Source organism: Hypomesus transpacificus, unplaced genomic scaffold (genome assembly GCF_021917145.1).
Source record: "Hypomesus transpacificus isolate Combined female unplaced genomic scaffold, fHypTra1 scaffold_187, whole genome shotgun sequence".
Classification (NCBI taxonomy): Eukaryota; Metazoa; Chordata; class Actinopteri; order Osmeriformes; family Osmeridae; genus Hypomesus; species Hypomesus transpacificus.
Genome location: NW_025813736.1, coordinates 34,743 through 106,831, shown reverse-complemented (window position 1 = coordinate 106,831; position 72,089 = coordinate 34,743). Strand labels below are relative to the sequence as shown.

The 72,089-nt window shown below is 46.8% G+C and overlaps 1 long non-coding RNA gene across 1 annotated transcript; it reads left to right on the top strand.

Moving 5' to 3' along the window:
- The first annotated feature begins 30,978 nt into the window (after positions 1–30,978).
- Positions 30,979–32,424, top strand: LOC124489255. The gene is made up of 4 exons (XR_006958771.1): positions 30,979–31,065; positions 31,358–31,423; positions 32,025–32,109; positions 32,384–32,424. It is a non-coding gene; the product is annotated as an uncharacterized LOC124489255 (long non-coding RNA).
- Positions 32,425–72,089: the final 39,665 nt, after the last annotated feature.

Genomic DNA, 72,089 nt, shown 5'->3' with positions numbered 1-72,089 from the left:
ACAAAAACGTAAGAGTAGTAGGCCACCACACCTTGACATTGGTTTATCGTCGGTATTTAAATGTTTTCCCCCCTCTTATAGGTAGCTCTGAAGACTTGCAGTTACAATTTACATAGCCTACCTGTATTCCCAGCACTTCGTCTACCTGAGTAAGTACAGTACAATAATATACTAAATTATAACCATGCACAGAGACCGGAATGGTACTTAAATACAGAAATAAATACATATATTCATATAAATTAAATAGCAAAAAAAAAATCTGGATTTTTTAATTTCAGATTATAATGGTAGACAAGTGGACCGAAGACGATGTCTGCATATGGCTACAAAACATACATCTAATTGATTGCAAAGAAACCTTCAGAGGTTAATAGACTTCTTCAAATGTCCATTCTGCAATGTAATCAAATGTAAATTGACAAAATATCTAACACACTTGCAATTACTGCACAACCAGCAACCAGATTTCAGTGTTGTTTGCAACATAGAAGGATGCAAAAGGAAATACAAAACTGTTCCAAGTTTTAGAAATCATATATATAGAAAGCATAGAGGAGCTTTACACCCAGCAAGTTGCAGTCAGGAAAAATCACTCTCAGAACAGACTGAAGAAGAGGACATTTTTTATATCAATGATAACAATGATGAAGATAGTGAAAGATGTATATCTGGAAATGATTTTGAGACACTTTTGTCTGGACTGAAACAGCATGTGGCTCTTTTCATCCTAAATCTTCAAGAGAAGCATCTCCTTCCAAAAGTGACACAAGACACAATTGTTCCAAATTTTCTATTTATACTGCAATTTTTTCAACAGCATTATGCTGAAATAATCAAATTCCACTTGACCAATTCAGGATTTAAATTAGAAGACCACGAAGACTTGGACAATTTGCTTTCCAATGATAGTGTTTAACTCTGCATTCGAGTATGTGCAGTTTGAATACAAACTTCTGCAAAACAGCAAAGAAAATCTGCATCTAGTGGAGCCAGTGCAACACATTCTAGGCATTAATAGCAAGGGGAATGAAGATACGTTTCAGTATGTGCCAATAAAAGCGGTTTTAAAGATTAATTTGGAGAAGCAGGACATTTTTGAATCATTTCAAAGAACCTGTGAAAAAGCTGCAAGCTCATTTTTGAATGATGTCACTGATGGGGAGATTTTTCAACAAAGTCCTTTTTTTGGAGATTCCAATTGTAGCGTGGTTTGCACGGTTAAGATTAGCAATACTTAGTTTATAGTAGTCCTTGGGGGCACCACCTCTGATTTGTGAAAGGAGCAGAGGAACCTTATTTAATAATATTGAATAATAATAGCACTCGTAATAATCAGTCTAATCTTAAGTAGGGAATTCTATGAAAGTAGAGCAGATCATATAACGTGAGAGATAAGCGAGTATTATACACAATGATTTATTTAAGAGAATGTAATTATAGTGAACACATACCAGGTAAGTTATGGGTTAGTTGGGCTAAAGCAGTACAGTAGGCCTAAATTCTAATGAGACCACACTACACGATGGCTGCGTAGAGCGCGTGTGGAGGGGGAGGGGAGAGAGAGAGTGAGGAAGAGGTACAAAGGAAGAGGCTTCTATAGTAACAATGGACGATCAATAGCAACTGACCTAACGATGGTCACGTTAAATCATTTGTAAATTACAATCAAACATCAACAATTCAATCACAACATGTCAATATGTCACAAGTAAGAAATATTGCAAATCGCAGTTACTTTTGTCGGTTTGAAGAACGGAGTCAATGGTTCGTTATGTCCAACGAATAGAAAACGGAATCTCTCGTCAAAGTTCCGAGCGCAAAGTGAATATGCAGGTTATGAGGTAAAGGTTAGAGAATGTCGCGAACACCTCAAGTTGATCCTACGAACAAGCGGGGGTGATTGTACGTTTGGGGGTTTTATACTCCAAAGAACAGGGGGTCATCCGTGTGAAGGTGACCTCTCTCATTGGTCAGTTACTTCCACCTGGGCGTCGTCTTGAGATCTGCCCAGAGGTGTGAAGTGGCTGATAGTTTTAAGTTCCATTATCTCAAATGTCCATGAAATGCTTAAACTTCAGAATAGAACAATACAACGTTCATAACTGGTTTTGTTAGTATGATACAATTATTTTGATATCAAGATTGACTGATTTAACTATATCTGAAGGGGAGTTATAATCAAACATCAATTAAACAACGTTTTAGGTAAATGAGAAAAACACACATTATAACACATCGACTACTGTCATTGAATTAGTGTCCATGAGCCATGTAGTCCTAGAAATATGTTTGTATATCCACAAAAGAAAGTTCTCCCTTCTACTCCTTTGTCTGATACTGTGAGACCATGTGGTCTCTGTTCCTGACCCCATGCTGGGTCAGGGCTTTGAAGCTTCTACTTCTGGGATATAAGGACAAAGGGGGAAGGACCCTTCCCTTGTCGGGGGTAGGAGAAAGGTGTGGATGGTGCCAAGCTTTGTCTGTTGACTCTCTGCTACACAATGTTGTGAGATTACATCTGTACACAGATTAATTTGAAGTGGTAAACCCTTTAGGCTCTAAAAGATCTATTCACAAGCTTACAGCATTTTATTTCACAATTGGCAATCTTGAATCAAACTACAAATCACAACTGATGCAAATACATCTGTGCATATTAGTGATACAGCAACTGCTTCAAAGGTATTCGTACAGGGACATTTTACTTCCCCTCATTAATGACCTAAAGACATTATACACGGATGGACTATTAATTAAGGTGAATGGACAAAACTTCAACTTGAAGTGTGCCCTAGCTACGATTTCGGCAGACAATTTGTCAGCTCACAGTTTGGCTGGATTTACCTGTTGTTTCAGCAGTGGACGTGTGTGCCGGTTTTGTATGGTCACCTACAAAGACTTAAAGTCTCATGTGAATGAAGATAGTGTGGTAATTCGATCTTCTCAGGTGCACAAGTACCATCTGCAAGCACTCAGGGAGAGTGAAATATCAAAACAGACATACGGTGTGGTCAGTGAATGTCCATTTAGTGAGCTGGAGTACCTTGATGTGACAAGTGCATTTCCGCCTGACTTAATGCACGACTTCTTGGAGGGCATTGTACCTATTGTGATCTGCCAAGTTATCAAGGCATTACATTCCTTGCACATTGTCTCACTGGATAGCATCAACGCTGAGTTGGAAGCATTTAAGATAGGGAAGAATCACAGAAGGAACATCCCACAGAAGTTACCACAAAGTGTGTTAAAGAACAACAGACTACAGGGATCTGCAGCTCAGAATTGGTGCCTCTTCAGGATTTTGCCATTTCTCATTGGACATTATATTCCAGAAGGTGAAGTCCATTGGGATATTTATCTGAAGTGTCGAGAGATAGGCGAGATCCTTTTTTCCCCCGCCATAAGGAAAAGCACCATCCCGGTCCTCAGCTTTCAGATAGGTGAATTCCTCTCCGCTTTCCAGTCTGTGTTCCCAGAGACTTTCACCCCCAAGCTCCATTTTCGCACACACTATCCCCGTCTGATTTTACAGTTTGGCCCTTTGAAACCACTGTGGTGCATGAGATTTGAGGGAAAGCACCAATATTTCAAAAACAATTGCCCGAAACACCTGCAATTTTAGAAACCTGTGCTACACCCTCTCCAAAAGGCATCAGGTAAGGCAGTGCTGGGAGTTAACATCACTCGATTTTTTTCATCAGAGCAACTACACTGAAGGTGAACGACTCATTCCATTTCGGGCTTTGCCACAGGACATACGGGAAGGTGTAAGCGGAAAAAGTGGGGTCGAGGACATCCCACGTTACCCCGCTCCTCATCTCCCTCCACTGGCTACCCATAACGGCCCGCATCAGATTCAAGACCCTGGTACTGACCTTCCGAGCAGTGTACGGGACTGCACCCGACTACATCAAGTCTCTCCTGCAGCCTTACACCCCCACCCGCCACCTACGGTCTTCTTCAGACAACCGCCTGGTGGTCCCACCTCTCAAGACCGCCCGGTCCCAGCACAAGCTCTTCTCCTGCCTGGCACCCCAGTGGTGGAATCAACTCCCCACCTCCATCAGAGACACGGACTGTCTCTCCACCTTCAAGAGAAGGCTCAAGACGCACTTGTTCCGGGAGTACAATGGTACTTAAGAATGGTTTGCTGAACCCAACGCTAGTTTCCTCAAGGATCACAATGACTCTTGCTTAGACTGTTGCTCTTGTTGGTTAGTGGTAGCTGATTTAAACTGTTGTATTCTATTTTAGTTAATCCTATTTTTATTGCTTTCCTACAGGTACACTTGCACTTAGAGATTAATGTTGTGTAATTTTAACTTGTTTAACTACATGCTCTTATGGTTTCTTCCCTTTAGCACTATTTTTTGGTTGTTCACAATATGTACTTCTTGTTTTTGACTACCCGCAATGCTGTGGGGCTATCTTGTTGTTATTATCAGTGACCTATGCACTTTGTAAAGCTCTCTCTTGGAAGTCGCTTTGGATAAAAGCGTCTGCTAAATGAATACATGTAATGTAAATGTAAATCCCTAGTGAGGAGAAACTTGGTGTAGTTAGCTGTCTCTTCACAAATAACATCAAATATACTGTGGGTGACAACTTCATCATCGATATTGTGGAAGAGGATATCCCCATCTTAATTAAGATTGACAAGATTGTTCAGCTCAGGGGTGTTTGGATTATCATTGGAAAATTGCTTATACCAAAAGCATTTGACAGCCATTGTCATGCCTTCAAACTGGAGGACCAGAGAAAGTGGGTTGTGGTTCAGCCAGGGGAGGAGAAAGATTATCATCCTCTTGACACTTATGCCCATGATGATGATACATTCATCACTGTATCACAGTGTGCAAAGTTCAAGGTGAAAATACCGTAGTAGTTTACATTTTAATTATTCAATTCATGGCTAAATTGGTGCACAGTATAACATGAACCAATGCAACAATATTTTCATTTTTACAGAACAGCAAATTGATGGGGAGACTCTGCTGGGCCTCACTGAAATGATGGTGGAAGAACTTTTCCCTGTAATGAAGTTACAGGTGATGTTTATGAAGGAATTAACTAAATTAAGAGTCTCCTCATCCCCAGCACAGTAAGTAGGATGTGTTCATTGTTAAATAGAAATGGTTGTTGGCATTCAAGTCTGAAATGTTACCATTAATTTGACTTATCTTCACCCAGACAAGAAGCTGAAGTGCCCATTGATGTCAAAGCACCATGCACTCAGTAGGTATATTGGTTTTAATGAAAGATGAAGGTGCTGTGAAAATGATACAAATAACTTAAGACTATTTATTCATCTATATAGACAAGGACCATGCAAGTCATATGTGGTCCAACCATGGCCGGCAGTATTCAGTCTGCCAATCTTTCCCCGGGAGCTACAAGAAGCTCTCCAGAGGAAAGAGCCAGCCTTTAAGAAGAAGGACAAGTCCCATTTACGGTCCTTGTTGATCCAAGTGTTGTTTGACAACATCACCAAACACACATGGTAATTGTATTTCAAAACACCTATTAAATTCAAATTTTAGAATGCAGTTTATTGACTGAGGACCAACTGTTTTCAGGTATCCAAATCACAAGATGTATGCTGATGTTCTGGGGAGTTTGATCACCAGATTTCCATTCCTGAAGGATGGCAGCTCTTCTGGACATGTATGTATCATAAAGTATTGGTATGGACAGTGTTGTTGTTGTTATTTTATTATTCTGTGTTTGTTAGTGTGTTCAATTAAAAATGCTTAATAAAAAACAAGATCTATGCACGTACACTGTCTCCCTCGATTGAACACTTTTTCCAACAAAAATGTCACAATGTGAACGACCGATTGATGGTATCCTTATGTCTAGGAGACCTTGCTGGAATGCCTCCGGAATAAACTTAGAAAGGAGAGGATTCCACTGGTAAATGACTCTGTCGTTCTCCAGATGAAGAAGAAGTATGGGACCAAGAAGAGTCCTCTGAGGACCTTACTCCAGAACAAGAGTCTAGAGTCTTAAATACAATTTTACAAATATAATGTATCGTATTTTCTATTAATGCAGTTGTTGAATATACAGGACAATACAGATACTTTTGCAACAAGGAGAAAAGAGCCAGAGACTCTAATGCAGATGCCATTAGATGATCCTATTCCCTCACAAGAGGTATTTTGTTTTGTTTTCCTTCATTTCAGTAATGCTGACTAAAATAAGGATGCTTTTTGAAAACTCACCCCTGGTCTACTGATCATTTACTCTTAATGTACAATGTTGTGCTTTTTTCTCAGGTCGTCTTGGACTTGGACAGAATTGGTGGCGAGGATTAAACCAGTTTCAAGGAGCACATCAAAGCCATCAATCAGGAGATGCGCAAAAAGCAACCAGACTACGCCCAAATAAAGATGAAGATGAGGCGGACTCTTTTCCAGAGAATAGAGCAAATGAATGGGCCAACAGAAGAGGTTATGAAGCAGTTTCCATTTCTTGGAGTTCCACAGCTTGTAAGTACAATTTGCTCAAGCCAGAAAACACAAACCTAAGAATGGTTGTGTTCAACGTTTTATTTATTGTCATGATCTTGTGGGTGTTAAAGATGCATTATGAAATGATGATGCGGTTTGGAACGGACCTGGAAAATAACATGCAAAATGCCCTAAATGTGATTGCCCCCAACATCATCAGAGCTGCAAAGGAGGGGAAAAAAAGATTCTCCACCAGCCAACTTGAGCCAGATGAGACCAAAAGAGATGGCAAGTGTTCTTTACATTATTTTTGTATATTTGGTTGTCTTTACAAAACCTGACGGTTCCCTGTCAAAAACAATGTTATTCTTGCAGTGATTCTAAACTGTATGAATGAAAGTCTGAACTATTATTTGAATGTCTGCTAGCAGATGCTGCCCTACTGTTGCTGCCTGAATTGTTCAAAGAGAACACAAACTTCCTCTACAGCATAGATGATGTAAGTGTTGAACGTTCTTGTTACATTATTTAAATTTCATATTTTCAATGAGTCACTAAATAACTTTAAATCGGTTAATTTTCGATTGTTGGATACATTTTATATGTTTATAGTTTGATGGTAATACCAAGCCCTAATGTTTGCCTTACTCATTTCTTCTTTTTAGGAACCAGTCAGCCCAAACCCAACCATTGTGCTCCACGGCTCGGCGAATCCCCTCAAAGCAAACTTTGTCAGCATCCAGCTGGATAAAGTAACCATTCTGTCTGCAGAATTGAACTTGCCACAGGCCCTAACATACCTTTTCGGGGTTTATTTTCTTTTTAACATATCCTACCCAACACCCATTGCACACACACTTCAATTCATCCAGAAGTTCATGTTTAATCTAACATGCCGCCACAACACCAAAATATCACTCCCTGTGCTCAAAATGCACAATCAACTTATGTAATGACTATGTAAATGACTAAATGACTAAATGTAATATTGTTAGCGTGATTACCTTTTATTGTTATTGTTTTCTTTTTGAATTGTTATATGAATAGTATGCTTCTTAGGATGACAGAGTGTAATCGAGTTTTAGTATAGATGTAAATAGTGTTTGGTAAATAATCTTAATGTTATACTCCTTGTTATGCTTGGAATAAAATACATATTTGTCTTAAAATAGTTGTAATTTACATGATGATTTACTGTAACATGTTCTTCTGTTTGATAGACTATTGGAACTAGTTGTTTTGTCTTTTTTATTATAAATTCCTGAAGCTATAGAGTGCATACTGTATACAAACTCAAAATATTAGGCATTGAGACACAAGTAACACATTTAATGTAGCCTTAAATATTATAATCATTATTTGATTATAATATTTGATTAAATAAGATTAATAAATAAGATTTGATTAATCTATTTACTATTATAATCATTAAGAACCCCTTAATGGTTCCATATCAGGGCTCAACATTTAAAAAAAAATCAACTTACTGGCCCGAAGACCATTTTTACTGGCCCCCCTTCAAAAGTTCATTGTTACAAAAAAAACAGGCTCTGTTAACATTGTTTAACCATCAATTTATTAAACACCATTTGTTTATATCCATCCTGGATGTACAAAGTAAAAAATTTAAATCACATTTCTAATGAAAAATATAATAATTTAATAATCTGAAAAACGATTTACTTTTATATCTTCAAACATGACGTGCTCTCTTCCCTGCTGACAGCCATCTCTGCACTACTCTGTCTGGCTGAAACTGTGCAACCTCTGGCCCCTCAATGCTAACATACAAAAGCTTCCACAGCATTTCTACTGAAAGGCTGCTTCTCCAATCAGTTTTGATTCTCTTCATTGCGCTGAATCCTCGTTCACATGCAGCTGTTGACATAGGGAGCACCAGGACGAGTTCAACTACCATCAGTAGATTGGGGAAGGTCTCCTGTCTGTCTGGGTCAGCCATGAAGTCTGTCCAAGCAGTGCTGTTTAGCCTGGGGCAGCTGTTTGATTAGAACCTTTGCATTGGGCCACTCCTGGTACCGTGCCTGATGCCTGTCACAGCCCACAACATCCAAGATACCGGCAAAGTGGTCTGTCAAGACCCAGAGATGTTCTACACCATAGCTGGCCAGCTCAGCCTCGTCTCTTGGCCACTCTCTGGGATCCACCAACTTTGCAGCCGCTTGAAGGATCTTGTGTGTCTCTAGGTCCTTGAATCTGGTTGTGAGGCTCTCTATCACGGACTCCAAGAGTTGACTTTTCACTCTAACAAAATAACATTATTAAAAATAATCATGCAGGGACAATAGGCAATTGAGAATGTGATATTGAGGCCTTTATTAAGAGCAGCCTTATGTAAATGAATTAAGAAACATTCTCATAATTTCTGTTTTCTTTTGCTACCGATCAAATCTGTCCCTGCTCTCACTGCTAAACTTCTGGAGCTGAACTGCATGGAACTGGCCCCCTGCCGATTCCTTGAGAACGCCTTCAAGGCTCTCCCCAGGTACTGTGTGCATGCTTGTAAGCATCAGCACTGCAGTCTCAAAGGCCAGAAGGGCCTTAGGTAGTGTAACACCATCCTCCTGAAACTTAGACGGCAAAGGATAAAACATATCACTCATAATGCTATACTGATTACTCACTAATTACTCACAAACTATAGGAAAAAACTTAGCTACTGACCAGCTCAAAACTTTCAGGATGTCCTGGACAAGGACGATGAAAAGGAGTTGGCTGTAGTCCATTAGAACTTGCACACACTGCTTCGCCCTCCCAATCATGTCTGCGCTAGCAGATCTGGAAAGACAACACAAGTTCAAGTTGTTCAATAATAGATAACTATAAATGCAAAGTGTGTAGCTGGTGTAACTTTTTTTTTTTATGGACTTGCCTGGTCTCAATAGTGTTCTCCAGGTGAGCAAACACGACAGGATAGTCCTTGAGAAGCGTCGTAAGAGCTCTCTCCACATGTGGTAGCCACCTCGTTCCTCCCAGGTTTGTCGGCTTCCACACCATAACTGGAGGACTTCACCGAGTGCTTTAAGCTCCCTCCAAGCTTTAGGCGAGTAATGATACTGCTTATACAAGCCTCGGAGGAGCTCAGACACCTGCATGAAAAGGAAAGTTCGTATAGGCAATAAAACATTACTGGGTTGCACATTAATTCTTTTGAAATTAGTTCACGCACAGATACGTACCTTCTTCATCCTATCATCCCTATTTATGGCATCCATGGCTGCAAGTTCCAATCCGTGGCCCAGGCACTGGATGTTTATGAGGTGAGGTACCTCTTCTCGGAGGAGAGTGGAGACTCCCCCACGTTTCCCAACCATCACTGGAGCTCCATCTGAACCCAGGCCAACCAGCTTCTCCTTCCAGTATGGGAGGCCAACTTTTTGAAAAACTGTTAACAGTGTCATTATTAAATAAGCTCTATTTTTAAATCATACCAAACATATAGTTATGAAACCATCAAATATCCTCAAATCACTATTAACCTGCATTTAAAGCTTCTCGGTGACCAACTGCTGTCGCATGGTGCAGCTCCTCTACAGCCAAGAAAACATTCTTAGGCCTCCCTTCCTTTAGCATACGAATGTAAACCCCTTCCAGGTCACGGACACTTGCATCAGTGGCGGCATCTGCCAGCACACTAATGAATTTGGCCTTCTTCAGGTCCTCCAAAAAGGGCTCCCAGAGGTCTTGGAAGATGACCATAGCAAACCTATAATTGAAAATGAATCATTCTTCCGTCAAAATTCATTCAGCCTTAATCAGCCACCTCCGTTATTAAATTGCAAAATCAAACATTTCTAGAATGGTAAAACCGTAAAGGTTTTTGTAAGGACGCGTTCGAACGGTGTGTGTCCACTACAGAGGAGCGGCGCAGAGTCAGCTTCTAATTCATTTTCAATAAAATCGGGCGTTGACGCTCGTGTAGGGCATTGTGGGAGCGTAAGCGAGCGTCAAGGCCCGGTTTCATTGAAAATGAATTGGAAGCCGATGCCAACTCGCCGCCCGCTCCGCTGTAGTGGACACGCACGGTAACTTCGCGGCGCAGCGGGCGGCTGCCCGGTCGGCCCGTGCCTAAAACCGCCCCTGTTTCTGTCTAACTGCCTAACTTCAGCAGAGTTAAGTCATCGGCTACACCTACACGAACACAGAGAACGTTATCTATAACATAACATGTAGCAAATTAGCTAAATGTTTTTAACCATTATCTGCCCATCCTAAAAAATTATCAATAGAAGTAGTTATCTACTTACCTGCGACACGCCACATCAGTATGATACTGAGTCCCCAAGTCCACACCATTTTTTTGTTGAAGTTCAATAGCCCGGGGGAAAGAGGCGAACGGCTGGTCTGTCTTCATGATATGCTGTTGTTATCAGTCGAGAAATGATACGGTGGGCATCTACATTTAAATGTCTGACCAGCATTGTCAGTGGCCCGGAAGATGGGTTGTCAACGACCCTCTTGGCTGACACGCAAACCAGATGCTGTCTGCTGCTAGCATGGCTGGTCAGTGATTGTTTTCTAAAATTGTCGGTGCCGGTATAAAATGAGCCACTTTTATCTGCCTTTGACGGGAACATACGGCATATGACACAGTGCATCATAGCTCCATCAAAATCAACCCAGGTAAATTCATTTTTCCACTGAGGTATAAAAAGTAGCTTGCGTTTTAGCTTGTAGGTCTCTTTTGATGCCATCTTGATCTTCTGATATTCACCTCAGTGTTTCGCGCCAGTCGTGTGCCCAGTCGTGTGCTGGTTGTTGAAACAATGTATCGAGATTAAAATTTGACAACCACTCGTCACTCGCTACTGTAGCAACTCTCGATTGACCAACGGTGCGCACCACGAGAGTTGCTTATGCATTTAGTAGATAGAAAAACAGATGCAGGATGTTAAGTTTTACAATGCAATTTTTTTTTTCAACTCACTGGCCCGATCGGGCCAGTGAGTTACTAGTTTTACTGTCCCGACGTTACTTTTTACTGGACCCGGGCCATCGGGCCATCGTTATTGTCGAGCCCTGCATATAGAACCATTTGGTTTGACTTCAAAGAACCCCCTAGGGTTCTTTTAAATGAACCCTTCAAAAGGGTTCTATATAGAACCTTTTAGGGGTGCCATATATGAAGCAAGCAATAGAACCCTTTTTGGTTCTATAGACCAATTATCACCCTACGTCACACAACTGTCAAGCAGGCTCAACTGCGCATGTGGGTTGCAAAAGATGAACTTCTCCCCATTCTATTACTCTTGGAGTGTCGTTCAGGTCATCATATATCTCTGGCCAATGGATTGCAGGGCTTGATATTAAGTTTTTGAGGCTCTTGGCCTTTGGACAAATACATTTACGTTCACTTGTCTATGCACAAAAGTCACTTGACCCCGATACCCTTAAATAGCCTGTCCAAGTGTGATCGGGCAAAACTAGCCTGGCTAACGGAGGTCGCTTTCTCAGGCAAATGACGAATGAAACAGACAGGTTAAAGAAATCCGAGATTCTGGCTATCTTCACCAGACTCTGTATCTACATTAGGCAGTCCTCCCTGACGTTTCTGGTGTAGAATGGAGTGAAATACAACATTGTGCACACTGCCAGTGAGCGAGTCTGACTGAGGCTAACGTCAAAACAGTGTAACCGGGATGTAGTCTCACTCAGATTGCCAGTTTAAACAAATCAGAAAAATAATCGGACCAGCTGACTAAAAGCAGAATTCCCATATCTCTTGAAAGCTGCCCTCCTCGACTTTTTAAATGTAGAATTGACTGTAAAAGTGTAAAATTATGAACTTTGTGACATGACGCGAAGACATTGTTGCCGCTCGACTATGCGGTCTGTACCGGGCAACATTCTCACTCTAATTTCAAGACTTTCGTGACCCAAATCAAATTCTGATGCGACAGATCATTGGGTAATCGCTTTCTCTCCTATAGGCATGTCCTCCTCGACGCTTTTGGTCTTTTTAAATCTAACTATTTGTATTATCCGTGTGGTCCTTTTGCCATTTAAAATGCTAACCTTTCCCGGTTTTCTGCAGCCACAGTGCGCGCGCATCCCGATTGTTTACAAACAAATAATTGGTCTATATAGAACCATTTATTCTAAGAGTGTACTGTAAACAGCTGTGGAGATGGGTTTTTTTGCTACTAGACTATGCTACAGTACAGCGTTGCAGAGAGCTACACTGGTTTGAAACCACAGGTAATGATTATTTCACCAAGAAATCGTTTACTTGTAATCTAATGTCATAATAAATCCTACAACGAAAATGTATTTGTGAGGAATGTTTATTTTAACGATTGAAAACAGATGCATCATAGACCGCTGGAATATGTGTTGCCCGGGCAACAGAGGCTAATGTCATGATGCTAATGCTTCAGTGAAATAGTAGACTACTGTTTCTGAAAGTAGATGTACTTCCTTAATAATATTAGCTTATATTGTACAATACACATTACAATTGTGTGTATAGTATCACAAAGTAAAACAAGCAAATAATTATCACCCAGGCCTCTTTGCTTGTGGCGTTTCTGCAGCTGCCTTGCAGTAAAGCAGTTAGCCTAGCCATCGCCCAGAAGTTAACGAGCTGCTAAACTTATGTTCTGCTAGAGATAGTCACGCGAGTTCTGCTAGAGATAGTCACTCGAGTTTTCGTGACATTCGTGACGTTAGTGGCGTCAGTGACTGTGGCTAGCAAGTTAGCCACAGTTAGCTTCACTTTTCGCCACAAAAACGTAATTTCTACTTAAACCGTGCTACGGAACGTAAATCCCAATACAAGCAACTCAATGGCTACCAAGACGAAACGTTTGACACCTAGGTTGTCTATGTAGTCCAAATAATAACAAAGTTTTAGCGGGGCAAAAAGAAATAATATTAATAACTAGAGAGGGTACAATTTCTGGGGAAATTGTAGGGTGTGCTTGCGTCGGTTGCAGGTGGGTCCGTTTTCTCATCTAGTGATATTTTCAAGCATTTAGCCTACTCATATTGCATTTCATTAAGAACACCCTTTGAAACAAAAAAAACCTTGAAATAAGCTACTGTAACAACGTTGTCACTGGCAGTATTTCAGATGGAATTGTGATTCAAATAGTACCGTCTGCTAACTGAAAATAAGCCCCCCAAAACGTAAATAAGTTCTATATTAATTTAGGGGGACATGGCTAATTCAAAAGCAGTTTGCTAGAGGCAGGCTAGCTGCTGTTGCTATCCACACTTCACTGATTGTTTGAAAGCGCCGGAAATGGGAACTTTGATTTTGTAAGGGATAATTACGGTGGCTGACATGTGCAAACACGCTACAAATAGACAAAGTACAAGCAAATTGACAATACACAAGCAAATTAAGAAAACATGTATTTGACCACACATGCACAGCATTCAGCAAACGCGCTGCAAATATAGAAACGCGCTGCAAATACACACAACACAACCAAATACATAAACACGCTGCAAATATAGAAACGCACTGCAAAAAGGAAAACACGCAAACCCTGAAAACAAATGCAAACAGAAAAACGCTGCATCCAGATAACACAACGGACGTGCTCCAGGCCAGTGGAGGCGCTAAGTAGAAGAGCGTAATTTTAGAACCATCGTGGGCCTCATCTCTGACAGTGACGAGTCAGCCTACAGAGAGGAGGTTGACACCCTGACATCATGGTGTCAGGACAACAACCTCTCTCTTAACATCAGCAAGACCAAGGAGATGATTGTGGACTATCGGAGGCGGCAGGAGGAGGAGTATGCACCCCTATTCATCAATGGATCGGAAGTGGAGAAGGTCAGCTGCTTCAAGTTCCTTGGGGTGAACATCAGCAATGACCTCACCTGGTCTGTTCACACGGACAAGGTGGTCAAAGCGGCCCGTAAGCGCCTCTTCTTCCTGAGGAGACTGAAGAAGTTCGGTATGGACTCAGTCATCCTTACTAACTTTTACAGATGCACTATAGAGAGCATTCTGACTGGTTGTATCACAGTGTGGTATGGGAGCTGCACAGACCGGGACCGCAAGGCCCTACGAAGTGTGGTCCGTTCTGCTGAGTTCATCATCGGCAGGAAGCTCCCAGCCCTACAGGACACCTACCACACACGTTGCCTAAGGAAAGCCAGCAGGATTCTAAGAGACTGTTCCCACCCATCCTTCAGTCTCTTTACCCCGTTGCCTTCTGGCAGGCGTTACCGCAGCATCCGGTCGCGCACACGCAGACTGGACAACAGTTTCTACCCAACGGTCATCAGGCTTCTCAATGGACACTGATATGGACATTGTTTACTGCACACTAGTCACTTATACACTGTCACTTTCAGCTACTGGTTGCTCTTTCAGTAACATTGCACTACTGTACCTCGACACCAGGCTCCTGTTTTGTCATTGACATAGTCACTGATCTGCAAATTTGCACTACTGCACTGTACTCCACTTGGGTTAGATTAGGTTATAGGGTTGTAACAGTTTTTTTGTGTGTGTGTATTAGGGTTAGTATAGCGTACTATTTATTGTTATCTGTAATTTAGGAAGTTTTAGTGTTTGGGTTAGTATAGTCGTTTATTTATTGCTATCTGTATATTTAGGAAGTTCACTTATCTAAGCTCAGCATAGATGTAAATTTGTTTTGAATAGGACCAAAATCGAAGTAAAGAGGCGACATAAAAAGATTACGATTCATTTTTACATGTGCCCCTCCTCTTTCACAGTTTTTCAAAAGACTTCGATGTTGGTCCAAACTTTTCATATGCTCTCTCTTTCTCTCTCGCTCCATGGGGCCGAAAATCAAGATGTTCCACTTGGCTCTCCCCCTAGAGGCCTGGAAAACTTCCGTTGTGATAACTGGATGCGTTTTCAGTTTGCGTGCTTTCGTTTTTGCAACGCGTATTTGCAGCATGTTTATGTATTTGGTTGTGTTGTGTGTATTTGCAGCGTGTTTGCTGAATGCTGCACGTGTTGTCAAATTAATGAAGATGTTTTCTTAATGTGCTTGTGTTTTGTCTATGCATGTGTTTTCTTAGTTTGCAGCGCGTTTGCACATGTCGGCCACCGTAGATAATGTATAGAATGCCGGTCATTATCGGGAAAATAAGCTCGACAGGGCGAACAGCACCCCGACGCGAAGCGGAGGGGTTTTGTTTCGCGCTGAAGTGGCTTATTTTCCCAATAATGACCAGCGTTCTATGCATTATCCCGCTTATTACACGGCTACTTGCCAACAAAAATTACTTAACACAGTGTGTCTTTTTACTATGTATTTGTTACCATTCGTATTGTTGATCAGCAGAGAAATAGTTCGCCAAAGATATTGAACTTCATAGACTTTGAACATTCTTTAGGCTTGCTAGCTTGCTTACCCAGCTAGCAATAATCATAATGTTTGCAGAAGGATCTTTGTGACTAAACTAATGCTATTATAGTCAGAGAATGTCTTATAAGGGTGCTTTGGCCACTGAAGGGAAAACTGGGCAACTTTGACTTACTTTCCTCTTCCTCGAAAAAACCCTCCTTATGTCCATCTCGTCTGTGGAACAGTCATGTCTGAAGTGCTACTAGCTACAAGCGCGATGCGTCGGTCAAAGAGTATGGGAGTTGAATCTGCGTGGTGGATGCTGTTTTTCTAGAAAACGTGGAGTGGAATTCTATTGCTATGGGTATTCTCCCTACTTATAAAGTGGAACGGATTTGATTGTGAAGCAATGGAAAGATCGCTGGACTAGTAGACCAGTCATGCACTAATATTTTGATTGCAAATGTGGGGGGGTCTAAACGACTTTTATTGGGGGACCCCCCCAAGTTACATTACGGCGACGCCCATGACTGTAGCCTACTAGTAGTAGTAGGCTATGCCAGTGGGCGAGCAGAGTCTGTGACTCTGAAGCTAACGTCAAAACAAGACGCGGTCTCGCTCAAATTCCAAGTTTTACACAAATCACAAAAATATGCTGACCCGCTGGCTGTCTTCACAATCGCCATATATTTAAAACACTGCTGTCCATTTAGATGTAGAATTGACCCTGGTACGAAATTAAGAAAATACTCACCAGACGCAGATCGACAGTTGACTGAGTGACAACACTGTTGACAACTGTTGTTGCTTACGCAATCGTCAATGGAGGCTGACAGGCTCTCACGTAGCAAACAAATTAACGTTTTTACAGCAACCTATATTAAAATCTCACCACCTGGCTGTTTTCACAATAGTCATATCGTCATAACATTTCCCTCTTTCTGTTTTATCATGTAAAATTGAACTATAAAATTAGCTACAAAAAATACTACTATAACACTTTCTGGCATGGCTGCCGCCTAAAAGACGAGGCGGTCTCACGGGCGACCTGCACTCGCTCAAATTTCAAAGACTGTCAGGACCTAAATAAAAAATGCGAGATCCACTCGAAATCGCTTTCTCTACAAAGCCAAATGGTTGTGATTGTTTGGGGGTGGTATTTTTCATTCGTAATCCAAGCTTCAATTTGCAAGCTAGAAAGTCTATCACGTTGTATCCATGCGTCGTTGCTAACGTGTGTTGACGTGGTGACGTAGCTGCTAACGTGTGTTGACGTGGTGACGTACCTAGCACAGGTTACCCTTTGTCGACAAAAGGAACTTTGTCCCCACAAAAACGTTGTAACCTCCTAAACTGTGCAACGGAACGTAAATCCAAATACAAGCAACGCAATCGAGACCAAGACAAACATTTTGACACAGGCGTTGTCTATGTAGTCCAAATATTGACTGAGCCTTAGGGGGGCAAAAATAAAAATACATATATATGTGAGATAACAATGGTTTGCGCTGCCGAAGGCAGGTAATTAGGGTTCCTCCGTCAGGAGGACCCTATTGTATTTGTTGGTATTATTAGAGTTCCTCCGGTAGGAGGGAACCTATTGTAATTGTTTGTATTATTATTATTAGGGTTCCTCTGTCAGGAGGACCCTATTGTAATTGTTGGTATTATTATTATTATTCTTGTAGTTTATCTCATGAACACATTGGTAAAAAGTTTTGAAATTTGGCATATTGATACAACATGCCACAACTACGGCCCAAACACAGACTGGCCCACATCAGACCATAGGGGCGCCACACCACGCCCAAATGTCCACTTTTCAGAGTGATTGCATTTCCACCCCATTGCTCATAAGGTCCCATAAGGTCTGCCATGATGGATTTTCCTGTACAGTGATAATTTGGGAAAACATTCAAAATTCCTCTTCTCTTGAACCAAAGTTCTAATTGACTTGAAATTATGTATCATTGACGTATTTAAAAATGTTACTTAAGGCAATTGAATCAAGTACAAAATGGCTGAAAGGGGTGTATTTATGTAAATGTCCACATTTACTCAATATGTTTGTGTCACTAAATCAAATGTCAGGGTTAGGGTTAGGTTTTTGTGTCTGAAAATCCCCCGGGTCCAGCAGTTCAGTACTTCGACCCGCTTAGACCCAGGACTTTGGCGCTCGCTATGCCAATGCTGAGTCATCCAACACATCCGAACAGGGGCTAGGCCCCTCTAGGTCTCGAGAGAGACCCAGGCCGGGTTACCTCTGAAGCGTTCGCCACTCGACACAAGGTGAGTGATGAGCACTCAGAGGGATAGTGATAATATAAATAAATGAATAAATAAGGTACAAGGCATAATATACAGATATACATATATAGGTCGAGCACATGGATAGCCGTCTCCGAATCCACTAGACATGTTCTGGTAGCAGGATCAATGTGGAAGCGTGCTCAGAGTCAGAAAAAATCCCCTCAGGGCGGACCAAGGGTTCGCGTAGTCTATGATGATTGTGGTGGGAACCTAAAGTTCACAGGGTCATTCTAAGTATGACCGGAGGACCTCTGTTAGGTTTAAAATATGCTGGGAGGGTCCGTAGGCAAGAGGTGCACAGTCCACAGATAGTAAAAATTGAGTCTCATCCAAGTGATAGTCTTTGGGTTTTCTTTGTGCATATATTCCATCAGGGTCTTCCAAGAGGGTCAATTGTTCACATCAAAGTTAATTGAGATCAGAGTCCTTGTCCCTTGGGGGTCGACAGGTGAGCATCAGAGCATTATGTGGTCATGCTTATTAACATACACCTAGTTCCAGTCTCCTCAGAGTCCTGACTCAAGAGGAGTTCAGGTAAGCCTCGTCAGAGTGTTCTGAAATATGAATAATAGAGGTTATAATGATTTAACCCAGGGTTCTGGACCCCAGGGGGTCCAGATCAACACCTATAGAGTATTTGAAGGGTTGTGATTTATGGTTAACAAGCTAATTCCCGTCAGAGTCCTGATACCTTAGGGGTCCAAGGTCAACCTCATCAGAGTATTATGTATTATAACTGTATTGTTATTCAATTTGTTTCCAGTCTCATCAGAGTCCTGACTCAGAGGGAGTTCAGGTAGACCTCATCAGAGTGTAACCGTATTGTTATTCATTAGAGTTTAGTCTCATCAGAGTCCTGACTCATGGGGAGTTCAGGTAGACATCATCAGAGTATAACTGTATAATAATTCATTCGGGTCTTGTCTCATCAGAGTCCTGACTCAGAGGGAGTTCAGGTAACAATCGTCAGAGTGTTCTAGAATGTGAATATTGAAAATAGGAGTTATTTTCCTGAGGGTCCTAGACCACCGGGGGTCAAGGTAAACGCCTTCAGGGTATTCTAAGTGTTGTTTGATAGTTCTACATAGTGAATGGCCGAGAGTTGTGTTGAGTTGCGAGTGCTGTGATCAGTCCAGGGTCCAAGCAGTGATGTTATCCCTGTGGCACTCATGTTCCAAATTATAAAGAGGCGGTGTACTCAGGTGCGGGCATTGAGGCCACCAGGGTATAGAGAAGATAGTCTCCATATCCATTTTCTCTCACCGGCCTGCCGTTGTCTGCGTGTCCACTCTGGATTATGTTCCAGGCCGCTCATGTTAAGAGATTCGGCTCCGTGTCTCAGGAAGTGGGGGACCAAATGTGTGTCCAGGCAGCGGTGGTTACTGATATTGTATAGGTGTTGGGCCAAGCGTTGTTGGAGGGCGTGACTCGTCTCACCAACATAACGTAACCCACAGGCACTGCACGTGATCACATACACTGCGTTGCATGTTGAAAGTGGTAGGGAGGCCACTAGGAGTCTGGCGTTCAGAGCTCGAGCATGGATAGCAGTGAGAGGTGAAAAGTGCGTGTGCTGAGGCCGCGGTGTAGGGTTTAGCGGCTTAAGGCCGCTGCTGACTAAGAACTCACCCAGACTACGGTTTTTCTTATAGGCCGAGATCAGGGTGGCCCCCTCCAATGTGCCCGAGCCCCTCAGGTGTGTTGCCAGGTTAGTCTTAAGTCTACGGTTCAGGAGCAGGTTACGGCGTCCGAACGTAGTAACTAAGGGGATTGTGAGTGTGTCCTCACGCTGCGTGACCTCCTGAAAGGTCCTAGAGACCCGTCGTAGGAGGCTGCGTGGATAACCCCTCTGGACGAGCACCTGGAAAAGGGTTTGTTTAGCTTCCAGGAAATCACTGTGCTGAGTGCATATTCTATGGAATCGCAGTAGCTGTGATTTGACTACCCCAGGAAATGTGTGTTTCGGGTGGTAGCTGTCTCTGTGCAGTAGAGCATGTGTGTCTGTCTCCTTGAAAAACACCTTAACATCTAGGCAGTGGGACGTGGGGAAATCCAATCCTTTAAAGGTTGTGGTGTCCAGAAAGTCCATGCTGCTATCACTGAGTACATATTTGACCTTGATAGAGTTGTGATGGGAGTTAAGGATGTTGACAAAGGCACTAAAGTCCTCTCTGGAGTGTGGCCACACGCCCCAGATGTCATCCAAGTATCTGAGGTAGTGTGTAGGTTTGAGAGGGCACTTGGGAAGGACCGTGGCCTCCCACATAGCCATATAAATATCAGCATATGCAGGGGCAAATTTCTTCCCCATCGCAACGCCATTGAGCTGAAGATAATTTTTTCCATTGAACCCAAAGTCATTCTTAGTGAGTGCGATTTCCAGCAGCTGCATAATGTACTCGTCCGGGCGGTCTACCGCCTGGTTCAGAGTGAACATCTGCCGGACCGCTCTCAGACCCTCAGGTGCCTCTATGTTAGTATATAGGCTGTCAACATCCATAGAAAAGAGCAGGTCATTCTCATTAAGTCTCGCTGCCCTGACCTTGGCTATGAAGTCATACGTATCCTTGACATAGCTAGGGTGTTGAATAGACAGTGGATTAAGGAACGAGTCGATGTACTCCGAAATGCCATAAGTCTCACTGCCACAGTCCGAAACAATGGGTCTGCCGGCAGGTATTTGGTAGGGAACGGGCCAGGAGGCTGGATCCTTGTGGATTTTAGGTAGGAGATAGAATTTTCAAGGTTGAGGTTCCCCCTCGCCCATCAGATATAGCCGTTGCTTGGGTGCTAAATAACCCAGTCTCACCAGGCACACGAGGATCCGATCGATCTCAAGGGCCGTGGTGGTGTACATTGGTTCATCTAATGTGCGGTAATACTCAGGCATATTGAGTTGTCTCTCTGCTTCTGAAACGTAGTGTGCTCGGTCCATAATGACCACTGCGGAGCCCTTGTCGGCCGGTTTAATGACAAGTTGCGGGTCTGCCCTCAACTGTCTAAGGGCCACGACCTCCTCACTAGTGAGGTTGGGGGGCTCCGCGTTCAGGCTAGGGAGTGAGTTTAAAGCCCGTAGGTCCTCCGCAACTAGTGCGGGTATCACGGCAGGTAACTGGTTGTCTTTGGGAGTCCAATGTGACTTAGGAAAGAAACGTGGACGCTCTGCTATATTAACAGGTTCTCTGTCTTCAAAATATGTGGCCAGTTTAACTCTGCGGTGATAATTGGAAATCTCGAGGCACAAATTTTGTCTGCCGCCCGCGGCGATATTGAGAGTCGGAACAAATGAAAGGCCTCTGACTAACAGGCTGCATTGCGCTGGCGTGGGTTTGAAATGGGAGGAAAGGTTGATCAGGCCTTTCCTCTCCCTCTGGGCTTGGTCAGAGGGTGCAATTAGTTTAAATAATTCAGCAGGTGTGCATGCATGGCCCTGGCCGTGGCGGTCGTCCAATGGATGTGATCCGTGCCCGTGTTAAAGGAGGCGAGAGGCAGTAGCGGAACGATGGGCACGTGTGCTGCGAGGAAGCGGTTGAGACTGGCTATGGTGTCTTTTTCTGACTGCGAGAGAAACGGAGAAGTGTTAATCAGGAGAAAAGAGATAGAGGCGTGAGGGAAAGCCGCAGTGGCTTTGGTGAACACACTCATGGCCTGTTTCGTGGACGTGTCTACCGCTACGGACCGATTGTTAAGGCCGAAGGCCAATACTACACGTTTGATGTGGAGTACGGGGGCCGCAATTTTGGAGAGAATGCCGATGGCATGGTAGAGCCTGGCTCCCGGATAGCAGTCAACCTGTACCGTGTCAATATCAATGGCAGGGAGGCGATGGAGGTTTGAATCTCCCATTAATATAGTTTGCCTACCGGGAGCCAGGCTCCAACAGCCTTTATTGCCATGGTGCTCGTGTCTGGTATAAAGCCCCAGCTGTGGCGCGGCGGTCGTTAAATCGGCTGTCCGTGTAGCCGTGGCAGCATTGAGGGGAGTCTGTCGCATATTGCCGGCTGTCCGTGTAGCCAGAGCGGCATTGAAGGGAGTCAGTCTCCGGGCCCCCAAGAGGGAGGACCCGGGTGCGGGCGTCTTGGCGGCAACCGCAGCGTTGATCGAGAGAGGTGGTGGATTGTTCCTCCGGGCCTCCAGAGGGGAGGGACCGGGTGCAGGCGTCAAGTTCGCAACCGCAGTGGTGGTGTGGGCAGACGGAGAGTTGAGCGTGGTGCGTCTCCGGGCTCCCAGCAGGGAGGGACCGGGTGCGGGCGCTAAGGCGTCAACCGCTGTGGGGACCGGTATCGACGGAGTGACAGCAGCAGAAGAAAAAGGAGGACCAAAGAGGTCAGAAGAATGGGGGAGGCCCGCCAGCAGTACCTCGCGCAGAGTGGTTTCCTCCGTCTCCTCATCAGAGGAGCGGGCTAAAGACCACGACGGTGACCAGAGAGGCTCAAGAGGAGGGATAGAAAGAGAGAGAGGTGGACGTGACACAGACCCAGAGGTGCTGGGGTCGCCAGTGTCAAGAGCTCTGGCCAGATCGAAGAGAGAGGGTTCAGTTTCGTCGAGGAGAGGTGCTTTGAGTAGAGTGCGTAGAGCGGCTGGAGATGCCATTTGCGGAGAGAATGTTGCCAACTCGGTGGTGTCGAGTTGGCTCCACTCCAGGTCATTCGAGTCGGCGGTGTCCATCGGGACAGGAGCTAAGACGACGTCAGAGAAGCTGCGGGTTCTGGCCGCGGCCAAGACTGGATCAGAGTCAGGGCGGGCCAGAGGCTCCTCAGTCTCCATGTCCAGGCTCGTTCGTGTAGCTGTCGCGGTGGGTGCCCTGAGAGTTAGTTGTGGCGGGAACAACGCGCGCGGCACTAAAGAAGGTGTGATTACGGGTCTGACAGGCCTGGCTGCGGAAACCGGAGGAGCCCAGGGTACGTTAGCAGCCGAAGGAGAAAGAGAAGAAGAAGAAGAAGGAGGGAAGACGTCGCAAGGCAGAGATGACATGGCCAGACGTATCGTGGCTTGTGACACAGCGTTTCCCAGGTCTCGAGTAGCCCATCTAACTCCCAACTCCCAACTCCCATGCGTCCACCCAATTATTAAAGGTGGCCTGACGCTCCCTAAGGGTACGCGCCATTCGTTCTATATTTTCGTGGTAGTGTTCCTCTAGAGACTGATAGGCCTGTTGGATGAACGTGACGGAGATGTGTTGGAGCCGGTTCCAGTTGTGGTGCGTGGACAACGACAGTCTGAACATGGTGGCTAGTTCGTCGACTTTGGCGCGGAGCCCCGGAGGTTGTATGCCATCCGTCACGTAGGCCTTGACCTCCCCATAATGGTGAGTCTCTTTAATGAGTTTGCAGATGGTTTTGCCCACCTGGGTCGTGTGTCTGCCATAGGTTCTACGCGACTGTTCGGCGTTGACCGAATATCTGTCGGTGGACATTTGTAGTACGCCAGGTGGGGCGTCGGGAACAACGACACTGGCGGCCGCACGAACAGGTGTGGTGCTCGGAACAACGGCAGTAGTAGCCGCTCGGGCAGGTACGATGGGGTTGGTCTGGGGATGGCTGATTGCCGCGTCCCCGTCCCCGACTCTCGTTGGCGTGCGCCCGTTATTTAAGAGAGAGCGTGCACGAGCTAGGCGTCTCCTGATGCGTCGTTCTGCCGGGCTACGTGGTACGCCACCGCGCTGACGCCGCGTTCGGGTTTCAGCGGGGCCACTGGAGGCCCAGTCCAGTGGCCCAGGCTGTACAAAGCCTCGTCTAGGTGCGAACTGGCGAGGGGGAGCGACCGAGTTGGTTCCGCGTGTTGCCCTGGGGGCACGTCGGAAGACCGGGGTCGGCGGGGCTGTAACAGGGGACCCGCGTGGTGCTCTGGGGGCGCGCGAGACCCTAGTGTGGTAGGTTGCGGTGGTCGCAGTACGAGCCACGCGTGTTGCCCTGGGGGCACGTCGTGACTCATACTGGTCCGCAATAGAGGTCTGGCGTGTTGTTATCGGAGCACGTCCGGGACCGAGAGAACGGCGGAAGGCAGGGGTCTCGCGTGTTGCCCTGGGGGCACGTCGAGATGTGGACAGGTCTATGCGCCGCGCTCTTGCAAACGTAGGGGCATAATGGTAATCGTCTCCCGTATAGGAGTTGTAACGGTGAGAGAAACCAGATGGTTGGTCCGGGGCCTGAGGTGGATCAGGAGGACCCCCAAACAGAACCCCCGACATAAAGTTGGCCGGGCCTTGCCACGGCAGTGGGTCTCCATATGGTTCAGGGGGGCCCCGGAGGCGGGGCCGAACCCGAGCTGTGTGCCGATCATCCTCCCAGGAGGTGGGGAAGGCAGAGTGGTGGGAGAAGGCTCCCCAATACCCGTCCGGGTCTGTAGCATAGTAAGGGTCGTGTGTCAGGCGAGGATCCCCTCGGTGATAGCGGTCGGTTCCAGACATGCTACGGACGAGAGTGAAACAGAGGGGGCAGGAGTATGAGTGAGCGTCCTAGAGAATATCGCAAGTAATTATTAGGAGGAGCGACGTATATTAACGTGGGCTACGAAAAGAGAGGATCAAAACTATAGATGCTGGTAGAGACTAGAGAGAGGGGGAGTGCATCTAATGGGTGGAAGGTGTATGGGTGCATTGTGAGTGAGTGCGTGTCTTACCTGTCGGGTAGCTAACTTAATCTGCACAACTAATAAGGGAGAGAGGGGGGCCCCTACCTGTGGAAATAAGAGACTAAACCAAACCCGAGTGTAGATGAGTAGAGGACCTAGATGAGTAGAGAACCTACAGACCATGTAATGCTGCGGAAGGAAGGGGTTAACAGAATAGGCAGACACATGAGTGTCGAAGCCCTGTCCTCAATGCACCGAGGTGCGGTGAAGACAAAGCCACAAGGAGAGTAATGGTACAGAGGTAGGGACAGAGAGTGAGGCGCTCCTATTGGAGCAAATAAAAGTTGTAGTCAAGAACGCAGGACTCCACTCCCTGGGCGGTGCCTCCTGCAGGCCCATACCGAAAATACGCAGGGATATTGGTGGTGTCCTAACTGGCCACGACCGCGGTTTCGTCCCCTTTTCGGGACTCGTCAGGTGACGATAAATGAGGTCGTGCAGGAACAAGGGGCAGGTTACGACTAAGGACCAACACAGGACACCGAGGTTGCACCAAAGAAGGATGGTGGTGGTCCCCCCGATGCCCCCATGTCAGCCCACCAGAAGCGGTAATTCGGGATTAATTTTCTAGGGAAAAGAGTAAGAGCGAGGGGAGAGAGAGAGCTAGAGCGCATTGGTGTGTGTGTGTGTGTACAGAGTAGATGTGTACATTTTAAAAGATACATTAAATTAAACTAAGTAAAGAACTGTAAGTGAGGGTCCAGATATAGCTGTAGAAAGAGAGAAAGAAAGAAAGGGACTCACAGACCAGAGAGAGAGAGAGTGGGAGAATATATATATATATATATATATATATGTGTGTGTGTGTGTGTGTGTATATTCAATAGGAGAGAGAGAGAGGAGGGGGGGCTTTTTCTAAAATTTAAGGTCAGGTGAAGAGTTAAAAGGTGTGCAAAATTTGGGCCTAAGTTTAGGTAAGGCTAGACTGGTTGAGGTTAGGATGACTGACAGGTCAGATCATAACTGTATTATGGAGAATTAAGGTGAGGAAGAGCCCCCACACTGAAGTCAAAATGGAAATGAATAATGGGAATTGAGATTTTATGTTGAGGTATGGCTGGACTGGTTGAGGTTAGAATCGTCAGCAGGTCAGATTGTGACCGAGTTATGGAGAATTAAGGTGAGGAAAAGCTCATGTACTGGAGTAAAGTTAAGAATATGAATAATGTGAATTAGGATTTATGGTCAGGTATGGTAAAACTGGTTGAGGTTAGGATTAAAATTGGTAACATCATGCCTAGATTATGGAGAATTAAGATGAGGAAGAGTCCCCGTACTGAAGTCAAAATGGAAAAATAAGTAATGGGAATTAAGATTGTATGTTAAAGTAGGGCTAGATTGGTCGAGATTAGAATCATAGACAGATCAGATCATGACTAAATTATGGAGAATTAAGGTGAGGAAAAGCTCCTGTACTAGGGTAAAGTTAGGAATAAGAATAATGTGAATTAGGATTTATGGTCAGGTATGGTAAAACTGGTTGAGGTTGGGATTAAGATTGGTCAGATCATGCCTGGATTAAGGAGAATTAGGATGAGGAAGAGTCCCCGTACTGAAGTCAAAATGGAAATATAAGTAATGGGAATTGAGATTATATGTTAAAGTAGGGCTAGATTGGTAGAGATTAAAGTCATCGACAGGTCAGATCATGACTAAGTTATGGAGAATTAAGGTGAGGAAAAGCTCCTGTACTGGAGTAAATTTAGGAATGTGAATAATGTGAATTAGGATTTATGGTCAGGTGTGGTTAAACTGGTTGAGGTTAGGATTATAAATGGTCAGATCATAACTGATTTATGGAGAATTTAAGGTGAGGAAGAGTCCCCGTACTGGAGTATAGGTAGGAATATGAATTACGGGAATTAACCTTAGCGGAATTACGTGAAATCAAATAAAATTGAGCAGTTTGACAGAGTAACAATGAACTAATAATATATAAGAGTAAAAGGGTTGGAGAGAGAGAGAGATATAGATTATGTGCGTGTGTGTGTGAGAGAGAGAGAGAGAAAGAGGGAGAGAGGGGGGGGGGGGGGGCTTTTTCTGAAATTTAAGGTCAGGTGAACAGTTAAAGGGTGTGTGAAATTTGGGCCTAAGTTTAGGTAAGGCTAGACTGGTTGAGGTTAGGATGACTGACAGGTCAGATCATAACTGTATTATGGAGAATCAAGGTGAGGAAGAGCCCCCACACTGAAGTCAAAATGGAAATAAATAATGGGAATTGAGATTTTATGTTGAGGTATGGCTGGACTGGTTGAGGTTAGAATCGTCAGCAGGTCAGATTATAACTAAATTGTGGAGAACTAAGGTGAGGAAAAGCTCCTGTACTGGAGTAAAGTTAGGAATATGAATAATGTGAATTAGGATTTATGGGTTAGGGTTGGGGTTGGGGTTAGGGTTAGGGGGGGGGGGGGGTTAGGGTTAGGGGGGGGGGGGGGGGGTTAGGGTTAGGGTTAGGGTTAGGTTTGGCAATAGTGACGAGGAAACACCCTGTGGGACCCCGACGGGACCACAGTTCAGGTGAGACCCCATTATGGCACGCGCACCTGAAAACCCTCTCACTCCAACCCCTGAAATGGAATAAAGAATATATTCTAAAAGTCTAAAAGAACTGATTTGCAAGCATTAGTCTGTCGGCTCAAGAGCTAAACAATAGGAGTCTGACAGTATTAGCATCCCACAGGGTTGACATACTGTTGTCCGAAGACTTTCCTCCTAATATTGAACCAAAATACTGAAGTATGGACCGGAAATTCTTTGGGTGGGGGTGGCGGGGGGAGAGAGCTGGAGGGTGGTGAGAGGGTGGGGGGGGGGGGGGGGGGGGGCTGGGGGGGGGAAGAGAGCTGAAGGGTGGTGCGGAAAGGGGTGGGGAAAACAATGAGGGAAGTGTGAGAATCTATATATCTACGATATGACCATACAGAGTCGACACCCACAGGGCGAGGAACACTGTTGCCCACAGGGCTTTAGTCAGCCTCTACCTACCATCCAAGGGGTAATTCCCAGGATGGGAGGAGAGAGTAAAAAAAGGGGGGGGGGGGATGGGGGGTGGTGGGGGCGGGGGATGGCGGGGGCGGGGGTTGGCCGGGGGCGGGGAAAGGGGTGGGGGTTGGCCGGGGGCGGGGAAAGGGGTGGGGGGTGGCGGGGGCGGGGGTTGGCCGGGGGCAGGGAAAGGGGTGGGGGGGTGGCGGGGAGTGAGAAGGGAGTGTGGGGGGGGTTTAGGGGAGGTGTTGAGAGGGATCATAGTCTTCATCCAATATCCTGTGTTCAAGTCCTCTTCCAACATCCTGTGTCAAAGTCTTCTTCAAATGTTGTTGTCAAACCTGACCTTTCCATTAGTCTTCATCCAATGTCCAAGTCCTCTTCAACTGTTGTGCTTTCTTGTTGTCAAACCTGACCTTTTTAGCAAATAGGAGCCCATCAGCATTAACATCCCTCTGGATGATATACCATCGTCTCAAGACTTCAACCCTCCTATTGCTAAAATAAATACAGCTGTCACAGCGTTTGTCAGTCAAGTAGAAGTGAGAATTAACGCCAATTGTGAGAATCTAAATTGTGGAATCACATCATCAGTAGTATACCTAGGATCATTGGGTGTTAGGGTTAGGGTTAGGTTTGCAATAGTGACGAGGTTAGGGTTAGGGTCAGGGTCAGGGTTAGGGTTAGGGTTAGGTTTGGCAATAGTGACGAGGAAACACCCTGTGGGACCCCGACGGGACCACAGTTCAGGTGAGACCCCATTATGGCACGCGCACCTGAAAACCCTCTCACTCCAACCCCTGAAATGGAATAAAGAATATATTCTAAAGGTCTAAAAGAACTGATTTGCAAGCACTAGTCTGTCGGCTCAAGAGCTAAACAATAGGAGTCTGACAGTATTAGCATCCCACAGGGTTGACATACTGTTGTCCGAAGACTTTCCTCCTAATATTGAACCAAAATACTGAAGTATGGACCGGAAATTCTTTGGGTGGGGGTGGCGGGGGGAGAGAGCTGGAGGGTGGTGAGAGGGTGGTGAGAGGGTGGGGGGGGCTGGGGGGGGGGGGGGGGGGGGGGGAGGGGAGAGAGAGAGCTGAAGGGTCGTGCGGAAAGGGGTGGGGAAAACAATGAGGGAAGTGTGAGAATCTATATATCTACGATATGACCATACAGAGTCGACACCCACAGGGCGAGGAACACTGTTGCCCACAGGGCTTTAGTCAGCCTCTACCTACCATCCAAGGGGTAATTCCCAGGATGGGAGGAGAGAGTAAAAAAAAAAGGGGGGGGGGGGGGGGAATATGGGGGGTGGCGGGGGCGGGGGATGGGGGGTGGCGGGGGCGGGGGTTGGCCGGGGGCAGGGAAAGGGGTGGGGGGTGGCGGGGAGCGAGAAGGGAGTGTGGGGGGGGTTTAGGGGAGGTGTTGAGAGGGATCATAGTCTTCATCCAATATCCTGTGTTCAAGTCCTCTTCCAACATCCTGTGTCAAAGTCTTCTTCAAATGTTGTTGTCAAACCTGACCTTTCCATTAGTCTTCATCCAATGTCCAAGTCCTCTTCAACTGTTGTGCTTTCTTGTTGTCAAACCTGACCTTTTTAGCAAATAGGAGCCCATCAGCATTAACATCCCTCTGGATGCTATACCATCGTCTCAAGACTTCAACCCTCCTATTGCTAAAATAAATACAGCTGTCACAGCGTTTGTCAGTCAAGTAGAAGTGAGAATTAACGCCAAATGTGAGAATCTAAATTGTGGAATCACATCATCAGTAGTATACCTAGGATCATTGGGTGTTTCGGCCTTCGAAACACTAGACACCCTCACCATAGGCAGGCCCACCAGGGTTGATCAAATCCCCAGTGTGTGATTCCAGTCCAATTGGTACGTCAACACCTGAATTTTGTAAAAAAAGTCCAGTCCACAGAGAAACCGTCCCACCCAATGCTGTTCTGAGAAGAAATGGGAAAAACTAACAGAATGCCCAGACGCCTCAACTCAAAGCGACTTTCCAATAAACCAGCGACTTTAACATTAAAAAGCAATTTTACTAATAAAAACCTAGCAGACAATAAAATATTCATGTCAATAATAATACCTACCTGAACTGCTTCACAATAAGACAACATGAATGTCAATAATAATAATACTTACCTGTCCTAGGAATAAAAGAGGGTTAGGATAGAAAGCAGGGTTAGGTTTAGGAGAGAAAGAGAGACCCACCAGGGGTCTAGGGTTGGGGTTAGGATAGGGTGTAGGTGGGGTTAGGGTAGGGAGAGAGGGGGGGGGGGGGGGGGGGGTTGGGTTTAGGCAAGAGTTGGAGAAAGAAAATAGAGCAGTGACCCATAGTGTAGACACCCACGGAAGGCAGAGAAAGACTAGGAAAAGTAGAAAAGAGTGAGTAACATACACTCCCCATCCCAAGATTATTCTAAAGCGGAGAAATCCTGTAGAGAGCTTGAGTGAAGAATTCCTGTGTCGTCCTGTCCAGAGTGTTGGCAAAAAACATCTTCCGAGTGATTATCAAAACTTAATTAAAATCGTTCTCAGACTCCGAATCACCATAGAGGTTAAGACCAACATAATCCAGAAGCCCAGAGCCAGCAATCTCACAGAGAAATCATGTTACACAAGCACATCCCTACTCTGAACAATAATACAGGGTTAGGGTTAGGGTTAGGGTTAGGTTAGGGTTAGGGTTAGGGTTAGGTAAGGGGAATAACTAGGTAAAAAAATAATAATTTCACCCAGGGTGCACGGGCACAGGGACTAAACCAATGTAGAAACCCATAGTGAAAAATTAGAAAATTAAGGAAGAAAAAAAAGGGGGGAGGGAAAAGAGAAAACATACAAGAAGATAAGGGTAGGGGAAAAAAATAAAATTCACAGTAGAAAAAAGTGCTCCAGATAAGAATATTAAAAAGTGCTTAATTAATGAGGGGTACCAGGTGGGGAAAGGTTATGGTTAGGGTTGGGGGGATGGGGAAGAGCAGAAAGAAGGAGGGGTCAAGGGAGGGAGGGGGAGGGGGAGAGAAGGGGAGGGGGAAGAAAGGCAGGAAAGGAAAAGGGAAGGGGAGGTTGAGTTTAGGCAAAGAAAAGGGGAAAAAGGGGGGTAGGTTGGGTTGTGGTTAGGGTCAGGGAAGTGGGGAAGGAAATACTAACAAAAGGGGGAGGGGAAAAGGGGGAAGTGGAAGGTTGGGTTTAGACAGGAGGGAGAAGAAGGGAAAGGAGAGAGAGAGAAAAACCAAAGAGAGAAGGAAAGCAGGTATGGTTAAGGGGGAGGAATAAGAGGGAGGGTGGGAGGTGTGTGGGGTGTGTTGGTGTGTTGGTGTAAGAGGAATACAGGCCCTGCAGGGATAAATCCTGGGACAAGGAAGGAACAGAGAAGGCCCGACTGTAAGTCTTTCGTATGCCTCACTCATAAATAACAAAGTTAATACATCAATAAATAAATAAATATAAATACAAACCAAATCATAAGATAAATGAGAAATAAGACCTAGTGAAGTGCCACAAAAACATTTTTTCACACAAGAAACACACAAAAAATTATATATATAAAAAAAAGTGCTTGATAGGTCTGTTTCCCAATATCAGTTATTGTAAATAAATTCATAAAAGTGAATGCATAATTTCTAAGACAAACTTTAAGTCATTCCGTTCCCTCTTTTTTTTCTTTTCATTACAGGATTTCATGAAGGCCCAGGAGGAGTAACTCGTATTACCCCATCCCTACCGGTACCCAGGAACCCAGGTAAGTAGAAAACATTTTCAATTTAATATAATATATTAGAATACCTTTTGTTATTGATAATTGTTTTCATGTTCTTACTTGTTTTGTATGTCCCTTTTTTCCTTTTTAGACACCCCACCCCCCTGGAGGATCCTATTCAAGAGGTAAGAAGTGCATTTTTTTACATATATGTTTTCCATATACACACACATACACATGTAAACACGCCCATAAATATATATATATATGTATATACACATATATATACCTACACATACCCATACACACAAATACAGTCATTTCTTAATGGCATTTTAACTTCAACCAAAGGAGGCACACTTAAAGGTCTGAGGTTGTCTGAACCATCCCCAATTCCAATATGAAGAGTGACTACAATAAAGATTCATGTATGAACAATTTAAAGGTACACATCTAAGAGAGATAGTATGTCAAAAAACCTTAAACCTATCTCTAGACATAAGTAAATTACATCACACACAAAAAAAGTACCACACACATTCCTACAATAGTTTTTAATTTTCACTCCATGCAGTCTATTTTCTCTTTGGAATAGGGAGTTCCACAGAGAACCCTGTTGGTAATGACCTTGTTTGGCCACCAGATGGAGACTAACAGCCAGACAGAGAAGAGAGAAAAGAAGGGACATTTACCTCTCATTAAGACCTAATGGAGTCATGGAATTCAAGGTTTGAATCCATTTCTTTTCAATTCTCATTCGCTGAGGTCTGGTCCATTGGTTATTAGTTTCCAGGCCAATAATCTGTAAGCTATCTGTTGAGTGCGTCTGAAAGTGTATATATAGTAGAGTGGTTCTGCTGCCTCTTCCAATATGGTAAAGGTGTTGTTTTAACCGAGCCCCCAATGAGTTTTTAGTTTCTCCCACATATATTCTCTGACACACTGTACATCTAATAGCATAGACCACATTAATGCTCTCCGGTCCCACTCTCTGCCAAGTAGGAGCTCCTAAGCCTGAAGAGGTGTTAGAGATATGCTTAAGGTAAGAAAAATGCTGGTTATTAGGAGACACAGATTGTTTATTTTTCTTACTACTGTTGGAGTGAACCAGTATGTCTTTAAGAGGGTTAGGTTTTTGTGTCTGAAAATCCCCCGGGTCCAGCAGTTCAGTACTTCGACCCGCTTAGACCCAGGACTTTGGCGCTCGCTATGCCAATGCTGAGTCATCCAACACATCCGAACAGGGGCTAGGCCCCTCTAGGTCTCGAGAGAGACCCAGGCCGGGTTACCTCTGAAGCGTTCGCCACTCGACACAAGGTGAGTGATGAGCACTCAGAGGGATAGTGATAATATAAATAAATGAATAAATAAGGTACAAGGCATGATATACAGATATACATATATAGGTCGAGCACATGGATAGCCGTCTCCGAATCCACTAGACATGTTCTGGTAGCAGGATCAATGTGGAAGCGTGCTCAGAGTCAGAAAAAATCCCCTCAGGGCGGACCAAGGGTTCGCATAGTCTATGATGATTGTGGTGGGAACCTAAAGTTCACAGGGTCATTCTAAGTATGACCGGAGGACCTCTGTTAGGTTTAAAATATGCTGGGAGGGTCCGTAGGCAAGAGGTGCACAGTCCACAGATAGTAAAAATTGAGTCTCATCCAAGTGATAGTCTTTGGGTTTTCTTTTGTGCATATATTACATCAGGGTCTTCCAAGAGGGTCAATTGTTCACATCAAAGTTAATTGAGATCAGAGTCCTTGTCCATTGGGGGTCGACAGGTGAGCATCAGAGCATTATGTGGTCATGCTTATTAACAAAAACCTAGTTCCAGTCTCCTCAGAGTCCTGACTCAAGAGGAGTTCAGGTAAGCCTCGTCAGAGTGTTCTAAAATATGAATAATAGAGGTTATAATGATTTAACCCAGGGTTCTGGACCCCAGGGGGTCCAGATCAACACCTATAGAGTATTTGAAGGGTTGTGATTTATGGTTAACAAGCTAATTCCCGTCAGAGTCCTGATACCTTAGGGGTCCAAGGTCAACCTCATCAGAGTATTATGTATTATAACTGTATTGTTATTCAATTTGTTTCCAGTCTCATCAGAGTCCCGACTCAGAGGGAGTTCAGGTAGACCTCATCCGAGTGTAACCGTATTGTTATTCATTAGAGTTTAGTCTCATCAGAGTCCTGACTCATGGGGAGTTCAGGTAGACATCATCAGAGTATAACTGTATAATAATTCATTCGGGTCTTGTCTCATCAGAGTCCTGACTCAGAGGGAGTTCAGGTAACAATCGTCAGAGTGTTCTAGAATGTGAATATTGAAAATAGGAGTTATTTTCCTGAGGGTCCTAGACCACCGGGGGTCAAGGTAAACGCCTTCAGGGTATTCTAAGTGTTATTTGATAGTTCTACATAGTGAATGGCCGAGAGTTGTGTTGAGTTGCGAGTGCTGTGATCAGTCCAGGGTCCAAGCAGTGATGTTATCCCTGTGGCACTCGTGTTCCAAATTATAAAGGGGCGGTGTACTCAGGTGCGGGCATTGAGGCCCCCAGGGTATAGAGAAGATAGTCTCCAAATCCATTTTCTCTCACCGGCCTGCCGTTGTCTGCGTGTCCACTCTGGATTATGTTCCAGGCCGCTCATGTTAAGAGATTCGGCTCCGTGTCTCAGGAAGTGGGGGACCAAATGTGTGTCCAGGCAGCGGTGGTTACTGATATTGTATAGGTGTTGGGCCAAGCGTTGTTGGAGGGCGTGACTCGTCTCACCAACATAACGTAACCCACAGGCACTGCACGTGATCACATACACTGCGTTGCATGTTGAAAGTGGTAGGGAGGCCACTGGGAGTCTGGCGTTCAGAGCTCGAGCATGGATAGCAGTGAGAGGTGAAAAGTGCGTGTGCTGAGGCCGCGGTGTAGGGTTTAGCGGCTTAAGGCCGCTGCTGACTAAGAACTCACCCAGACTGCGGTTTTTCTTATAGGCCGAGATCAGGGTGGCCCCCTCCAATGTGCCCGAGCCCCTCAGGTGTGTTGCCAGGTTAGTTTTAAGTCTACGGTTTAGGAGCAGGTTACGGCGTCCGAACGTAGTAACTAAGGGGATTGTGAGTGTGTCCTCACGCTGCGTGACCTCCTGAAAGGTCCTAGAGACCCGTCGTAGGAGGCTGCGTGGATAACCCCTCTGGACGAGCACCTGGAAGAGGGTTTGTTTAGCTTCCAGGAAATCACTGTGCTGAGTGCATATTCTATGGAATCGCAGTAGCTGTGATTTGACTACCCCAGGAAATGTGTGTTTCGGGTGGTAGCTGTCTCTGTGCAGTAGAGCATGTGTGTCTGTCTCCTTGAAAAACACCTTAACATCTAGGCAGTGGGACGTGGGGAAATCCACTCCTTTAAAGGTCGTGGTGTCCAGAAAGTCCATGCTGCTATCACTGAGTACATATTTGACCTTGATAGAGTTGTGATGGGAGTTAAGGATGTTGACAAAGGCACTAAAGTCCTCTCTGGAGTGTGGCCACACGCCCCAGATGTCATCCAAGTATCTGAGGTAGTGTGTAGGTTTGAGAGGGCACTTGGGAAGAACCGTGGCCTCCCACATAGCCATATAAATATCAGCATATGCAGGGGCAAATTTCTTCCCCATCGCAACGCCATTGAGCTGAAGATAATGTTTTCCATTGAACCCAAAGTCATTCTTGGTGAGTGCGATTTCCAGCAGCTGCATAATGTACTCGTCCGGGCGGTCTACCGCCTGGTTCAGAGTGAACATCTGCCGGACCGCTCTCAGACCCTCAGGTGCCTCTATGTTAGTATATAGGCTGTCAACATCCATAGAAAAGAGCATGTCATTCTCATTAAGTCTCGCTGCCCTGACCTTAGCTATGAAGTCATACGTATCCTTGACATAGCTAGGGTGTTGAATAGACAGTGGATTAAGGAACGAGTCGATGTACTCTGAAATGCCATAAGTCTCACTGCCACAGTCCGAAACAATGGGTCTGCCGGCAGGTATTTGGTAGGGAACGGGCCAGGAGGCTGGATCCTTGTGGATTTTAGGTAGGAGATAGAATTTTCTAGGTTGAGGTTCCCCCTCGCCCATCAGATATAGCCGTTGCTTGGGTGCTAAATAACCCAGCCTCACCAGGCACACGAGGATCCGATCGATCTCAAGGGCCGTGGTGGTGTACATTGGTTCATCTAATGTGCGGTAATACTCAGGCATATTGAGTTGTCTCTCTGCTTCTGAAACGTAGTGTGCTCGGTCCATAATGACCACTGCGGAGCCCTTGTCGGCCGGTTTAATGACAAGTTGCGGGTCTGCCCTCAACTGTCTAAGGGCCACGACCTCCTCACTAGTGAGGTTGGGGGGCTCCGCGTTCAGGCTAGGGAGTGAGTTTAAAGCCCGTAGGTCCTCCGCAACTAGTGCGGGTATCACGGCAGGTAACTGGTTGTCTTTGGGAGTCCAATGTGACTTAGGAAAGAAACGTGGACGCTCTGCTATATTAACAGGTTCTCTGTCTTCAAAATATGTGGCCAGTTTAACTCTGCGGTGATAATTGGAAATCTCGAGGCACAAATTTTGTCTGCCGCCCGCGGCGATATTGAGAGTTGGAACAAATGAAAGGCCTCTAACTAACAGGCTGCATTGCGCTGGCGTGGGTTTGAAATGGGAGGAAAGGTTGATCAGGCCTTTCCTCTCCCTCTGGGCTTGGTCAGAGGGTCCAATTAGTTTAAATAATTCAGTAGGTGTGCATGCATGGCCCTGGCCGTGGCGGTCGTCCAATGGATGTGATCCGTACCCGTGTTAAAGGAGGCGAGAGGCAGTAGCGGAACGATGGGCATGTGTGCTGCGAGGAAGCGGTTGAGACTGGCTATGGTGTCTTTTTCTGACTGCGAGAGAAACGGAGAAGTGTTGATAAGGAGAAAAGAGATAGAGGCGTGAGGGAAAGCCGCAGTGGCTTTGGTGAACACACTCATGGCCTGTTTCGTGGACGTGTCTACCGCTACGGACCGATTGTTAAGGCCGAAGGCCAATACTACACGTTTGATGTGGAGTACGGGGGCCGAAATTTTGGAGAGAATGCCGATGGCATGGTAGAGCCTGGCCCCCGGATAGCAGTCAACCTGTACCGTGTCAATATCAATGGCAGGGAGGCGATGGAGGTTTGAATCTCCCATTAATATAGTTTGCCTACCGGGAGCCAGGCTCCAACAGCCTTTATTGCCATGGTGCTCGTGTCTGGTATAAAGCCCCAGCTGTGGCGCGGCGGTCGTTAAATCGGCTGTCCGTGTAGCCGTGGCAGCATTGAGGGGAGTCTGTCGCATATTGTCGGCTGTCCGTGTAGCCAGAGCAGCATTTAAGGGAGTCAGTCTCCGGGCCCCCAAGAGGGAGGACCCGGGTGCGGGCGTCTTGGCGGCAACCGCAGCGTTGATCGAGAGAGGTGGTGGATTGTTCCTCCGGGCCTCCAGAGGGGAGGGACCGGGTGCAGGCGTCAAGTTCGCAACCGCAGTGGTGGTGTGGGCAGACGGAGAGTTGAGCGTGGTGCGTCTCCGGGCTCCCAGCAGGGAGGGACCGGGTGCGGGCGCTAAGGCGTCAACCGCTGTGGGGACCGGTAACGACGGAGTGACAGCAGCAGAAGAGAAAGGAGGACCAAAGAGGTCAGAAGAATGGGGGAGGCCCGCCAGCAGTACCTCGCGCAGAGTGGTTTCCTCCGTCTCCTCATCAGAGGAGCGGGCTAAAGACCACGACGGTGACGAGAGAGGCTCAAGAGGAGGGATAGAAAGAGAGAGAGGTGGACGTGACACAGACCCAGAGGTGCTGGGGTCGCCAGTGTCCAGAGCTCTGGCCAGATCGAAGAGAGAGGGTTCAGTTTCGTCGAGGAGAGGTGCTCTGAGTGGAGTGCGTAGAGCGGCTGGAGATGCCATTTGTGGAGAGAATGTTGCCAACTCGGTGGTGTCGAGTTGGCTCCACTCCAGGTCATTCGAATCGGCGGTGTCCATCGGGACAGGAGCTAAGACGACGTCAGAGAAGCTGCGGGTTCTGGCCGCAGCCAAGACTGGATCAGAGTCAGAGCGGGCCAGAGGCACCTCAGTCTCCATGTCCAGGCTCGTTCGTGTAGCTGTCGCGGTGGGTGCCCTGAGAGTTAGTTGTGGCGGGAACAACGCGCGCGGCACTAAAGAAGGTGTGAATACGGGTCTGACAGGCCTGGCTGCGGAAACCGGAGGAGCCCAGGGTACGTTAGCAGCCGAAGGAGAAAGAGAAGAAGAAGAAGAAAGAGAAGGAAAGACGTCGCAAGGCAGAGACGACATGGCCAGACGTATCGTGGCTTGTGACACAGCGTTTCCCAGGTCCCGAGTGGCCCATCTAACCCCCAACTCCCATGCGACGATCCAATTATTAAAGGTTAGGGTTAGGGTTAGGGTCAGGGTCAGGGTCAGGGTCAGGGTTAGGGTTAGGGTTAGGTGTGGTAGTAATAACGAGGAAACACCCTGTGGGACCCCGACGGGACCACAGTACTGGTGAGACCCCATTTAGGCACGCGCACCTGAAACCCAACTCACTCCGTCCCCCTGGAATGAATAAATGAGCAAGAGTCTGTTTTATAGGCTCCTCCTTCTCTACTGCCAGTCACATTGGCCAATAGAAGTAGTATTAACATCCCACAGGGATACAGTTGTCCGAAGACTTTCCAAAATGTAATTAAAAAATGTAATTAAAACCGTTCTCAGACTCAGAATCCCCGTAAAGGTTAAGACCAACGTCATCCAGAAGCCCAGGGCCAGCAGTCTCACAGAGAAATCATGTAACACAAGCACATCCCTACTCTGAACAATAATACAACCCAGACCACCAAAGCCTGCAAAGTGGTTGAGGTCACATCCGATCTTCCCCAGCACCAACAATGCCGACCGTGATGCCCAATCAATGCCCTGACAGATGACCGCCGGCTAGCCTGACACCAGGATCACATCCGATATACCCGATGCCCACCGCCACTCCAGGCAGTCACCCGAGACCACGTCCCATGACAAGGCCCAAGATCGGGATCACTGTAGAGCGCTGAGAGCCCAGCAGTGAGTCCAGGTGGTTCAGAGATTATGGTTTTAGCCCATGAGACAAAACAAACTCAAGAGACACCGGCCCAGGCCTCAATGGACTGAAGGTCATGATTCAATGAGTACAGAGTCGGCCCAAATCCGGATCCCGTTGGTCTTCATCCAACATCCCGTCTCCAGGTCCTCTTCAACTGCTGTTGTTTCCTTGTTGTCAAACCTGACCTTTTTAATAAATGGGAGCCCATCAGTCTTCATCCAACCTCCTGTGTCCAAGTCTTCTTCAACTGCTGTTGTTTCCTTGTTGTCAAACCTGACCTTTTTAATAAATGGGAGCCCATCAGTCTTCATCCAACATCCTGTGTCCAAGTCTTCTTCAATTGTTGTTTCCTTGTTGTCAAACCTGACCTTTTTAGCAAATAGGAGCCCATCGGCATAAACATCCCTCTGGATGATACACCACTCTAACACTGCCTATTGCTAAAATAAATACAGCTGTCACAGCGTCTGTCAGTCAAGAAGAAGTGAGAATTAAAGCCAAATGTGAGTCTAAATTGTGGAATCACATCATCAGTAGTATACCCAGGATCATTGGGTGTTTCGGCCTTCGAAACACTAGACACCCTCACCATAGGCAGGCCCACCAGGGTTGATCAAATCCCCAGTGTGTGATTCCAGTCCAATTGGTACGTCAACACCTGAATTTTGTAAAAAAGTCCAGTCCACAGAGAAACCGTCCCACCCAATGCTGTTCTGAGAAGAAATGGGAAAAACTAACAGAATGCCCAGACGCCTCAACTCAAAGCGACTTTCCAATAAATTAGCGACTTTAACATTAAAAAGCAATTTTACTAATAAAAACCTAGCAAACAATCAAATATTCATGTCAATAATAATACCTACCTGAGCTGCTTCACAATAAGACAATATGAATGTCAATAATAATAATAATAATACTTACCTGTCCTAGGAATAAAAGAGGGTTAGGATAGAAAGCAGGGTTAGGTTTAGGAGAGAAAGAGAGACCCACCAGGGGTCTAGGGTTGGGGTTAGGATAGGGTGCAGGTGGGGTTAGGGTAGGGAGAGAGGGGGGGTTTGGAGAGAGGGGGGGTTGGGTTTAGGCAAGAGAAGGAGAAGGAAAATAGAGCAGTGACTCGTACAGTGCAGACACCCACAGGGCGAATGACACTGCTGCCCACAGGGCTCGAGTCGAAATCTCCCGCCCTCCCCAAAGGAATCAATCCCAAGGGGCGGAAGGCAGAGACAGACTAGGAAGAGTAGAAAACAGTGAGCAAAACACATTCCCCCTCCCAAAATAACCTCTTGAGTGAACAAATCCTGCAGAAAGCTTGATTGATTGAGGAAGTCTTGTGCCGTCCCGTTCAGAGTGATGTGAAAAATCTAAACTTAGAAGAGCAAAGCCACAGGCCTTCTCACAAAAATTGTCTTCATCTTCTTGAGGCAATATAAGAATTAATATAAGAATTAAGAGTGGAGAGGGGACGATAGGAGCAAGTCGGGCCAAGGCCCCGGCAAGGTTAGGTGTGGTAGTAATAACGAGGAAACACCCTGTGGGACCCCGACGGGACCACAGTACTGGTGAGACCCCATTTAGGCACGCGCACCTGAAACCCAACTCACTCCGTCCCCCTGGAATGAATAAATGAGCAAGAGTCTGTTTTATAGGCTCCTCCTTCTCTACTGCCAGTCACATTGGCCAATAGAAGTAGTATAAACATCCCACAGGGATACAGTTGTCCGAAGACTTTCCAAAATGTAATAAAAAAATGTAATTAAAACCGTTCTCAGACTCAGAATCCCCGTAAAGGTTAAGACCAACGTCATCCAGAAGCCCAGGGCCAGCAGTCTCACAGAGAAATCACGTAACACAAGCACATCCCTACTCTGAACAATAATACAACCCAGACCACCAAAGCCTGCAAAGTGGTTGAGGTCACATCCGATCTTCCCCAGCACCAACAATGCCGACCGTGATGCCCAATCAATGCCCTGACAGATGACCGCCGGCTAGCCTGACACCAGGATCACATCCGATATACCCGATGCCCACCGCCACTCCAGGCAGTCACCCGAGACCACGTCCCATGACAAGGCCCAAGATCGGGATCACTGTAGAGCGCTGAGAGCCCAGCAGTGAGTCCAGGTGGTTCAGAGATTATGGTTTTAGCCCATGAGACAAAACAAACTCAAGAGACACCGGCCCAGGCCTCAATGGACCGAAGGTCATGATTCAATGAGTACAGAGTCGGCCCAAATCCGGATCCCGTTGGTCTTCATCCAACATCCCGTCTCCAGGTCCTCTTCAACTGCTGTTGTTTCCTTGTTGTCAAACCTGACCTTTTTAATAAATGGGAGCCCATCAGTCTTCATCCAACCTCCTGTGTCCAAGTCTTCTCCAACTGCTGTTGTTTCCTTGTTGTCAAACCTGACCTTTTTAATAAATGGGAGCCCATCAGTCTTCATCCAACATCCTGTGTCCAAGTCTTCTTCAATTGTTGTTTCCTTGTTGTCAAACCTGACCTTTTTAGCAAATAGGAGCCCATCGGCATAAACATCCCTCTGGATGATACACCACTCTAACACTGCCTATTGCTAAAATAAATATAGCTGTCACAGCGTCTGTCAGTCAAGAAGAAGTGAGAATTAAAGCCAAATGTGAGTCTAAATTGTGGAATCACATCATCAGTAGTATACCCAGGATCATTGGGTGTTTCGGCCTTCGAAACACTAGACACCCTCACCATAGGCAGGCCCACCAGGGTTGATCAAATCCCCAGTGTGTGATTCCAGTCCAATTGGTACGTCAACACCTGAATTTTGTAAAAAAGTCCAGTCCACAGAGAAACCGTCCCACCCAATGCTGTTCTGAGAAGAAATGGGAAAAACTAACAGAATGCCCAGACGCCTCAACTCAAAGCGACTTTCCAATAAATTAGCGACTTTAACATTAAAAAGCAATTTTACTAATAAAAACCTAGCAAACAATCAAATATTCATGTCAATAATAATACCTACCTGAGCTGCTTCACAATAAGACAATATGAATGTCAATAATAATAATAATAATACTTACCTGTCCTAGGAATAAAAGAGGGTTAGGATAGAAAGCAGGGTTAGGTTTAGGAGAGAAAGAGAGACCCACCAGGGGTCTAGGGTTGGGGTTAGGATAGGGTGCAGGTGGGGTTAGGGTAGGGTTAGGGTTAGGGTTAGGGTTAGGGTTAGGGTTAGGGTTTAGGGTTAGGGTTAGGGTTAGGGTTAGGTGTGGTAGTAATAACGAGGAAACACCCTGTGGGACCCCGACGGGACCACAGTACTGGTTAGGGTTAGGGTTAGGGTTAGGGTTAGGGTTAGGGTTAGGTTTTTGTGTCTGAAAATCCCCCGGGTCCAGCAGTTCAGTACTTCGACCCGCTTAGACCCAGGACTTTGGCGCTCGCTATGCCAATGCTGAGTCATCCAACACATCCGAATAGGGGCTAGGCCCCTCCAGGAACCCCGAAGGGAACCCAGGCCGGGTTACCCCTGAAAAGCTCGCCACTCGACACAAGGTGAGTGATGAGCACTCAGAGGGATAATGATAATATAAATATATAAATAAGACACAAAACATAACATATAAGTATAGGTCGAGCACATGGATAGCCGTCTCCGAATCCACCAGACAAGTTCATTGAGCAGGGTCAGAGCTGGAACGACTTCAACTTAAACTGTGTTAACCCCGGCGCTGACCCGAGGGTCGTGCAGCCAGATAGCCATGGTGGGGAAACCGAGATGCAAGGGAGTCACCCTTGTTGTATAGCGATCTTCACATCTGGACATCCCAAAAGATCCCACGATAACCTAAAATTAGACTAAACCGTTGTACGAGGGGGGCGTGTGTATCAGTTAAGTGACACCATGATCGGAGCGTCTTTTCTTATTAATCACATTCTTCTTTGACCTCAGGTAAGAACTCTAATAGGTTGAGATTAGAGCAGGTAACTCAGTGAGGTGGCCCAATAACAAGAGCCACATCCAGTAGGGGAAGGCGAGGGTTGTGTTCAGGCATGATCTCCCACTGGTTGAGGTTAGAATAGGTGACTCAGTGAGGTGGCCCAGTGACCAGAGCCACATCCAGTAGGGGAAGGCGAGGGTTACGTTGAGGCGTAGACTCTCACTGGTTGAGGTTAGAATAGGTGACTCAATGTGGTGGCCTAATAACAAGAGCTAAACCCACAGGAGGGAAGCGACGGTTGTGTTCAGGCATGATCTCCCACTGGTTGAGGTTAGAATAGGTGACTCAGTGAGGTGGCCCAGTAACCAGAGCCACATCCAGTAGGGGAAGGCGAGGGTTACGTAAAGGCGTAGACTCTCACTGGTTAAGGTTAGAATAGGTGACTCAATGTGGTGGCCTAATAACAAGAGCTAAACCCACAGGAGGGAAGCGACGGTTGTGTTCAGGCATGATCTCCCACTGGTTGAGGTTAGAATAGGTGACTCAGTGAGGTGGCCCAGTAACCAGAGCCACATCCAGTAGGGGAAGGCAAGGGTTATGTTAAGGCATAGACTCTCACTGGTTGAGGTTAGAATAGGTGACTCAATGAGGTGGCCTGATAACCAGAGCTAAACCCACAAGAGGGAAGCGACGGTTGTGTTCAGGCATGATCTCCCACTGGTTGAGGTTAGAATAGGTGACTCAGTGAGGTGGCCCAGTAACCAGAGCCACATCCAGTAGGGGAAGGCAAGGGTTATGTTAAGGCATAGACTCTCACTGGTTGAGGTTAGAATAGGTGACTCAATGAGGTGGCCTGATAACCAGAGCTAAACCCACAAGAGGGAAGCGACGGTTGTGTTCAGGCATAATCTCCCACTGGTTGAGGTTAGAATAGGTGACTCAGTGAGGTGGCCCAATAACCAGAGCAAAGTAGACTGGAGGGCAGCCACGGTTAGGTTTTAGGCTTTAACTCTCACTTGGTTGTGGTTAGGGTAGGTGACCAGAAGGCTGTCCTATCCCAATGAACCACGGTAGGTAAGCCTATTAATAACGGTTGGGTTTAGGTAAGCGGAGCCCGAGGAACGCAGGAGAGATAGAAAAGAACAGGCCTGTGTGGACATGTATGGTGCAACTGAGTGTGTGAGTGCGTGTCATACCTGGATCGGGCAGCTAACTTAATCTGGAAAGCTAAAAAGGGCCTGCCTGTAAAGTTAAGAAGCTATACCAATCCCGAGTGCAGATGTAGGGAGGGGCCCCAGGGAAATGCAGGGCTGTGGAAGGAAGGGGTTAACAGACAAGACACATGAGTGTCATAGCCCTATCCTCATCGCACGTGAGTGCAGTGAAAATAAAGCCATACAGATAATTATGATGGGAGACAGGTGATGCACGTGTGAGAGAGTGGGGTGAGAGAGAGACACAGAGAGGCGCTTCCGTAGAAGCAAATGAAAGTTGTAGTCAAAAACGCAGGACTCCATTCCCCGGGCGGTGCCTCCTGCTGGCCCATGCCAAAAGTTAAACAGGGATATACGGGGTCCTAACTGGCCACGACCGGTTTCGTCCTCTCGCAGGACTCGTCAGGTGACGATGTTAAGAGATGAGCAGGAACCAGGGCCCTCCTAGGCTACGAACTCTCAGAGGACCTCGAGGCTGCACCAAAGAAGGAGGATGGTGGTCACCCCGGTGCCCGACTGACAGCCCACCAGAAGCGGTATTTAGAATTATTGTCTAGGGAAAAGATGACAGCAAGAGAGAGAGAGATAGGGAGGGCGTGCGTGCGTGTGTGTGTGTGTGTGTGTGTGTGAGGCCTGTGTGTGCACCAAGAGTGAGCAAAATCTGTGAAAGAAGAAGTGTGGGTTAGGATTAGTGAAAGGGGGTCCAGAAAAACCTGTGGAAGGAGGGGGGCGGGGGGAGGGAATGTGTGTGTGTTGAATGCACAGAGAAGCCTAAAATCTGTATGTGCACAGAGTAGGAGAGAGAGAGAAATAGACCAGTAGAGAATGGTAGAGAGAGGGAGACACTGTGTGTGTGCGCGCGCGTGTATGTGTGAGAGAGTGTGCGTGTGTTAATGCACGGAGGTATACAAAATGTGTGTGTGCGTGTGGAGGATGAAGGACGGTTGTGCCTGAAATTATGTGTGTGTGCTTGTGCACAATAAGGATTGTGTATGTGTCAGCATGGAATGGAAGGGGAAGATGGGAGAGATCAAAAGAGGGAGACAGTACATCATATGCATGCATACTTATGAATACCAAGACATGCAGTATCGTCATGCATACACACTATCAGCAGTTCATGCAAACACGTGGGGTATGAGCATGAGGTGGTAGGCCTGAGTTAATAATAGACGTGCCCTATTTAATCAATATATTAAACTAAACTCAAAGAGAAAAACTTACATATGGCCCCAGAAGATGGAGGAGTGAAGATGAGATGGGAAATCCTAAGATGGATGCTGGCAGCGCGTGGTAGCAGCAGGTGCAGACATGTGCAAAAGGCTAGCAGGCTAGTTAGCAACAGGTCAGCTAGCACACATGTGTCCCAAGCATGGTACTAAATATGACCAAGAAACAGGTTATTAGTTAGATAAAAAACTAGATAAACCGTTTATAAGCAGCAACAACAGGTTGGAAAAATTATTATTATTATTATTATTATTGAAGGGTTGGAAATGGTCTTACGGTCACGCAGCTCCGGTCGGCAGTCACAGTAGCACACGAACACCCAGGCTTATTACTGAAGCAGTAGTGACGGTGAAGAAAAAAGTTTTAGGAGAGAGGACATGGGGAGAGATCTCCAAGCCTCGTCACTAGCCATTAAAGTGTAAGGTCTGTGATTGACGTGGTGTACCGGGACGTGCAGCCAAGTCAGATGTAAACAAACCTTGCAAAACTAGCAGCGCCGTTCAGTAGAGGAAAACGGAGACTTTAAGATGGGAAAAATCCAAAACGGAGGCAGGTAGTGAAGTATAGTCCTCAGGGTGTAAGGGAAAAAACAATCACGTTTTGAAAAAGTATCTAATTAGTCCGCACAGTCATGTGCAAAAAAGATTAGCTGGCGCAGACAAACGAGCTGCTGCAGAAGGGCGAGCTGCTGTAGTGACGTCACTGAGGGGAATTCCAGAAAGGCCCTGCGCGTCCGTGATCACCACAACAGAGTGTAGGCACAGGCGCATAAATTATATTAGGCAGTGAACTTTAAAGGGCCAGACCACTTGGTGAAACAGGCAAAGGGAGTTTATGGGGGAGGCCAAGTGTGAAATCAGAGAGATATCACCACAAAAATAGGTTATGTATAAATTATAGAGAATAATATAAGGCCTTGAATGAGAAGAGAGGATACATTCTTAATGTAGGAATATAAATATTAAGGTTAATAAAACTATTCTATTATAAATTACTGGAGTGGAATGTGAATATAAACAGTAAAGTAATATTATCCCTATTGATAAGAAATATTAAATATTAATAATTGATAATCTAATCCTTTAGGGTTGATAAACTGGTCCAAACGTTCAGAGGAAAAATGGAACTCCAAGATGTCCAGGGATGGCACAAAATTCTTCTGAGCGGTGATCAAAACGTAATTAAAACCGTTCTCAGACTCCGAATCACCATAAAGGTCAAGACCAACATAATCCAGAAGCCCCGAGCCAGCAGTCCCACCGAGAAATCATGTCACATAAGCATATCCCTGCTCTGAACCATAACATTATTATTATTAACACCCAGACCACTACAGCCTGCAGTGGTTGAGGTCACATCCGATATTCCCCAGTACCAAGTGCCAAGCAGTGAGTCCAGGCGGTTCAGAGATTGTGGTTTTAGCCAGTAAACAAAATAAACTCAGAGACACCGGTCTAGGCCTCAATGGACAGAACGGTCATGATTCTAAGAGTACAGAGTAGGTTAAAATCCATATACGTGTGACAGGCTGTGGTCCAGGCTGTATGATGGTCTTCAGTATAATTCCTCCAGAAAGATGAACACATAAAGTGTTGTGTATACATAAAACAGGCGCCAGAGCGCCACTCCACAGGTAACTCAATGGCAAAGCCATCGGTAAAACTATCTGTGGGGAGATGTCACCTGGTCGCAACTCAACAGTTGTACAGGGATGTGTATTGTGAGAGTGTAGGCCGTAGCTTCACTTCATTCTGCTACACATGTGGTGAGGGGGTTAACACGGTGGGGGCTCAGTCTTCACGTGTGGAAGTAAGGGAACGTAACAAAAGAACACCTCTGGATGGCCAGCACACTGTAAGAGCCCCTGTCACCGGTCCAGGCCTCATTGTCCATGGATGTGAATGCAGAGAAGGAGCTTGAGGACCAAATAAGGAGTAGCAGCTAAAACGATCTACATATAAGTCAGGAATAAGTTGAGTTGTTCCGCTGTCTAGGTTGACCACTTGCTGATAGAATCATGTCCTCTGACAATGTTGCGGAGATGTCAGGAAGCTCCCGGTCCATAAACCGACAGACGAGGTCGGTAATAAGCGGGAGCCTTTTTTGAGCGCTATGCAACACATCCTGGGTCCATTAATGGTAGTGAAGATAAGGATAAGAGGCAGGTGAGGGATAAATAGCTGAAAAGATGGCCACTGGTGGTGGCGGACTAGATATAAGGGTCTACCATTTCATAGACAGTCTGATGGGGGCCCAACCGGTCCCATACTGAATTCACACCACCCTAAGCGGTCCCCCCAAATGTTTCCTGGTAAGGCCCATTAGTCGATGCCCCAGTAGACAAATTCACAGTCTTCTTGGAGAGAATGTCGTAAATGCGGGGGACATTAGGAACAGTTAGACATCATGAACCCAGATCTGGGGGAGAAGTACCCGACGCGCGCACGCGATCAAGGTAGGCTAGTTAGTCCAAAACAACAGTGTTGTCTCTTCTCCCAGAGAGCTCCACATCAAACTTATTTGTGTCTAAAAGGCGATGCAGTCCAAGTCAGGCGCAGAAGGGAAGTCCCAATCAGAGCACCCATATCCATCAGGGGAGGCACACCCTGACAGGGGTGACAAAGACCAGGTCCTAAAGAACCAACTGAACACAGGGAGAGGGATCCCACTCCATGATGTGAGAGAGCCCAAAGTCCCAACTAGTGTGCGGGTCCCCCTAATCCTGGTTGCAGTGCGGGACGCCAGAGAGACGGAGATGATATGGCCTGAGGTCGAAGGTAACTAACCAGAGTGCCCACCAGGATGGGAGCGCCCCAACGAGGGGGGCTCGGCTAACCTAGGGGCTCATATAAGTGGAACCAGGTTGTAGTGCCTCAAAAACGCAAGCTGGGTGCTAGTCAAATAAGAATGGCTAGGAATCTAATATAAACGTGACAATACGCGAGCTGGGCTAATAATGCTAAGCTGGGCTAAGCTAACAAAACAGTCTACGCAAGTTGGAAACCAATAGACAATATGAAACGCCACGCAGAGCGAAGCTAACCATGCTGGGCTAAGCTAACAATGCTAAGCTAGGCTAAGCTAACAACACAGTCTACGCAAGTTGGAAACCAATGGACAATATGAAACGCCACGCAGAGCGAAGCTAACCATGCTGGGCTAAGCTAACAATGCTAAGCTAGGCTAAGCTAACAACACAGTCTACGCAAGTTGGAAACCAATGGACAACGTAAAACGCCACGCAGAGCGAAGCTAACCATGTTAAGCTAGGCTAACAATGCTGGGCTAAGCTAAGCTAACAAAGCCGTCTGCGCAAGTTAAAAACCAGTGGACAATATGGAACGGGTGAAACGCCAGGTAGAGCGAAGCTAACCATGCTAGGCTAAGCTAAGCTAAAAAAGTCTAAATAAGGCTAAAATGACCCAAATTTCATCGCCCTAATATATAACCTAGGTTCCAGATCAAAAAACCGGAGGCCCGCCCGGTGGGTCCCTAGTCAAACCGCAAGAATCAGGTAAGAGTGGTTTTTTACATGGCTGTGAGTTGTCACATGCGGGCAAAATCCTTCCCAGAACCCGTGCCCTCGCAACATCAACCTATTATGCGGCCAATATCATCCCAATAATGTCCAAACGGAAGTCTCAGCACACATAGTTCCATGTCTCTGACTGGAGTTGCGCCATGCACAAATGAAGAAGGGCATATCCCAGTGCCCTGCCAGGAAGTGTTGCATGAAGGGGTAATAGATCGCTCGTGGAGGGAGACGGTGCAAACAATTCAGTGGTTCCAATCTAACAAGCGGGTAAATTGTTGACATCCTGATGTGTATTCAGATCACAGCCTTGTATGCTCTGGCGGGTTAGGTTTTTGTGTCTGAAAATCCCCCGGGTCCAGCAGTTCAGTACTTCGACCCGCTTAGACCCAGGACTTTGGCGCTCGCTATGCCAATGCTGAGTCATCCAACACATCCGAATAGGGGCTAGGCCCCTCCAGGAACCCCGAAGGGAACCCAGGCCGGGTTACCCCTGAAAAGCTCGCCACTCGACACAAGGTGAGTGATGAGCACTCAGAGGGATAATGATAATATAAATATATAAATAAGACACAAAACATAACATATAAGTATAGGTCGAGCACATGGATAGCCGTCTCCGAATCCACCAGACAAGTTCATTGAGCAGGGTCAGAGCTGGAACGACTTCAACTTAAACTGTGTTAACCCCGGCGCTGACCCGAGGGTCGTGCAGCCAGATAGCCATGGTGGGGAAACCGAGATGCAAGGGAGTCACCCTTGTTGTATAGCGATCTTCACATCTGGACATCCCAAAAGATCCCACGATAACCTAAAATTAGACTAAACCGTTGTACGAGGGGGGCGTGTGTATCAGTTAAGTGACACCATGATCGGAGCGTCTTTTCTTATTAATCACATTCTTCTTTGACCTCAGGTAAGAACTCTAATAGGTTGAGATTAGAGCAGGTAACTCAGTGAGGTGGCCCAATAACAAGAGCCACATCCAGTAGGGGAAGGCGAGGGTTGTGTTCAGGCATGATCTCCCACTGGTTGAGGTTAGAATAGGTGACTCAGTGAGGTGGCCCAGTGACCAGAGCCACATCCAGTAGGGGAAGGCGAGGGTTACGTTGAGGCGTAGACTCTCACTGGTTGAGGTTAGAATAGGTGACTCAATGTGGTGGCCTAATAACAAGAGCTAAACCCACAGGAGGGAAGCGACGGTTGTGTTCAGGCATGATCTCCCACTGGTTGAGGTTAGAATAGGTGACTCAGTGAGGTGGCCCAGTGACCAGAGCCACATCCAGTAGGGGAAGGCGAGGGTTACGTAAAGGCGTAGACTCTCACTGGTTAAGGTTAGAATAGGTGACTCAATGTGGTGGCCTAATAACAAGAGCTAAACCCACAGGAGGGAAGCGACGGTTGTGTTCAGGCATGATCTCCCACTGGTTGAGGTTAGAATAGGTGACTCAGTGAGGTGGCCCAGTAACCAGAGCCACATCCAGTAGGGGAAGGCAAGGGTTATGTTAAGGCATAGACTCTCACTGGTTGAGGTTAGAATAGGTGACTCAATGAGGTGGCCTGATAACCAGAGCTAAACCCACAAGAGGGAAGCGACGGTTGTGTTCAGGCATGATCTCCCACTGGTTGAGGTTAGAATAGGTGACTCAGTGAGGTGGCCCAGTAACCAGAGCCACATCCAGTAGGGGAAGGCAAGGGTTATGTTAAGGCATAGACTCTCACTGGTTGAGGTTAGAATAGGTGACTCAATGAGGTGGCCTGATAACCAGAGCTAAACCCACAAGAGGGAAGCGACGGTTGTGTTCAGGCATAATCTCCCACTGGTTGAGGTTAGAATAGGTGACTCAGTGAGGTGGCCCAATAACCAGAGCAAAGTAGACTGGAGGGCAGCCACGGTTAGGTTTTAGGCTTTAACTCTCACTTGGTTGTGGTTAGGGTAGGTGACCAGAAGGCTGTCCTATCCCAATGAACCACGGTAGGTAAGCCTATTAATAACGGTTGGGTTTAGGTAAGCGGAGCCCGAGGAACGCAGGAGAGATAGAAAAGAACAGGCCTGTGTGGACATGTATGGTGCAACTGAGTGTGTGAGTGCGTGTCATACCTGGATCGGGCAGCTAACTTAATCTGGAAAGCTAAAAAGGGCCTGCCTGTAAAGTTAAGAAGCTATACCAATCCCGAGTGCAGATGTAGGGAGGGGCCCCAGGGAAATGCAGGGCTGTGGAAGGAAGGGGTTAACAGACAAGACACATGAGTGTCATAGCCCTATCCTCATCGCACGTGAGTGCAGTGAAAATAAAGCCATACAGATAATTATGATGGGAGACAGGTGATGCACGTGTGAGAGAGTGGGGTGAGAGAGAGACACAGAGAGGCGCTTCCGTAGAAGCAAATGAAAGTTGTAGTCAAAAACGCAGGACTCCATTCCCCGGGCGGTGCCTCCTGCTGGCCCATGCCAAAAGTTAAACAGGGATATACGGGGTCCTAACTGGCCACGACCGGTTTCGTCCTCTCGCAGGACTCGTCAGGTGACGATGTTAAGAGATGAGCAGGAACCAGGGCCCTCCTAGGCTACGAACTCTCAGAGGACCTCGAGGCTGCACCAAAGAAGGAGGATGGTGGTCACCCCGGTGCCCGACTGACAGCCCACCAGAAGCGGTATTTAGAATTATTGTCTAGGGAAAAGATGACAGCAAGAGAGAGAGAGATAGGGAGGGCGTGCGTGCGTGTGTGTGTGTGTGTGTGTGTGTGTGTGTGTGAGGCCTGTGTGTGCACCAAGAGTGAGCAAAATCTGTGAAAGAAGAAGTGTGGGTTAGGATTAGTGAAAGGGGGTCCAGAAAAACCTGTGGAAGGAGGGGGGCGGGGGGAGGGAATGTGTGTGTGTTGAATGCACAGAGAAGCCTAAAATCTGTATGTGCACAGAGTAGGAGAGAGAGAGAAATAGACCAGTAGAGAATGGTAGAGAGAGGGAGACACTGTGTGTGTGCGCGCGCGTGTATGTGTGAGAGAGTGTGCGTGTGTTAATGCACGGAGGTATACAAAATGTGTGTGTGCGTGTGGAGGATGAAGGACGGTTGTGCCTGAAATTATGTGTGTGTGCTTGTGCACAATAAGGATTGTGTATGTGTCAGCATGGAATGGAAGGGGAAGATGGGAGAGATCAAAAGAGGGAGACAGTACATCATATGCATGCATACTTATGAATACCAAGACATGCAGTATCGTCATGCATACACACTATCAGCAGTTCATGCAAACACGTGGGGTATGAGCATGAGGTGGTAGGCCTGAGTTAATAATAGACGTGCCCTATTTAATCAATATATTAAACTAAACTCAAAGAGAAAAACTTACATATGGCCCCAGAAGATGGAGGAGTGAAGATGAGATGGGAAATCCTAAGATGGATGCTGGCAGCGCGTGGTAGCAGCAGGTGCAGACATGTGCAAAAGGCTAGCAGGCTAGTTAGCAACAGGTCAGCTAGCACACATGTGTCCCAAGCATGGTACTAAATATGACCAAGAAACAGGTTATTAGTTAGATAAAAAACTAGATAAACCGTTTATAAGCAGCAACAACAGGTTGGAAAAATTATTATTATTATTATTATTATTGAAGGGTTGGAAATGGTCTTACGGTCACGCAGCTCCGGTCGGCAGTCACAGTAGCACACGAACACCCAGGCTTATTACTGAAGCAGTAGTGACGGTGAAGAAAAAAGTTTTAGGAGAGAGGACATGGGGAGAGATCTCCAAGCCTCGTCACTAGCCATTAAAGTGTAAGGTCTGTGATTGACGTGGTGTACCGGGACGTGCAGCCAAGTCAGATGTAAACAAACCTTGCAAAACTAGCAGCGCCGTTCAGTAGAGGAAAACGGAGACTTTAAGATGGGAAAAATCCAAAACGGAGGCAGGTAGTGAAGTATAGTCCTCAGGGTGTAAGGGAAAAAACAATCACGTTTTGAAAAAGTATCTAATTAGTCCGCACAGTCATGTGCAAAAAAGATTAGCTGGCGCAGACAAACGAGCTGCTGCAGAAGGGCGAGCTGCTGTAGTGACGTCACTGAGGGGAATTCCAGAAAGGCCCTGCGCGTCCGTGATCACCACAACAGAGTGTAGGCACAGGCGCATAAATTATATTAGGCAGTGAACTTTAAAGGGCCAGACCACTTGGTGAAACAGGCAAAGGGAGTTTATGGGGGAGGCCAAGTGTGAAATCAGAGAGATATCACCACAAAAATAGGTTATGTATAAATTATAGAGAATAATATAAGGCCTTGAATGAGAAGAGAGGATACATTCTTAATGTAGGAATATAAATATTAAGGTTAATAAAACTATTCTATTATAAATTACTGGAGTGGAATGTGAATATAAACAGTAAAGTAATATTATCCCTATTGATAAGAAATATTAAATATTAATAATTGATAATCTAATCCTTTAGGGTTGATAAACTGGTCCAAACGTTCAGAGGAAAAATGGAACTCCAAGATGTCCAGGGATGGCACAAAATTCTTCTGAGCGGTGATCAAAACGTAATTAAAACCGTTCTCAGACTCCGAATCACCATAAAGGTCAAGACCAACATAATCCAGAAGCCCCGAGCCAGCAGTCCCACCGAGAAATCATGTCACATAAGCATATCCCTGCTCTGAACCATAACATTATTATTATTAACACCCAGACCACTACAGCCTGCAGTGGTTGAGGTCACATCCGATATTCCCCAGTACCAAGTGCCAAGCAGTGAGTCCAGGCGGTTCAGAGATTGTGGTTTTAGCCAGTAAACAAAATAAACTCAGAGACACCGGTCTAGGCCTCAATGGACAGAACGGTCATGATTCTAAGAGTACAGAGTAGGTTAAAATCCATATACGTGTGACAGGCTGTGGTCCAGGCTGTATGATGGTCTTCAGTATAATTCCTCCAGAAAGATGAACACATAAAGTGTTGTGTATACATAAAACAGGCGCCAGAGCGCCACTCCACAGGTAACTCAATGGCAAAGCCATCGGTAAAACTATCTGTGGGGAGATGTCACCTGGTCGCAACTCAACAGTTGTACAGGGATGTGTATTGTGAGAGTGTAGGCCGTAGCTTCACTTCATTCTGCTACACATGTGGTGAGGGGGTTAACACGGTGGGGGCTCAGTCTTCACGTGTGGAAGTAAGGGAACGTAACAAAAGAACACCTCTGGATGGCCAGCACACTGTAAGAGCCCCTGTCACCGGTCCAGGCCTCATTGTCCATGGATGTGAATGCAGAGAAGGAGCTTGAGGACCAAATAAGGAGTAGCAGCTAAAACGATCTACATATAAGTCAGGAATAAGTTGAGTTGTTCCGCTGTCTAGGTTGACCACTTGCTGATAGAATCATGTCCTCTGACAATGTTGCGGAGATGTCAGGAAGCTCCCGGTCCATAAACCGACAGACGAGGTCGGTAATAAGCGGGAGCCTTTTTTGAGCGCTATGCAACACATCCTGGGTCCATTAATGGTAGTGAAGATAAGGATAAGAGGCAGGTGAGGGATAAATAGCTGAAAAGATGGCCACTGGTGGTGGCGGACTAGATATAAGGGTCTACCATTTCATAGACAGTCTGATGGGGGCCCAACCGGTCCCATACTGAATTCACACCACCCTAAGCGGTCCCCCCAAATGTTTCCTGGTAAGGCCCATTAGTCGATGCCCCAGTAGACAAATTCACAGTCTTCTTGGAGAGAATGTCGTAAATGCGGGGGACATTAGGAACAGTTAGACATCATGAACCCAGATCTGGGGGAGAAGTACCCGACGCGCGCACGCGATCAAGGTAGGCTAGTTAGTCCAAAACAACAGTGTTGTCTCTTCTCCCAGAGAGCTCCACATCAAACTTATTTGTGTCTAAAAGGCGATGCAGTCCAAGTCAGGCGCAGAAGGGAAGTCCCAATCAGAGCACCCATATCCATCAGGGGAGGCACACCCTGACAGGGGTGACAAAGACCAGGTCCTAAAGAACCAACTGAACACAGGGAGAGGGATCCCACTCCATGATGTGAGAGAGCCCAAAGTCCCAACTAGTGTGCGGGTCCCCCTAATCCTGGTTGCAGTGCGGGACGCCAGAGAGACGGAGATGATATGGCCTGAGGTCGAAGGTAACTAACCAGAGTGCCCACCAGGATGGGAGCGCCCCAACGAGGGGGGCTCGGCTAACCTAGGGGCTCATATAAGTGGAACCAGGTTGTAGTGCCTCAAAAACGCAAGCTGGGTGCTAGTCAAATAAGAATGGCTAGGAATCTAATATAAACGTGACAATACGCGAGCTGGGCTAATAATGCTAAGCTGGGCTAAGCTAACAAAACAGTCTACGCAAGTTGGAAACCAATAGACAATATGAAACGCCACGCAGAGCGAAGCTAACCATGCTGGGCTAAGCTAACAATGCTAAGCTAGGCTAAGCTAACAACACAGTCTACGCAAGTTGGAAACCAATGGACAATATGAAACGCCACGCAGAGCGAAGCTAACCATGCTGGGCTAAGCTAACAATGCTAAGCTAGGCTAAGCTAACAACACAGTCTACGCAAGTTGGAAACCAATGGACAACGTAAAACGCCACGCAGAGCGAAGCTAACCATGTTAAGCTAGGCTAACAATGCTGGGCTAAGCTAAGCTAACAAAGCCGTCTGCGCAAGTTAAAAACCAGTGGACAATATGGAACGGGTGAAACGCCAGGTAGAGCGAAGCTAACCATGCTAGGCTAAGCTAAGCTAAAAAAGTCTAAATAAGGCTAAAATGACCCAAATTTCATCGCCCTAATATATAACCTAGGTTCCAGATCAAAAAACCGGAGGCCCGCCCGGTGGGTCCCTAGTCAAACCGCAAGAATCAGGTAAGAGTGGTTTTTTACATGGCTGTGAGTTGTCACATGCGGGCAAAATCCTTCCCAGAACCCGTGCCCTCGCAACATCAACCTATTATGCGGCCAATATCATCCCAATAATGTCCAAACGGAAGTCTCAGCACACATAGTTCCATGTCTCTGACTGGAGTTGCGCCATGCACAAATGAAGAAGGGCATATCCCAGTGCCCTGCCAGGAAGTGTTGCATGAAGGGGTAATAGATCGCTCGTGGAGGGAGACGGTGCAAACAATTCAGTGGTTCCAATCTAACAAGCGGGTAAATTGTTGACATCCTGATGTGTATTCAGATCACAGCCTTGTATGCTCTGGCGGGTTAGGTTTTTGTGTCTGAAAATCCCCCGGGTCCAGCAGTTCAGTACTTCGACCCGCTTAGACCCAGGACTTTGGCGCTCGCTATGCCAATGCTGAGTCATCCAACACATCCGAATAGGGGCTAGGCCCCTCCAGGAACCCCGAAGGGAACCCAGGCCGGGTTACCCCTGAAAAGCTCGCCACTCGACACAAGGTGAGTGATGAGCACTCAGAGGGATAATGATAATATAAATATATAAATAAGACACAAAACATAACATATAAGTATAGGTCGAGCACATGGATAGCCGTCTCCGAATCCACCAGACAAGTTCATTGAGCAGGGTCAGAGCTGGAACGACTTCAACTTAAACTGTGTTAACCCCGGCGCTGACCCGAGGGTCGTGCAGCCAGATAGCCATGGTGGGGAAACCGAGATGCAAGGGAGTCACCCTTGTTGTATAGCGATCTTCACATCTGGACATCCCAAAAGATCCCACGATAACCTAAAATTAGACTAAACCGTTGTACGAGGGGGGCGTGTGTATCAGTTAAGTGACACCATGATCGGAGCGTCTTTTCTTATTAATCACATTCTTCTTTGACCTCAGGTAAGAACTCTAATAGGTTGAGATTAGAGCAGGTAACTCAGTGAGGTGGCCCAATAACAAGAGCCACATCCAGTAGGGGAAGGCGAGGGTTGTGTTCAGGCATGATCTCCCACTGGTTGAGGTTAGAATAGGTGACTCAGTGAGGTGGCCCAGTGACCAGAGCCACATCCAGTAGGGGAAGGCGAGGGTTACGTTGAGGCGTAGACTCTCACTGGTTGAGGTTAGAATAGGTGACTCAATGTGGTGGCCTAATAACAAGAGCTAAACCCACAGGAGGGAAGCGACGGTTGTGTTCAGGCATGATCTCCCACTGGTTGAGGTTAGAATAGGTGACTCAGTGAGGTGGCCCAGTAACCAGAGCCACATCCAGTAGGGGAAGGCGAGGGTTACGTAAAGGCGTAGACTCTCACTGGTTAAGGTTAGAATAGGTGACTCAATGTGGTGGCCTAATAACAAGAGCTAAACCCACAGGAGGGAAGCGACGGTTGTGTTCAGGCATGATCTCCCACTGGTTGAGGTTAGAATAGGTGACTCAGTGAGGTGGCCCAGTAACCAGAGCCACATCCAGTAGGGGAAGGCAAGGGTTATGTTAAGGCATAGACTCTCACTGGTTGAGGTTAGAATAGGTGACTCAATGAGGTGGCCTGATAACCAGAGCTAGGGTTAGGGTTAGGGTTAGGGTTAGGGTTAGGGTTAGGGTTAGGGTTAGGGTTAGGGTTGGGGTTGGGGTTGGGGTTGGGGTTGGGGTTGGGGTTGGGGTTAGGGTTAGGGTTAGGGTTAGGGTTAGGGTTAGGGTTAGGGTTAGGTTTTTGTGTCTGAAAATCCCCCGGGTCCAGCAGTTCAGTACTTCGACCCGCTTAGACCCAGGACTTTGGCGCTCGCTATGCCAATGCTGAGTCATCCAACACATCCGAACAGGGGCTAGGCCCCTCTAGGTCTCAAGAGAGACCCAGGCCGGGTTACCTCTGAAGCGTTCGCCACTCGACACAAGGTGAGTGAAGAGCACTCAGAGGGATAGTGATAATATAAATAAATGAATAAATAAATAAGGTACAAGGCATAATATACAAATATACATATATAGGTCGAGCACATGGATAGCCGTCTCCGAATCCACTAGACATGTTCTGGTAGCAGGATCAATGTGGAAGCGTGCTCAGAGTCAGAAAAAATCCCCTCAGGGCGGACCAAGGGTTCGCATAGTCTATGATGATTGTGGTGGGAACCTAAAGTTCACAGGGTCATTCTAAGTATGACCGGAGGACCTCTGTCAGGTTTAAAATATGATGGGAGGGTCCGTAGGCAAGAGGTGCACAGTCCACAGATAGTAAAAATTGAGTCTCATCCAAGTGATAGTCTTTGGGTTTTCTTTTGTGCATATATTCCATCAGGGTCTTCCAAGAGGGTCAATTGTTCACATCAAAGTTAATTGAGATCAGAGTCCTTGTCCCTTGGGGGTCGACAGGTGAGCATCAGAGCATTATGTGGTCATGCTTATTAACAAAAACCTAGTTCCAGTCTCCTCAGAGTCCTGACTCAAGAGGAGTTCAGGTAAGCCTCGTCAGAGTGTTCTAAAATATGAATAATAGAGGTTATAATGATTTAACCCAGGGTTCTGGACCCCAGGGGGTCCAGATCAACACCTATAGAGTATTTTAAGGGTTGTGATTTATGGTTAACAAGCTAATTCCCGTCAGAGTCCTGATACCTTAGGGGTCCAAGGTCAACCTCATCAGAGTATTATGTATTATAACTGTATTGTTATTCAATTTGTTTCCAGTCTCATCAGAGTCCTGACTCAGAGGGAGTTCAGGTAGACCTCATCCGAGTGTAACCGTATTGTTGTTTATCATTAGAGTTTAGTCTCATCAGAGTCCTGGCTCATGGGGAGTTCAGGTAGACATCATCAGAGTATAACTGTATAATAATTCATTCGGGTCTTGTCTCATCAGAGTCCTGACTCAGAGGGAGTTCAGGTAACAATCGTCAGAGTGTTCTAGAATGTGAATATTGAAAATAGGAGTTATTTTCCTGAGGGTCCTAGACCACCGGGGGTCAAGGTAAACGCCTTCAGGGTATTCTAAGTGTTATTTGATAGTTCTACATAGTGAAAGGCCGAGAGTTGTGTTGAGTTGCGAGTGCTGTGATCAGTCCAGGGTCCAAGCAGTGATGTTATCCCTGTGGCACTCGTGTTCCAAATTATAAAGGGGCGGTGTACTCAGGTGCGGGCATTGAGGCCCCCAGGGTATAGAGAAGATAGTCTCCAAATCCATTTTCTCTCACCGGCCTGCCGTTGTCTGCGTGTCCACTCTGGATTATGTTCCAGGCCGCTCATGTTAAGAGATTCGGCTCCGTGTCTCAGGAAGTGGGGGACCAAATGTGTGTCCAGGCAGCGGTGGTTACTGATATTGTATAGGTGTTGGGCCAAGCGTTGTTGGAGGGCGTGACTCGTCTCACCAACATAACGTAACCCACAGGCACTGCACGTGATCACATACACTGCGTTGCATGTTGAAAGTGGTAGGGAGGCCACTGGGAGTCTGGCGTTCAGAGCTCGAGCATGGATAGCAGTGAGAGGTGAAAAGTGCGTGTGCTGAGGCCGCGGTGTAGGGTTTAGCGGCTTAAGGCCGCTGCTGACTAAGAACTCACCCAGACTACGGTTTTTCTTATAGGCCGAGATCAGGGTGGCCCCCTCCAATGTGCCCGAGCCCCTCAGGTGTGTTGCCAGGTTAGTTTTAAGTCTACGGTTTAGGAGCAGGTTACGGCGTCCGAACGTAGTAACTAAGGGGATTGTGAGTGTGTCCTCACGCTGCGTGACCTCCTGAAAGGTCCTAGAGACCCGTCGTAGGAGGCTGCGTGGATAACCCCTCTGGACGAGCACCTGGAAAAGGGTTTGTTTAGCTTCCAGGAAATCACTGTGCTGAGTGCATATTCTATGGAATCGCAGTAGCTGTGATTTGACTACCCCAGGAAATGTGTGTTTCGGGTGGTAGCTGTCTCTGTGCAGTAGAGCATGTGTGTCTGTCTCCTTGAAAAACACCTTAACATCTAGGCAGTGGGACGTGGGGAAATCCACTCCTTTAAAGGTCGTGGTGTCCAGAAAGTCCATGCTGCTATCACTGAGTACATATTTGACCTTGATAGAGTTGTGATGGGAGTTAAGGATGTTGACAAAGGCACTAAAGTCCTCTCTGGAGTGTGGCCACACGCCCCAGATGTCATCCAAGTATCTGAGGTAGTGTGTAGGTTTGAGAGGGCACTTAGGAAGAACCGTGGCCTCCCACATAGCCATATAAATATCAGCATATGCAGGGGCAAATTTCTTCCCCATCGCAACGCCATTGAGCTGAAGATAATGTTTTCCATTGAACCCAAAGTCATTCTTAGTGAGTGCGATTTCCAGCAGCTGCATAATGTACTCGTCCGGGCGGTCTACCGCCTGGTTCAGAGTGAACATCTGCCGGACCGCTCTCAGACCCTCAGGTGCCTCTATGTTAGTATATAGGCTGTCAACATCCATAGAAAAGAGCAGGTCATTCTCATTAAGTCTCGCTGCCCTGACCTTGGCTATGAAGTCATACGTATCCTTGACATAGCTAGGGTGTTGAATAGACAGTGGATTAAGGAACGAGTCGATGTACTCTGAAATGCCATAAGTCTCACTGCCACAGTCCGAAACAATGGGTCTGCCGGCAGGTATTTGGTAGGGAACGGGCCAGGAGGCTGGATCCTTGTGGATTTTAGGTAGGAGATAGAATTTTCTAGGTTGAGGTTCCCCCTCGCCCATCAGATATAGCCGTTGCTTGGGTGCTAAATAACCCAGTCTCACCAGGCACACGAGGATCCGATCGATCTCAAGGGCCGTGGTGGTGTACATTGGTTCATCTAATGTGCGGTAATACTCAGGCATATTGAGTTGTCTCTCTGCTTCTGAAACGTAGTGTGCTCGGTCCATAATGACCACTGCGGAGCCCTTGTCGGCCGGTTTAATGACAAGTTGCGGGTCTGCCCTCAACTGTCTAAGGGCCACGACCTCCTCACTAGTGAGGTTGGGGGGCTCCGCGTTCAGGCTAGGGAGTGAGTTTAAAGCCCGTAGGTCCTCCGCAACTAGTGCGGGTATCACGGCAGGTAACTGGTTGTCTTTGGGAGTCCAATGAGACTTAGGAAAGAAACGTGGACGCTCTGCTATATTAACAGGTTCTCTGTCTTCAAAATATGTGGCCAGTTTAACTCTGCGGTGATAATTGGAAATCTCGAGGCACAAATTTTGTCTGCCGCCCGCGGCGATATTGAGAGTCGGAACAAATGAAAGGCCTCTGACTAACAGGCTGCATTGCGCTGGCGTGGGTTTGAAATGGGAGGAAAGGTTGATCAGGCCTTTCCTCTCCCTCTGGGCTTGGTCAGAGGGTGCAATTAGTTTAAATAATTCAGCAGGTGTGCATGCATGGCCCTGGCCGTGGCGGTCGTCCAATGGATGTGATCCGTGCCCGTGTTAAAGGAGGCGAGAGGCAGTAGCGGAACGATGGGCACGTGTGCTGCGAGGAAGCGGTTGAGACTGGCTATGGTGTCTTTTTCTGACTGCGAGAGAAACGGAGAAGTGTTAATCAGGAGAAAAGAGATAGAGGCGTGAGGGAAAGCCGCAGTGGCTTTGGTGAACACACTCATGGCCTGTTTCGTGGACGTGTCTACCGCTACGGACCGATTGTTAAGGCCGAAGGCCAATACTACACGTTTGATGTGGAGTACGGGGGCCGCAATTTTGGAGAGAATGCCGATGGCATGGTAGAGCCTGGCTCCCGGATAGCAGTCAACCTGTACCGTGTCAATATCAATGGCAGGGAGGCGATGGAGGTTTGAATCTCCCATTAATATAGTTTGCCTACCGGGAGCCAGGCTCCAACAGCCTTTATTGCCATGGTGCTCGTGTCTGGTATAAAGCCCCAGCTGTGGCGCGGCGGTCGTTAAATCGGCTGTCCGTGTAGCCGTGGCAGCATTGAGGGGAGTCTGTCGCATATTGCCGGCTGTCCGTGTAGCCAGAGCGGCATTGAAGGGAGTCAGTCTCCGGGCCCCCAAGAGGGAGGACCCGGGTGCGGGCGTCTTGGCGGCAACCGCAGCGTTGATCGAGAGAGGTGGTGGATTGTTCCTCCGGGCCTCCAGAGGGGAGGGACCGGGTGCAGGCGTCAAGTTCGCAACCGCAGTGGTGGTGTGGGCAGACGGAGAGTTGAGCGTGGTGCGTCTCCGGGCTCCCAGCAGGGAGGGACCGGGTGCGGGCGCTAAGGCGTCAACCGCTGTGGGGACCGGTATCGACGGAGTGACAGCAGCAGAAGAAAAAGGAGGACCAAAGAGGTCAGAAGAATGGGGGAGGTCCGCCAGCAGTACCTCGCGCAGAGTGGTTTCCTCCGTCTCCTCATCAGAGGAGCGGGCTAAAGACCACGACGGTGACGAGAGAGGCTCAAGAGGAGGGATAGAAAGAGAGAGAGGTGGACGTGACACAGACCCAGAGGTGCTGGGGTCGCCAGTGTCCAGAGCTCTGGCCAGATCGAAGAGAGAGGGTTCAGTTTCGTCGAGGAGAGGTGCTCTGAGTAGAGTGCGTAGAGCGGCTGGAGATGCCATTTGTGGAGAGAATGTTGCCAACTCGGTGGTGTCGAGTTGGCTCCACTCCAGGTCATTCAAATCGGCGGTGTCCATCGGGACAGGAGCTAAGACGACGTCAGAGAAGCTGCGGGTTCTGGCCGCAGCCAAGACTGGATCAGAGTCAGAGCGGGCCAGAGGCACCTCAGTCTCCATGTCCAGGCTCGTTCGTGTAGCTGTCGCGGTGGGTGCCCTGAGAGTTAGTTGTGGCGGGAACAACGCGCGCGGCACTAAAGAAGGTGTGAATACGGGTCTGACAGGCCTGGCTGCGGAAACCGGAGGAGCCCAGGGTACGTTAGCAGCCGAAGGAGAAAGAGAAGAAGAAGAAGAAAGAGAAGGAAAGACGTCGCAAGGCAGAGACGACATGGCCAGACGTATCGTGGCTTGTGACACAGCGTTTCCCAGGTCCCGAGTGGCCCATCTAACCCCCAACTCCCATGCGACGATCCAATTATTAAAGGTGGCCTGACGCTCCCTAAGGGTACGCGCCATTCGTTCTATATTTTCGTGGTAGTGTTCCTCTAGAGACTGATAGGCCTGTTGGATGAACGTGACGGAGATGTGTTGGAGCCGGTTCCAGTTGTGGTGTGTGGACGACGACGGTCTGAACATGGTGGCTAGTTCGTCGACTTTGGCGCGGAGCCCCGGAGGTTGTATGCCGTCCGTCACGTAGGCCTTGACCTCCCCATAATGGTGAGTCTCTTTGATGAGTTTGCAGATGGTTTTGCCCACCTGGGTTGTGTGTCTGCCATAGGTTCTACGCGACTGTTCGGCGTTGACCGAATATCTGTCGGTGGACATTTGTAGTACGCCAGGTGGGGCGTCGGGAACAACGACATTGGCGGCCGCGCGAACAGGTGTGGTGCTCGGAACAACGGCAGTAGTAGCCGCTCGGGCAGGTACGATGGGGTTGGTCTGGGGATGGCTGATTGCCGCATCCCCGTCCCCGACTCTCGTTGACGTGCGCCTGTTATTTAAGAGAGAGCGTGCACGAGCCAGGCGTCTCCTGATGCGTCGTTCTGCCGGGCTACGTGGTACGCCACCGCGCTGACGCCGCGCTCGGGTTTCAGCGGGGCCACTGGAGGCCCGGTCCAGTGGCCCAGGCTGTGTGGGGCCTCGTCTAGGCCAGGACTGGCGAGGAGGAGCGGACGGACGTCGTGCCCGGGTTGCAGCGGGGCCACTGGAGGCCCAGTCCAGTGGCCCAGGCTGTACAAAGCCTCGTCTAGGTGCGAACTGGCGAGGGGGAGCGACCGAGTTGGTTCCGCGTGTTGCCCTGGGGGCACGTCGGAAGACCGGGGTCGGCGGGCCTGTAACAGGGGACCCGCGTGGAGCTCTGGGGGCGCGCGAGGCCCTAGTGTGGTAGGTAGCGGTGGTCGCAGTACGAGCCACGCGTGTTGCCCTGGGGGCACGTCGTGACTCATACTGGTCCGCAATAGAGGTCTGGCGTGTTGTTATCGGAGCACGTCCAGGACCGAGAGAACGGCGGAAGGCAGGGGTCTCGCGTGTTGCCCTGGGGGCACGTCGAGATGTGGACAGGTCTATGCGCCGCGCTCTTGCAAACGTAGGGGCATAATGGTAGTCGTCTCCCATATAGGAGTTATAAGGATGAGAGAAACCAGATGGTTGGCCCGGGGCCTGAGGTGGATCAGGAGGACCCCCAAACAGAACCCCCGACATAAAGTTGGCCGGGCCTTGCCACGGCAGTGGGTCGCTATATGGTTCAGGGGGGCCCCGGAGGCGGGGCCGAACCCGAGCTGTGTGCCGATCATCCTCCCAGGAGGTGGGGAAGGCAGAGTGGTGGGAGAAGGCTCCCCAATACCCGTCCGGGTCTGTAGCATAGTAAGGGTCGTGTGTCAGGCGAGGATCCCCTCGGCGGTAGCGGTCGGTTCCAGACATGCTACGGACGAGAGTGAAACAGAGGGGGCAGGAGTATGAGTGAGCGTCCTAGAGAATATCGCAAGTAATTATAAGGAGGAGCGACGTATATTGACGTGGGCTACGAGAAGAGAGGATCAAAGCTATAGTTGCTGGTGGAGACTAGAGAGAGGGGGAGTGCATCTAATGGGTGGAAGGTGTATGGGTGCATTGTGAGTGAGTGCGTGTCTTACCTGTCGGGTAGCTAACTTAATCTGCACAACTAATAAGGGAGAGAGGGGGGCCCCTACCTGTTGAAATAAGAGGCTAAACCAAACCCGAGTGTAGATGAGTAGAGGACCTAGATGAGTAGAGAACCTACAGACCATATAATGCTGCGGAAGGAAGGGGTTAACAGAATAGGCAGACACATGAGTGTCGAAGCCCTGTCCTCAATGCACCGAGGTGCGGTGAAGACAAAGCCACAAGGACAGTAATGGTACAGAGGTAGGGACAGAGAGTGAGGCGCTCCTATTGGAGCAAATAAAAGTTGTAGTCAAGAACGCAGGACTCCACTCCCTGGGCGGTGCCTCCTGCAGGCCCATACCGAAAATACGCAGGGATATTGGTGGTGTCCTAACTGGCCACGACCGCGGTTTCGTCCCCTTTTCGGGACTCGTCAGGTGACGATAAATGAGGTCGTGCAGGAACAAGGGGCAGGTTACGACTAAGGACCAACACAGGACACCGAGGTTGCACCAAAGAAGGATGGTGGTGGTCCCCCCGATGCCCCCATGTCAACCCACCAGAAGCGGTAATTCGGGATTAATTTGCTAGGGAAAAGAGTAAGAGCGAGGGGAGAGAGAGAGCTAGAGCGCATGGTGTGTGTGTGTGTACAGAGTAGATGTGTACATTTTAAAAGATACATTAAATTAAACTAAGTAAAGAACTGTAAGTAAGGGTCCAGATATAGCTGTAGAAAGAAAGGGACTCACAGACCAGAGAGAGAGAGAGAGTGGGAGAATATATACATATATATGTGTGTGCGTGTATATTCAATAGGAGAGAGAGAGAGAGAGAGAGAGAGGAGGGGGGGCTTTAACTAAAATTTAAGGTCAGGTGAAGAGTTAAAAGGTGTGCAAAATTTGGGCCTAAATTTAGGTAAGGCTAGACTGGTTGAGGTTAGGATGATTGACAGGTCAGATCATAACTGTATTAAGGAGAATTAAGGTGAGGAAGAGCCCCCACACTGAAGTCAAAATGGAAATAAATAATGGGAATTGAGATTTTATGTTGAGGTATGGCTGGACTGGTTGAGGTTAGAATCGTCAGCAGGTCAGATTGTAACTAAGTTATGGAGAATTAAGGTGAGGAAAAGCTCCTGTACTGGAGTAAAGTTAGGAATATGAATAATGTGAATTAGGACTTATGGTCAGGTATGTTAAAACTGGTTGAGGTTAGGATTAAAATTGGTAAAATCATGCCTAGATTATGGAGAATTAAGATGAGGAAGAGTCCCCGTATTGAAGTCAAAATGGAAATATAAGTAATGGGAATTAAGATTGTATGTTAAAGTGGGGCTAGATTGGTCGAGATTAGAATCATAGACAGATCAGATCATGATTAAATTATGGAGAATTAAGGTGAGGAAAAGCTCCCGTACTAGAGTAAATTTAGGAATGTGAATAATGTGAATTAGGACTTATGGTCAGGCGTGGTTAAACTGGTTGAGGTTAGGATTATAAATGGTCAGATCATAACTGATTTATGGAGAATTTAAGGTGAGGAAGAGTCCCCGTACTGGAGTATAGGTAGGAATATGAATTATGGGAATTAACCTTAGCGGAATTACGTGAAATCAAATGAAATTGAGCAGTTTGACAGAGTAACAATGAACTAATCATATATAAGAGTAAAAGGGTTGGAGAGAGAGAGATATAGATTATGTGCGTGTGTGTGTGAGAGAGAGAGAGAGAAAGAGAGAGAGAGAGAGAGAGAGAGGGGGGGGGGGGGCTTTTTCTGAAATTTAAGGTCAGGTGAACAGTTAAAGGGTATGCAAAATTTGGGCCTAAGTTTAGGTAAGGCTAGACTGGTTGAGGTTAGGATGACTGACAGGTCAGATCATAACTGTATTATGGAGAATTAAGGTGAGGAAGAGCCCCCACACTGAAGTCAAAATGGAAATGAATAATGGGAATTGAGATTTTATGTTGAGGTATGGCTGGACTGGTTGAGGTTAGAATCGTCAGCAGGTCAGATTATAACTAAATTATGGAGAATTAAGGTGAGGAAAAGCTCCTGTACTAGGGTAAAGTTAGGAATAAGAATAATGTGAATTAGGACTTAGGTCAGGTATGGTAAAACTGGTTGAGGTTAGGATTAAAATTGGTCAGATCATGCCTGGATTATGGAGAATTAAGATGAGGAAGAGTACCCGTACTGAAGTCAAAATGGAAATATAAGTAATGGGAATTAAGATTATATGTTAAAGTAGGGCTAGATTGGTAGAGATTAGAATCATTGACAGGTCAGATCATGACTAAATTATGGAGAGTTAAGGTGAGGAAAAGCTCCTGTACTAGGGTAAAGTTAGGAATTGAATAATGTGAATTAGGACTTATGGTCAGGTATGGTTAAACTGGTTGAGGTTAGGATTATAAATGGTCAGATCATCCCTAATTTATGGAGAATTTAAGGTGAGGAAGAGTCCCCGTACTGGAGTATAGTTAGGAATATGAATTATGGGAATTAGGACTTATGGTCAGGTAAGGCTCAAGGTGAATCAGGAAAACTAACAGATCCGGGTTGCCTAAGCGGAATTACTTAAAATCAAATAAAATTGAGCAGTTCAACAGAGTAACAATGAATTTAATCATATATAAGAGTAAAAGGGTTGGAGAGAGAGATATAGATTGTGTGTGTGTGTGTGACAGAGAGAGAGAGAGAGAGAGAGAGAGAGAGAGAGAGAGAGAGAGAGAGAGATTTTGTATGTGTGCGCGTGTGTGAATGAGAGAGAGAGAGAGAGAGAGAGGGAGAGAGGGAGAGAGATTTTGGTGTGTGCGCGTGTGTGAATGAGAGAGAGAGATTGTGTGTGTGGGAAACAGAGAGAGAGAGAGAAAATGGTAGAAGGATCTGTAAGTCCCAGTGTTGTTAAAACCTGCAGTGGCACCTAAGGCCCAAAGCTGTACCTCCAAGCGTGTGCAGTCAGGTCCTGGAGACCGGAAGGTCACAGTTGGGCCTGGAGGGTAATGAATTGGAGATGGTATATAATTAGTATTAATCAACAAACCAGGGAGGAAGAAAACAAAGATATAAGGTTATATTAAGTCAATGAGGTGTGTTATCATGAGGTGTTGAACTACAGGGAGTAACGTAAGGCCAGAGTAGCAAGGGAGGCAAGACAGAGATAACCAAGAACTACAGACAACCTCAGCGGTGAGGTGGGGAGGGTGCAATCGCATCGAGTGTCAGAGTGGCCAGACAATGGTGAAGGGAGAAAGTGAAACCAGATCACTGGTGTGGTCTAATAATAATAATAATAATAATAATAATAATGAACTAATGATATATTATTGAATTAAAGAACCTCTAGAAAATACCAGATCACTGTAATGGTATGGGCAATATATTAATATATTACATAAATAATAACCATACTAGATTTGTGGAAGTAACAGTAAGAAGGTAAGACCATATCACTGTCTTATTGTAATAAATAATATAATAGAAACATCCGAGCTACAGTGAATAGGAAATTGGAGGATTGAGAAGGCCGCTGAGTCCGGGATATAAAATGGCTGCCTGCTAAAAGCCACGTGTGACCAGGCCTAGATTGGTAGAAACGTGCGAGGATGAAATGGTCGCCGACTGGAAATCACCTGCGTCAGGATGCTGGATTGGCAAACACGTGTAAGGCCCCAAAATTTTTTTAAGAATGTACCCCTAGCAACTAGGTAGATAGGACGCGACCCAAATTGTTATAAGGATAATAACAATAATAATGAGACCATTATATTTAATAAATGAAAAGAGAAAGGTCGTTTCTGATGGTAAACCTAGGTAATTTAAAACATGGGGATGGAGCATAAGTGCCACATGCTAACGTCAAGGCCTGATGCTAGGAAAGAAGGCCAACTTATGGACCTCCCGAGGAAGGGTTAGGTGTGGTAGTAATAACGAGGAAACACCCTGTGGGACCCCGACGGGACCACAGTACTGGTGAGACCCCATTTAGGCACGCGCACCTGAAACCCAACTCACTCCGTCCCCCTGGAATGAATAAATGAGCAAGAGTCTGTTTTATAGGCTCCTCCTTCTCTACTGCCAGTCACATTGGCCAATAGAAGTAGTATTAACATCCCACAGGGATACAGTTGTCCGAAGACTTTCCAAAATGTAATTAAAAAATGTAATTAAAACCGTTCTCGGACTCAGAATCCCCGTAAAGGTTAAGACCAACGTCATCCAGAAGCCCAGGGCCAGCAGTCTCACAGAGAAATCACGTAACACAAGCACATCCCTACTCTGAACAATAATACAACCCAGACCACCAAAGCCTGCAAAGTGGTTGAGGTCACGTCCGATCTTCCCCAGCACCAACAATGCCGACCGTGATGCCCAATCAATGCCCTGACAGATGACCGCCGGCTAGCCTGACACCAGGATCACATCCGATATACCCGATGCCCACCGCCACTCCAGGCAGTCACCCGAGACCACGTCCCATGACAAGGCCCAAGATCGGGATCACTGTAGAGCGCTGAGAGCCCAGCAGTGAGTCCAGGTGGTTCAGAGATTATGGTTTTAGCCCATGAGACAAAACAAACTCAAGAGACACCGGCCCAGGCCTCAATGGACCGAAGGTCATGATTCAATGAGTACAGAGTCGGCCCAAATCCGGATCCCGTTGGTCTTCATCCAACATCCCGTCTCCAGGTCCTCTTCAACTGCTGTTGTTTCCTCGTTGTCAAACCTGACCTTTTTAATAAATGGGAGCCCATCAGTCTTCATCCAACCTCCTGTGTCCAAGTCTTCTTCAACTGCTGTTGTTTCCTTGTTGTCAAACCTGACCTTTTTAATAAATGGGAGCCCATCAGTCTTCATCCAACATCCTGTGTCCAAGTCTTCTTCAATTGTTGTTTCCTTGTTGTCAAACCTGACCTTTTTAGCAAATAGGAGCCCATCGGCATAAACATCCCTCTGGATGATATACCACTCTAACACTGCCTATTGCTAAAATAAATATAGCTGTCACAGCGTCTGTCAGTCAAGAAGAAGTGAGAATTAAAGCCAAATGTGAGTCTAAATTGTGGAATCACATCATCAGTAGTATACCCAGGATCATTGGGTGTTTCGGCCTTCGAAACACTAGACACCCTCACCATAGGCAGGCCCACCAGGGTTGATCAAATCCCCAGTGTGTGATTCCAGTCCAATTGGTACGTCAACACCTGAATTTTGTAAAAAAGTCCAGTCCACAGAGAAACCGTCCCACCCAATGCTGTTCTGAGAAGAAATGGGAAAAACTAACAGAATGCCCAGACGCCTCAACTCAAAGCGACTTTCCAATAAATTAGCGACTTTAACATTAAAAAGCAATTTTACTAATAAAAACCTAGCAAACAATCAAATATTCATGTCAATAATAATACCTACCTGAGCTGCTTCACAATAAGACAATATGAATGTCAATAATAATAATAATAATACTTACCTGTCCTAGGAATAAAAGAGGGTTAGGATAGAAAGCAGGGTTAGGTTTAGGAGAGAAAGAGAGACCCACCAGGGGTCTAGGGTTGGGGTTAGGATAGGGTGCAGGTGGGGTTAGGGTAGGGAGAGAGGGGGGGTTTGGAGAGAGGGGGGGTTGGGTTTAGGCAAGAGAAGGAGAAGGAAAATAGAGCAGTGACTCGTACAGTGCAGACACCCACAGGGCGAATGACACTGCTGCCCACAGGGCTCGAGTCGAAATCTCCCGCCCTCCCCAAAGGAATCAATCCCAAGGGGCGGAAGGCAGAGACAGACTAGGAAGAGTAGAAAACAGTGAGCAAAACACATTCCCCCTCCCAAAATAACCTCTTGAGTGAACAAATCCTGCAGAAAGCTTGATTGATTGAGGAAGTCTTGTGCCGTCCCGTTCAGAGTGATGTGAAAAATCTAAACTTAGAAGAGCAAAGCCACAGGCCTTCTCACAATAATTGTCTTCATCTTCTTGAGGCAATATAAGAATTAATATAAGAATTAAGAGTGGAAAGGGGACGATAGGAGCAAGTCGGGCCAAGGCCCCGGCAAGGTTAGGTGTGGTAGTAATAACGAGGAAACACCCTGTGGGACCCCGACGGGACCACAGTACTGGTGAGACCCCATTTAGGCACGCGCACCTGAAACCCAACTCACTCCGTCCCCCTGGAATGAATAAATGAGCAAGAGTCTGTTTTATAGGCTCCTCCTTCTCTACTGCCAGTCACATTGGCCAATAGAAGTAGTATTAACATCCCACAGGGATACAGTTGTCCGAAGACTTTCCAAAATGTAATTAAAAAATGTAATTAAAACCGTTCTCGGACTCAGAATCCCCGTAAAGGTTAAGACCAACGTCATCCAGAAGCCCAGGGCCAGCAGTCTCACAGAGAAATCACGTAACACAAGCACATCCCTACTCTGAACAATAATACAACCCAGACCACCAAAGCCTGCAAAGTGGTTGAGGTCACGTCCGATCTTCCCCAGCACCAACAATGCCGACCGTGATGCCCAATCAATGCCCTGACAGATGACCGCCGGCTAGCCTGACACCAGGATCACATCCGATATACCCGATGCCCACCGCCACTCCAGGCAGTCACCCGAGACCACGTCCCATGACAAGGCCCAAGATCGGGATCACTGTAGAGCGCTGAGAGCCCAGCAGTGAGTCCAGGTGGTTCAGAGATTATGGTTTTAGCCCATGAGACAAAACAAACTCAAGAGACACCGGCCCAGGCCTCAATGGACCGAAGGTCATGATTCAATGAGTACAGAGTCGGCCCAAATCCGGATCCCGTTGGTCTTCATCCAACATCCCGTCTCCAGGTCCTCTTCAACTGCTGTTGTTTCCTCGTTGTCAAACCTGACCTTTTTAATAAATGGGAGCCCATCAGTCTTCATCCAACCTCCTGTGTCCAAGTCTTCTTCAACTGCTGTTGTTTCCTTGTTGTCAAACCTGACCTTTTTAATAAATGGGAGCCCATCAGTCTTCATCCAACATCCTGTGTCCAAGTCTTCTTCAATTGTTGTTTCCTTGTTGTCAAACCTGACCTTTTTAGCAAATAGGAGCCCATCGGCATAAACATCCCTCTGGATGATATACCACTCTAACACTGCCTATTGCTAAAATAAATATAGCTGTCACAGCGTCTGTCAGTCAAGAAGAAGTGAGAATTAAAGCCAAATGTGAGTCTAAATTGTGGAATCACATCATCAGTAGTATACCCAGGATCATTGGGTGTTTCGGCCTTCGAAACACTAGACACCCTCACCATAGGCAGGCCCACCAGGGTTGATCAAATCCCCAGTGTGTGATTCCAGTCCAATTGGTACGTCAACACCTGAATTTTGTAAAAAAGTCCAGTCCACAGAGAAACCGTCCCACCCAATGCTGTTCTGAGAAGAAATGGGAAAAACTAACAGAATGCCCAGACGCCTCAACTCAAAGCGACTTTCCAATAAATTAGCGACTTTAACATTAAAAAGCAATTTTACTAATAAAAACCTAGCAAACAATCAAATATTCATGTCAATAATAATACCTACCTGAGCTGCTTCACAATAAGACAATATGAATGTCAATAATAATAATAATAATACTTACCTGTCCTAGGAATAAAAGAGGGTTAGGATAGAAAGCAGGGTTAGGTTTAGGAGAGAAAGAGAGACCCACCAGGGGTCTAGGGTTGGGGTTAGGATAGGGTGCAGGTGGGGTTAGGGTAGGGAGAGAGGGGGGGTTTGGAGAGAGGGGGGGTTGGGTTTAGGCAAGAGAAGGAGAAGGAAAATAGAGCAGTGACTCGTACAGTGCAGACACCCACAGGGCGAATGACACTGCTGCCCACAGGGCTCGAGTCGAAATCTCCCGCCCTCCCCAAAGGAATCAATCCCAAGGGGCGGAAGGCAGAGACAGACTAGGAAGAGTAGAAAACAGTGAGCAAAACACATTCCCCCTCCCAAAATAACCTCTTGAGTGAACAAATCCTGCAGAAAGCTTGATTGATTGAGGAAGTCTTGTGCCGTCCCGTTCAGAGTGATGTGAAAAATCTAAACTTAGAAGAGCAAAGCCACAGGCCTTCTCACAATAATTGTCTTCATCTTCTTGAGGCAATATAAGAATTAATATAAGAATTAAGAGTGGAAAGGGGACGATAGGAGCAAGTCGGGCCAAGGCCCCGGCAAGGTTAGGTG